The sequence below is a fragment of the Suricata suricatta genome, chromosome 1 (genome assembly GCF_006229205.1).
Source record: "Suricata suricatta isolate VVHF042 chromosome 1, meerkat_22Aug2017_6uvM2_HiC, whole genome shotgun sequence".
Lineage (NCBI taxonomy): Eukaryota > Metazoa > Chordata > Mammalia > Carnivora > Herpestidae > Suricata > Suricata suricatta.
This window is the reverse complement of record NC_043700.1, coordinates 140,852,054-140,924,142: the sequence shown is the minus strand read 5'-3', so window position 1 is coordinate 140,924,142 and position 72,089 is coordinate 140,852,054. Positions and strand designations below refer to the sequence as shown.

The following is a 72,089-nucleotide window of genomic DNA, read 5'->3' as shown; positions in this document are numbered from 1 at the left end:
TTTGCCAAATGAGCCAATAATCACCCAAAACATACTGCCAACATTTGGTTTTCCACACTCTTCCTGTAAAGTTTATAAGCCCAACTGGCACATGGTCTGTCTTGTAAGGAAAAGCAGGTAACAAATTTACTGAACATTTTGCCACCATATCATATAGCTACCCAATAACTATTTCTTCACTATCCAGAGCCAATAGCTGAATCAATGCCACATATTTTAGGGTTTTGTTATGGCAGTACCTCACTTCTGTTACCAATACTGAGTTAAAAGGAGTTAACTAGTCTCTTTAACAATAAACCCTCAAATCAGAGGAGAGTAATACAACATAAGTTTGTCTCCAGTTCATAATGTGGCCCAGGTAGCTTTCAGGTGACTCTACTCCAAGAGAAGACTCAGTTTGGGATTCCTTTCTTGGTTAGGGTCTTCAATCATACTTTAAATCACTTAAACAGAAGGAGAATGTGAGATCATAGAAAATACATATATTGGACTCCACACCCCAGTTCCTGGCAAAGAGCTCCTAAAACCCTTATAATTTCCTAAGTGATAAAAACACTAGGTGTATCTCTTGTCCTAATATTTGTATTTGACCCTATCCCTGACACAAGACTCCTAAAACTCTTATAAGTTATTAAGTGATAACAACACTGGGAGCATTTTTTATTCCAATCAGGCAACCCTGGGTGGGATCCTAGATGACTTCTGGATGGTGGTCATGACCAGGCCATAATTAGAAGCTTAGAATTTTCAACGCCACCCGCCCACACCCACTGCCTTCTTTTGAGAGAGGAGAGGGGCTGGAAATGGAGTTAATAATCGATCATGTCTATGTGAGAAAGCCTCTATAAAATCCTTAGAGTGTGGGGTTCAGAAAGTGTCCAGGCTGGTGAAAGCCACATTGGGGTAGTGATATACACCCCAACTCCATGAGGACAGAAATTCCTATGCTCAGACATTCTCACACCTCACTCTGTGCATCTCTTCATCTGACTATTTATATACCTTATCATATTCTTTAATAAACTAGTAAACATAAGGAAGTGTTTCCCTGAATTCTGTGAACCATGCTAACAAATTAATCAAACCCTAGGAGAGGGGTATTGGGACTTCTGATCTATAGCTGATTGCTCAGGAGCACAAGTGATAACCCTGGGTTTGCAACCTGTATCTGAAGGTAGAGAGCGGGGAGCAGTCTTGTGAGACTGAAGCCTTAGCCTGTGAGGTCTGGCGCTATCTCCACGTAGAGTCAGAACTCTAGTTAAATTATAAGACACTTATCTGGTGTCACAGAGAATTTGCTTGATATTGGGAAGACTTCCACACATTTAGTGACCAGAAGTGTCGGAAGTAAATTGTTCTGTATGAATAATAAAGGAGACTCATAAAAGAGAAACATACAATGCTGGGAGCCACATTGGCCTTGCTGGATGACACAGTCACGGCAAGGACATGGCAGACGTTTGCACAACTCTTGCCATGAAGCGAAACTGGTATCTCCTTCTCCTACTGGTTCATATTGGGAATGGGACTGCTGTTATTGATTAGGCCTCACAATGTTCCACATCAGACTGATGTTTCCCACACAGATACCTCATGGGAAGAAGCATATTCCCCCCATACAAAGAAGAATGTAGACAAAACACTGCAGATGTTTGTTGAAAGGCTCTTCTAATGAACCTTACAAACCCAAGACATAGATAATAAAGGGGGTTAAAAAACACAGGAGTTACTATTAACTCTGGCCCGGAGAAAAAGAGCCTAACTTAGAGATAAGAAACAAACAAGAGCCGGACATAAGTTACAAAACATACCTTTGCTAATTGATGCCACAAATACCTTCCCTTACACTGATACCTGTTATGAGGATGGGTGACAGTAGTTAAAACTTAAACTCATATACAATGGTCAACACATCTAGGGACTGTATGGTGCTTACATCTTCAACATCAAGTAATAAGGTTTACACAAGCAACTTACTAACCAGTACAAATACCTTCTTCCTTTTGTGAACCAGACAAAATGACTCCTAGCCTACCCTATGCCTAAATCTTAGTGTTATTGATATCAACAAAACTGATATCCTGTTATCTTCTTAGTTGTAAGATTTACTACTGGTTTAAACAGATATGTATGTTATCTGGTTTTCACTGAGAATATTCAATCATCTATTATTATTATCTGTTATCTATTATTCTGTTATCTAATATTATTCTATTATTTGTAAAAATTAACAAAACTAAAATTAGAGTAATTCTACAAAAATGTCTCTGTAAAACCTGTTTCTGTACACTTTTTAAAACATTTTATCACTGAGAATTATTTGTAGTAAAAATTCTACTTTTTTGATGTCATGTTAACACTTGATCTATAAATAAAGACACAAAAACCGACAGAGCAGAGATGCCTGACCGGTGATCAGAAAGAAAGCCGAGGCTCTCTCGCTCTCTCCTTTGCAAATACCGTCCATCCTTTCAGGGAGCCCTGGACCTGCTGGAGCTGGGCTCTGGCAATAAAATAGGGAAACGAAAACTAGTCAAAGAAAAAACTAACCTGATCCTGTTCACTGGTTAGAAGATGAAATAAACAGTTGACATCTAAATTGTAATCATCACTAAGTGTTATAAGTTTTTCTTTCTCAGAAGGTAATGTCTATATTTCTTCATCACTCAAAACAAGCACACTCTTTATTTATTTATTTATTTTAAAATTTCTGAAGCACTTTAATCCACAGCCAAAAACATTCATCAGTTTCCCTTAGATACAATTTGGCATTTTTTCCATGATGAACATTCACTACCCCATCAACTAAGGAGCAATCAGTGATATTAAAACCCACTGAATATAGTTAAATATTCTTCATGGAAGCACCATATCTTCTTAATTTTTACATTCAACTGTTAAGAAAATGTTATTTCAGCTGTGCTGTATATTCAACTGCCTTCTTTTATGATTGTTCAAATGAAACAAGACAGTAAGAAAACAGAGCACAGGGTAAGTGCAAGACAAATAATTTTGAGAGGCACTGAACTCCAAAGAGAATCCTCATCCAAGGTCATTAATGATGATTAAAGAAAGATAAAATGATAGTTCAACTGAAATAATTCTCAACGACAACACATTAAAATCTATTAAGGCAGTTTATGCTTCACTTATACCAGTTAACAAGATAATTGCAAAGGAAATTCCACTATGAAAAAAAATCACCATATTTGTCATGGTAAAAGGTGAGAATTTTACTGAATACAGTACATCATTTTCCTTTTTCTATATATCTGTTTATTAATATAGATGCATCAATTAAGGTTTTATAGCTTATCCTGTTATTATCACTTGCCGAACTAAGCCAGAATTAAAATGGAACTGCTGTGATATTTATTACCTTCCTCTAATCCTAGAAAGGGTTCAAGAGCAGGGGATCATCAGAAGCCTAAGAATTAAATATGCTCATTCTCAGCACTGATTTCCATATTCTCACTCTAATGACCCTAGTCCTCATATCCCAGGTTCTACTGTGTGTTATTATTTTTAGACTATCAGGTTCACAAAATGGAATTAATCACTCTCTCCATCTCACTGCATATTATCGGTATCTGTGCAATGCCTTTTATTTTACTTGTCTACTTTTATTTTACTATTTTTTCCATTCATCTATCATCTTCATCTCTCTCCCACCCTTGTATATTTAATATATGCCTTTCCAGTCTGTCATTTCTATTTATTTAGACACATGCATATCCTTAAAAATAAATGTAGTGTTGTCTTCCGGTGTGTGCATTTTATCCCTTTGACAGATATTCTCTTATAAATCTCATATTGTTTCCTTTTTCCCATATTCCATGATATTTAAATATCCACCTAGCTATATATTAATGTAGAACATTAATTCTGAGTGTTATTTATAATTTAATTATATGTCTAGCTCTTATTTTACTTCCCGTTTACTTCCTGATAGACATCTAGGCTCCCTTTATTCTTAGTACCTCAGACAGTGCTATAAAAAACATTCTTACTGACAGTTGCAAAAGACCTAGCATATAACTGCTAGATCATCGGGAGTGTGTAAGTATGGTTAATTTGCCAAGTACTTCCGGGTTGCTCTCTGGAATGATTGCACCAGGTTACTCTCCCTCAAGCTGATCAGAGGTTTCTTATTTCCTAACATCCTCACCGTGACTTAATATTATTAGACTTTCTAACTAGTATTCTAATTTGTGTTTTTTAATTAGTGGTATGGGCATATAACCCTTCAGATGCTTATTAGCCATTTGGGTTTCCCTATTTATTTTTGTGTTTTCTCTTTTGACAGTAGAATGCAAACTTTATGGATGCTATTATTTATTTCATCTTCTTTCCTTCCCCGATTAGTTTTATCAGAAACTCATCTAATCTTTTAAAAGAAAAACTAGCTCTGGATCTTAACAGCAATGCTTAGCACATGGATGTTCAATACATATTGAATGAATGATGAATAAGTAGATACATGACAAGTGAATGTCTTTTTCTGCATAATACACAGCTGCAAAACTCAGTGACCCAACAACAAATGTTTATTCCTCTCATGGGTGTGCAGACTGATCAGGTGGACTTTGTGCCTCTGCTGAGCTCTACTGGGCTCGGCTCCAGCCTGCAGTTTGGTTGAGATCTGTGATGAGGGGAAATGCTCATTCAGATTTTAAAAATACGTTGCTTAATAGGTTCCATGTTTTAATTTTTCTTTCTTTAAAGTATAAGAGAGAAATAATACAGAACATTTACAACCCAGGAAACCTAACAAAAAACCTTGCAGGCTGCCTTGTCGGGAAAATAACTTGAATAAAATCATAATTGATTATTTTCATTTATCATAACTTAATATCCCCTACTTACATATTCTGACGTCCAACGTAAAGAACTCTCCAGGAGCACTTGTGTAGCTCAGTCAGTTAAGAGTCCCACTTTGGCTCAGGTCATGATTTCACTATTCGTGAGTTTGAGCCCTGCGTAGGACTCTGTGCTGACAGCTCAGAACCTAGAGCCTGCTTTGGATTCTGTGTCTGTCCCCTTGCTGCCCCTCCCTCATTCACACTCTCTCTCTCTCTCTCTTGCTTTCACTCTCTCAAAAATAAATAAACATTAAAAAAATTTTTTTAAATAAAGAAGACTCTCCAGTATACCAAATTGTTTTACTACAGACTGACTTTTTTTTAAATCTTTTATTTATTTTTGAGAGAAAAATAGACAGTGTGAGCAGGGGAGGGTCAGAGAGAGAGGGAGACACAGAATCCAAAGACACAGGCTCCAGACTCTGAGCTGTCAGCATAGAGCCTGATGAGGTTCTCGAACCTATGAATAGTGCAATCATGACCTGAGCCAAAGCCAGATGCTTAATCTACTGAACTACACAGGTGCCCCTATTATTTTTTAATCTTTCAAAATTCTGTCACTATGTCTTTTTTTTTAGTGTATTTATTTATTTTGAGAGAGACAGAGACAGTGTAAGTGGGGGAGGGGCAGAGAGAGGGTGAGAGAGAGAATCCTAAGCATGCTCTCTGCTGCCAGCACAGAGCCCCATGTGGGGCTCAAACAACTGTGAGATCATGACCTGAGTCAAAACCAACTGACTGAGCCAACCAGGCACCCCGTCACTATGTGTTAACTTTTCTCTCAGTTTTTTAGTACAACTTTGTAGTTTCCTTTGCAACTTCCTTCTGGAAATGTTCATTGACGTGACCTTACTGCTTACTAATTTGCCTTTCAAGGATATTCAATCTAATAAACAATATTCAAAAAACAGTAGTAAGGTATATCTGATAATGCACATTCTGTATTATTTCATCTAGCAGATTTTTCATATCCGGTATCTTCAATTATTCCTTCATAATTGATCTTCCTGATTCATGTTTCCAATTTTTTCCTTTAGTTCTCTATATTTATTATGCTTTTTAAAAATTCTTGTATGGTGTGATTTACTCATTTGGTTTCCTCTTTTAAAGATTTATCAGTTTGCTTACTTTCTTTTCATAGTACTTTCATTTCTTCTACTGTGTTATTTTTTTTTTCCTGTGTCCCTGAGGATCTGGAATAATATCTAAATGATTTAATAACCAGATAGTATGGGCAGTAACTAATCCTAAAAGAATACTGAACTTATTGGAACAGATAAGATGTCCACTGTAATTATCTGATACAGTCTCAATGCTGAATGTTAGCCCAACTTGGGACTATCAGCTACCCTTGCTAGTTACACATACCATCATATACTGATTAATATCTCTAGATTGTAAAGTTCATATACCAAAAGTCTCTGCTCACTGACCTAATTCTGATGTTGATTTGTTCTAAATTGGTTGGTAACATATTTTTGGAATCTCCTTCCCACCACAGTTAAAATATAATTCAGATTTTATTATGAACAAAAAGATTTTTAAGATCATAAAACATTTAAGATGTTAAAATACTTTCAAGAAAAGCCTCCAATTGTGAACATGAATATTCTGTTTATTATCCAGCAAGGGTATTCTTTTTATTTCCAAATTAGGTGAACTGACACAATATCAAAATTATACATGGATTATTTTACATAGTTTTTTTTTTGAGAGAGAGAAAGAATGAAAGAGAGAGAGCACGAGTGGGAGGAGGGGAGAGGGAGAGAATTTTAAACCCCATGCAGAGCTCAATCCCATGACCCAGATTTGGAAGCTCAATGGACTGAGCCACTCAGGCGCCCCTAGAGTTTTTATTTATATCAAAACTTAATAAAAGCAGTGGTGAGCTTTATTTGATACTACAAAGCTTACTGTTCTCTTTTAAAATATTTGGTTCTAACACTCAAGTGTCAGAATATTTCTTCTTTGGGACTTGCTTTCAATTAGCTTATCTTGCCACTAGATGGAGAGTGATGACCTGTGTACCGTCTTGTGGTAAATAGCCAGCCTTTAAAGATGCATTAAGGTTTAAGGTACGCATTTGTGTGTGGCCTTGTTTTAATCTAGTGAAAAATTAAAATTCTGGTTTCAAAGGTGAATTTACAAATTTACAAATTTCCCCTCTACATTACTCCATATGAATAAAACAAGACTTCTTTTTAATTCCTCCTCTAAATCTCCCTATATTTATTTGGGAAGAAAAGGGAGAATTGTTCCTAGCCCCAGGGATAGTAAGTTATCAATCTATTGACCGATTACTCAGTCAATCTCTTAACATTTCAGTCTGGATGCTGTACGTGCTGCCTGCCAGAAGAAAAAGATGTGAACTGTTGTCCTGACAGGCTGAGGGGCCCCCAGAATTCATCCAGCGACATTAATCAGGAAAGGATAGGGACTCCATCAGCAAATTCCAGCAGATGACTGCTGTCTGTTTGGACCTTTCAGACCTTCCTGAATCAAAGAGCTCTTCCTTTCAGAGCTTCCCTCCTTCCAGGACTCTTACTCTGAGTGCAAGACATTCAGAGGCAGCCTGGATCCATGCACAAGTAAACCGGAGACTTCAAGTTATACTGATAGATATTCTGACTCTTACCATTCACGTCTAGCATTTTCACCTAAATTGAGGTAATTGCATCATAATCAAGTTACATAATCTTACTTTTAAGTTAGAGCCTATAGGCTTTAAAAATAAGTTTAATTTTAGGGACAGTAAAAAGAAGAAACTTTCCTTAATACTTATTTGAAAGACAGACAAAAGCCCCTACTTGGCTATCTGCCCACCTAAGCTCAAACCCAGAACTTTTGTACCCATAAAATACCTTGCTCTCCCATACCAAGCACGACTTCCCTGACTCCCCGCTCCCAGAGTCACGGAACCTCTCCTGGGAATTGCAGACTCCAATAAAGGCCTTCTTGGATCCATAACTTGGTCTCTGTCTTTCCTCTCGCCTCTGCTTCCATCTATTAAACCTTACAAATAGCAGATGGAAGAAGCACACTTCCATTCTACAAGACCACTCAGTCATCATATTTTCATTTGAAAAACTTTTGTAAACCTGGGACCACACCAATATGTTCTGCATATATTTGTAGACACCTTTGGGATTAAAGACTGCAGTATAGGGGCACCTGGGTGGCTAATTAAGTTAAGCGTCTGACTTCAGTTCAGGTCATGATCTCATGCTTCGTGAGTTTGAGTCCAGTGTTGGGGTCTGGGCTGATAGCTCAGAGCCTAGAGCCCGCTTTGGATTCTGTGTCTCCCTCTCTCTGCCCCTCCCCCATGCTCGCGCTCTTTCTTTCCCTCTCTCTCTCAAAAATAAATAAACACAAAAAAAGAAAGGCTATGCTCTGCAGATCAAAACTAAGGTCGGTCATTCAGAGGATGTACTACAAGGACTGCAAGGCTGTTTCTTAAAATGTCACTTTTAATTTTTTTTCTTTAACCTCTAGAACTGACTAGTGGTAAGAGCTAATCACGGAAGTCACTCTGTGGAAGTCACTCTGTGGCCCTACGAGGGCTCCCCAGGCCACATGACTGAGAGGCAGTTTGGTATGCAGGCTAACAAGATTAAGACTGGTTAGTTCTGGATTCAAGTTTGAGTTCTTCTGCATACTTTTGTTTGGCCAAATAACTTAGCCTGTTTGTTTCCTCATCTTTAAAAATGGGAATATGAATACCTTCCTCATAAGATTATTACATAGATTCAGTGAGAAAATACATGCAATTACATTTTAGCATTTAAGAGTATAAGGTCTGGGGTGCCTGAGTGGCTCAGTCTGTTGAGCATCCAACTCTTGGTGTCAGGTCAAGTCATGATCCAAGGGTTGTGGGATCGAGCTCCCTGTCGGGCTCCATGCTGAGCGTAGAACCTACTTAAGATTCTCTCTCTCTCTCTTTCTCTGCTCCTCTTCCCTATTCATGCTCTCTCTCTCCCTTTCTTAAAAAAAAAAAAAAAAGAATTTAAGGGTCTTAGTGTATGTAAGTTATGAATAAATTGACCCAAATTGAATTTATATTAATTACAATCCTGATTCTTCTTTCATAATCCTTATCTCTGTTAATGACATCTTTTAGACAGATATTATTTCCTTCTATGAGCTAGGTATAATTTTAGTTCTTTTAATATAAGGAATAAGAGAAGCACCTGGGTGGCTCAGTACGTTAAGCCTCCGACTTCAGGTCGTGATCTCACAGCTTGTGAGTTCAAGGTCTGAGTCAGGCTCTGTGCTGATGGCTCGCGGAGCCTGAAGCCCACTTCTAGTTCTGTGTCTCCCTCTGTCTCTGCCCTTCCACTGCTCATGCTCTGTCTCTCTGTCTCTCTCTCTCAAAAATAAATAAACATTAAAAAAATTTTTTTAAATAAAACCAGCAGCAAGAAGAAAATTTCAAAGCAGCAATAATGGTAGAACATGTCACACAGGGATTTAATAAGGAAAGTATAAAATAAAATGACTAGCAATAACAAATCTCCACCTTATTTCTAGATTATAGAAGCAGTCAGAATTCTTTTCTCTTTTGACCCGATTAAATATTTAGTCAGGCCCCAAGAGCCTGACAACTTATTGTGGACAAAACTTTATGTCCTATTCCTCTTCCTTCTAAAAAACAAAGCCATGGTAGGGGCACCTGGGTGGCTCAATCTGTTAAGCATCCAACTTCAGCTCAGGTCATAATCTCTTAGTCTGTGGTTTGAGCCCCTTGTCAGGCTCTGTGCTGACAGCTCGAGCCTGGAGCCTGCTTCAGATTCTGTGTCTCCCTCTCTCTCTCTCTCTTTCTCTCGCTGCCCCTTCCTCACTCACACTCTGTCTCTCTCTGTCTCTCAAAAATGAATAACTGTTAAAAAAATTTTTAAACGAAGTCATGGTAAAACTACCACCAATAATAAGTGCAAGAACACCACCACCAGTAATAATAACAATAACATCCATTTTTTGAGCACTTACTACAATGTGCCAGATACCACACATGCTTTACTTGTGAAACTTGGACGGTAGCTCTCTGAGCTAGTATTCTGATTCCCACATACCTCAGAGATTAAGACACAGAGTAGAAAGAGGTTAGTTTGGTCAATAGCTCCCGAATGGCAAAGTCTAGATTATATGAGAAAGCCTGATTCCAGAGTATTAAAGAGAGATCAAATTTGCAGAGTTGGGCTGCCTACAAAACAAATTACTAGATACGTCAAAGCCAACAGACTTATTTTAAAATGTAAATCCAATCAGTGCTGTTTTGTTGAATCATTTGAGATGCCAGTTAAAATGGCAGATTACCAGGCCTATATCAAGCCCCTGAATCTGATCTCTAAGATTAAGACTAGGAAACTGCATTTTCAATAAATTTTCCTTATAAATCTTATGAATAGTACAAGATTTGACTTTGGAAACTCCACATCAAGAAGATCAAGTTCAAACTTCGTTTTCAAAGCCAATGTTTTAAGCAGTGCCTGCCACAAAACAGACATTCAATAAATACTTATGAAACAAATAAACACAAAACAAGGAGGCAGGAGAGGAGAAAGTAGAGAAGGTAGGTCTGGCTGCTTAAATTTTAGATAAAATTAAGTCTAGAGACAGAAATAAGGAGAATAGACTAGATACCCTATAGAAATTCTGCCTGCACACATTTATTCTAACCTTCCTCTGTTTTCTGCTTTGTTTTTCTTTCCCCAAAAGGTTACGTAGCACTGGGAAAACAAATGCAATGATTAACTAAGTATCAATTATCTATTTAGCTTTTATTTTACTTATTTTATTTATTTTGGGAGAGTGTAATGTGGGGAGGAGTGGGAGGAGGGGGACAGAGAATCCTAAAGGGGCAGGCTGATAGCAGTGAGCCCAATGTGGGGCTTAAACTCAGGCACTATGAGATCAAGACCTGAGCCATGATCTAACGGTTCGTGGGTTCGAGACCCGTGTCAGGATCTGTGCTTATAGCTAGCTTGGAGCCTGGAACTTGCTTCAGATTCTGTGTCTCCCTCTCTCTCTGACCCTTCCCTGCCCACACTGTCTCTCTGTCTCTTAAAAATAAATTTAAAAAAACATTAAAAACAAAAACAAAAACCTGAACCGAAACCCGACACTCAACCAACTGAGCCACCCAGGTGCCACTAACTACTTGGGTTTTTAATGCTTTTCATTCTTTCCCTGTCTTTGTTACCCTTTCCTCCGTTTGCATTGGCATATGAACGCTTGTCCTGATCAAATTGGTTTAGATGGAATCATTAATCTATATAAGAGCAGAGCTTGCATTAAGGTCCTTCATAGACACATTCAGCCACATATGCACCAAAGTAGTGGCTGCACATTCCAGTTGGTCCACAAATTTTTTAAATGTTCCTGAAAATTCGGCCTGAATGCTGCTTCAGAAAGCCTGGCACAATTTAAACCCAAACCTGCCCAAGTAAAAAAGTTTCCTAATGATACATTTTTTTCTAAGAGCAGTTTCAGACTCAGAGTAAAATAGAGAGAAATGTACATAGATTTCCCATGTACTCCCTGCCTCCACACATGCATAGCACCAACATCCCCCACCAGAGTGGCACATTTGTTACAAGTGATGAGCCCGCATTGACACATCATTATCCCTCAGAGTCCATAGTTTACATCAGGGCACGCATCTGGTATTGTATATTCTATGGGTTTGGACAAATATATTGGTCATTATAGTATCTTCTGGAGTAGTTTCACTGCCTTAGAAATCCTCTGTGCTTCACCTGTTCCTCCTCCTCCCACCTATGCCCCTTGGCAACCTCTGATCTTTTTACTGTCTTCACAGTGTTGCCTTTTCCAAAACTATATATTTGGAGTCATATAGTTTGTAGCCTCTTCATATTGTCTTCTTTCACTCAGTAATATGCATTTATTTTGGCCCTTTCTCTTTTCTTTTGGATAAGTCTGGGTAGGGGGTATCAGTTTAATTAATTTTTTCAAACAACCAGCTCCTGGTTTAATTGATCTCTTCTACAGGGTTTTTGTTTGTTTTCTTCTATATTATTTATTTCATATATTTCTCCTCTAATCTTTATTATTTCTCTTCTGCTGGCCTTAGACTTCTTTTTCTAGTACCTTTAGGTGTAGGATTAGGTTGCATATTTGAGAATTTTCTTCCTTCTCAAGGAAGACCTATATTGCTATATACTTTCCTCTTACGATTTCATTTGCTGTATCCCAAAGGTTTTGGGCCATAATGTTTTGATCTTATCTGCTCCTCAGTCCACATTATGGTAAAAAATGATTAGCTTTAAACATTCATGTTATAGCTTCAGCCACATGGAGAAAATGATTCCCAGTCTGGTTCCTGAATTCTAAATTCTGAGAGAAGTGACTTTGACTTGTTCCTATTCCTACTTCACTCTCCTTAGCTCTGGCCAGGAGGTAACTGTAACATCCGAAATGGCTTCTGAGAGCTCTGTATCTGAGGGGCAGGTAAGGGCCAGAGCTGTCTTGTAATTGTTAGATTGTTAGGATTCTCAGAAATTCTGCAAGCTGGTTGTGTAACATAGGGATTATTAAAAACTAGATTATGTAAAGGGATAGTTAAATATATTGTATTAAAAACAAAAGTAGCAAATTTTAAAACTTGTCATTTCCTAATTTTTCAACTAACATTTATATTACCTATGTTCTTGAGGTTATTTATATTTACATCCATTGCATCTGCAAAGTGGAAATGATGTATAGTGGTGTTACTGCATACTTCTGAACTCTGTGTTCAATGATGTGATGCCACGTTGGTAGCTTTAAATAGGTGATAGTGGGAGTATTTATGTTACGGAAATCGGCAAACACTAGAAAGAAGGTTTCTGTGCTGGTGGACCAGTTAAATATTTACCAGCTCACCACTGGTTAAAGGAGTCAAGCTCCCCCTTATTTTACTCTCTACTACTTCTCCTGTTCTAGGAGATAAATTTCTTCAAACTGGTATGATACGAGTGATTCCAATACAATAGTTTCTTCTATGAATTGTGACATTTAATCAAGTTACAAGAAAACTTGAGTATGTCTTTTGCTTAACATTAGAATTTTATTGTTCATGAAGCTTCAAAGACATCCACATACAAATGTATTATTTTTGGTAGAATTCATTCTTCAAATGATTGACTTCCACCATTCTTCTAATCTTATTATCAGTGGCAATAAAAGATAGAGGTGAAGTGCACAGATCCTAGAAGCAAAAAAGGCAGACTTAGACTCTAGTTCTGCAATTTATTAGTTCTGAGCTTCTGTCTAGCAATCTGTCAAATGACGGTTAAATGTAAATGCACATAAAGCATTTTTTTATAGTGCTTTTATCATCACTCAGTAGATACTGAATAGCTACCTTGGGACATTGTTGTTCAAGTATTAGTTGCCTTCGTCTATAGTTTCCCTAACTCTCCCAACACACATATATGCACCAGACTCTTGCCTGTGTACGACAGATAGCCTTGATATACTGGGCCTGTACTCAATTTAAATCTTCAAGTTGGAATCTCAAACATATACTGAAAAAAAAATCATCTTTTATTTTGTTTTCATGTTTATATTTAACAAATATGGTTGAAGAGCTCCTTGTTTAGTACAATGGGAGGATAAAGCTATAGAGAGCATAAGGGCCAAACATTTCTAATTTTGAAAAGATTTTAAAAATTATCATTTCTTTTCATAAAAACTTTATAAAGAACTGTACCATTTTGGCACTCAAATTATATGCATTCCAATTTGGGTTCAAAAATAGGACAGTGGACTGCTTACCAAGAGGTGGCTATGAGTTTGGACACAGGAGAACAGCAAGGGTCATGGGACAATAGAGCAGACAGTGGTCACATGAGGTAACCTGGGTGATATCTCAACAGAACACATGGTTTTCCTTTCTACAAGTATCCACACTTACAGAACACTGATTAAAACTGAAGTCAATAAAAGAAAGGTAGGAAGAAAATGTCATGGTTAGGAAACATAATTTGGATACAAGAAATAGCTCTGATCGTTTCGCAAGTGTTGCTGACTAACCACATCTCTAGCAAGTATCTCTGAGAAGTGGGAATTTCTTGTTTCCTTCTCCTAGAATCAGTCCACCTCTACAGTGAGTTAGTGTTCTTTTTTTTTTTTTTTACTTTGACTCCTCTTTATGCCACTAATAGCGCTTTAGTCTTCTGTTCTTGACCCTGGGGATTTTTTCATTCATGGTCTGTGACTTATCTCTTTCTCTCTGTTTCTGCATACTTTGCTGGGTTTTTTTTTTGAAATATAATTGACATATAGCACATTATTCATTTTAGGTGTACAATATAATTATTTGATATATGTGTATATTGTGAAATGATAACCACAATAAATTAGTTAACATCACCACACATAGTTACAAATGTTTTCTTTATATACATTATAAATGGTTATTACAATCAAGTTAATATATACACATTCATCACCCCACACAGTTATGTTTTGGTGGTGGTGGTGGTGGTAGTGGTGTGGTGAAAAATCTTAAGATCAAGTCTCTTAGCAAATTTCAAACATACAATAAAGTGCTATTTTTTATTTAAAATTCTTTTTAATGTTTTATTTATTTTTGATACAGAGAGAGACAGAGCATGAGAGGGGGAGGGCAGAGAGAGAAGGAGACACAGAACAAGAAGCAGCTCCAGGCTCTGAGCTAGCTGTCAGCACAGAGCCTGACGTGGGGCTCGAATTTTTAATTATACAATACAGTATTATTACATCTAGTCACCGTAATGTACATTACATCCCCAGGACTTATTTGTCTTCTGACTGGACTGGAAGTTTGTATCTTTTGACCACCTTTCCTTATTTTGTCTACCCTCTCACTCCTTATCTTTGGCAAGCATTAATCTGTTTTCTGTATTTATAAGTTCAACTTTTTTTCAGATTCCACATATAAAAGATATCATACATTGTTGACTTTCTCTGCCCAGCTTATTTTTAAAAATTTTTTCTCAATTATTATTTATTATTGAGAGACACAGACAGGGCATGAGTTGGGGAGGGGCAGAGAGAGGGGGAGACACAGAATCTGAAGTAGGCTGTAGACTCAGAGCTGTCAGCCCAGAGCCTGACATGGGGCTTGAAGTCATGAACTGTGAGATGCTGATCTGAGTCAAAGTCGGACGCTTAACTGACTGAACCACATAGGTGCGCCTATTTTATTTTAATAGCATAATGTCCCAAAGGCCCATTGATGTTGTTGTAAATAGCAGGATTTTCTTTTTATATAACTGAATTATATTCTATTGTGTACATACATACATATACTCCATATTTTGTTTATCCATTTATTAATCTGTGGACCCCCTTTCATTGCTTCTCCATCTTGGCTTTTTTCTAGGTTTTTCTTCTTCACTGGGCTAGTCGAAGTGTGTCATGAGAGGCGTTTAGCACTGTAAGTCCCTTTTACTTTTAGGCTTGTGCCTTTCACAGCATTTACTACTGGTTTTGTAGAGTTCCCTGAATCCAGCTCTCTAATTCATTCCAGCTCTGGAGCCTGGATTCCTATTACAGCCCCCTTTCCCCCAAACAAGCAAAAGACTGAGAATGATACTGGAACAGAGACACTGGTATTCGGGGTCTCTCCCTGGGTTCTATGGGCTCTATGTCCAAATATACACACTGGAATATTTGGGCTTCAGCATAGAAGTTTTTGGGAACACAATTCAGTCCACAGCACACCTTAGGCTAGAATGAGCAAATTGAGGATGGGGTTACCAGTACCCAGATAGGATAGTACTGACTGCTAGGAATTGGGACCATGGATAGAGGGACAGAGCTGACCTCTAGTAACCCTATATGCAGGGAGTCATGAAAATCAACAGTTCAATTCTTACTTTCCTCCTACTTTCAGATCTCTTGCTTGTAATTTCCATTGTTTGAACTCAACCAAAACCAAGGAAGGGAACCAAATGGGTAGTCCATATGGATCAGCTTTCTAAGGTACAAAGTAGGGTGGAGAGTGTGAAGAATGGGTCAGGGCAGCCAGAGATATGCAGCACATCCCTATACCAAGATGCTATCAAGAAAAGAGAAGGAAAAGAGGAAAAAAAGCAAAAACCCTAAAAGATAAAGCATTACTTAAAAGAAACTTACCTCCTCAGTAAAATAAGAAAACAGTAATGCCTCTGGGGTTGTTAGATGGCTTGAAATAAATACAGCCAGCATTCAGAGCTGACCCACACAGAGTCAGTACTTAGTAATCTCAGCTGCCAATATTACTGAGAAGTAAGCAGAAAAAATTTGGAAGCCCAGACTTATTTAAACATCCAAGGAGTAGATAATTATTTTTTTAAAGCTGTGCAAAGTTCTGTGGGTATTTTTTTAATACTTATATTTTGAAAATCTGTTTCCTATTGTGAGAATTAAACCAATATAATTTCTGTTAAAGGAGGCAAGGCTGCCTTCTGTGGCATGCATAAAAACTAAAACTTGATGTTGACATCTTGATGCAGAAGTTCAGGTAACTGGCTTCAAATCAGAAGATTAATACGTTTACAAATGTAAAAATGCCCTGCAATATTTAGGTAGTATTCTTTTTATTGGCTTCTTTTTCAATTGAAAAATATAATTGCTGCTATAAGAAATGCTTATGGAATCTAATTCACAAGCTGGTTGTGAAGTTTAAATGAGACAATGCATGTGAAAGGTAAGTTCTAAGTAAATGCAAGTCAAATGTTATTTCATTACCAGAAAAGACCTAGTCTTACTAGGAACCAGATACGAATTCAGTCAGATTCCAGACGGTGGTGTAGAACACCTACTTAAATATATTTATGGATTCCCATCAAGTTATCTTTGAATCTTTATAAAACTACTTCAAATGGGGTCAGGACATTCCTTCTCTAAAGCTTTCCTTCTGATTCTCTTTTCTAGCTTTCTGCTTTCCTCCTGAGGGTTTTCAAGTCCTTTGGCCTCTCCTTTTGCTCATCAGGCCAGAGAGGGCAACTTGCCCTTGAAAGGCCTGGGTCCTTCACAGATGTTCTTCAGCACGGAGCAGCTGTGGTATAGTTGCTCTCCCTTTTCTTTTCCTTTGTTTTCCCTAGCTCTGTTGACGTACAATTGACAAATAAAACTTGAATATACTTATGGTGTACAATTGGATATACATATACATTATAAATGGTTATTACAATCAAGTTAATATATACACATTCATCACCCCACACAGTTATGTTTTGTTGGTGGTGGTGGTGGTTGTGGTGAAAAATCTTAAGATCAAGTCTCTTAGCAAATTTCAAGCATAGAATAAAGTGCTATTTTTTATTTAAAATTTTAATGTTTTATTTCTTTTTGATACAGAGAGAGACAGAGCATGAGAGGGGGAGGGGCAGAGAGAGAAGGAGACACAGAACCGGAAGCAGCTCCAGGCTCTGAGCTAGCTGTCAGCACAGAACCTGATTTGGGGCTCGAACCCACGAATGTGAGATCTGACCTGAGTCAAAGTCGGAGGCTTAACCGACTGAGCCACCCAGGTGCCCAAGTGCTATTTTTTAAAATATTTATTGATTTTGAGAAAGAGTGAGAGAGTGTATGCTTATGAATGAGGGAGGGGCAGAGAGAGAGAGAGGGAGGGAGAGAATCCCAAACAGGCTCCACACTGTCAGCACAGAGCTCAAACTCGGAGCTCAAACTCACAAACCCTGTGATCATGGCCTGAGCTGAAATCAAGAGTGTTGCTTAACTGGGGCACCTGGGTGGCCCAGTTGGTTAAGCCTTCGACTTTGGCTCAGGTCAGATCTCACGTTCTTGGGTTCAAGCCCCACATCAGGCTCTGTGCTGACAGCTAGCTCAGAGCCTTGAGCCTGCTTCCAGTTCTGTGTCTCCTCTCTCTGCCCCTCCTCCTCTCATGCTCTGTCTCTCTATCAAACATAAATAAAACATTAAAAAAAATTAAAAAGTGTTGCTTAACTGACTGAGCCACCCTGGCACCCCTACAATAAAGTACTATTAACTATAATCACCATGCTGTATATTAGATACCCTGAACTTATTTATCTTGTAATTGAATGTTTTAGCTCTCCTGCTAATATCGTGTTCTGTTATACTAAACCTCTTGATTGTATTATTTTATAAAAAGACCTCAACCTTATGAGGCATAACTGAAGATTATTTTCAATTACTGCTTAGCTCTGATAGGATAATTATGGATTAGGGAAAATGGCATTTTGATATCACCTCAATTTTTTTGGCTGTTTCTCTTGTTCTTTCTTTAAAGTTATCAGAGAATCTCAAATATATTTTTTAAAAAGTAGACACAAAAGTATGTCTGTCCAAGTATGCATCACCCATCTTCAGCTCATGACCCCTGCTCTTATAAGTGTATTTTGTAGCAAATCCTAGATACCATATCATTTCATCTGCAAATATTTTAGTTTGTGTCATGAAATTGTAAGAATTGGTTTTCAACATTACTTATTACAACTGAAAAAATTTAACAGCAAGTTTTTAAAATTATAATTCACTCAAAGTTTTCAAAGCTTGTTGATAGGTATATGTGAGTATGAGTATATGTATGTGTGTGTACTCATGTATTCAAATTAGTACCTAAATAAGGTCCATGGTACTAGTTTCAAGGAGCTGCTGTAACAAAGTATGAGAAACTAGATGGCTTAAAACAACAGAAATTTATTCTCACAGATCTGGAGGCTAGAAGTCTGATTCAGGGGTGGGCAGGGTATTGCTCCTTCTGAAACCTGTAGGGGAGAATGTTTATTTGGCTCTCTTAGCTTCTGGTTTTTGCCTGTTATCATTGAAGTTCCTTGGCTGCATCACACAACCTCTGTCTCTATTGTCACATGGTTCATTGTGTGTCACTATCACGGTGTCTCTTTTCCTTTCACGTGAACACCAGTCATATTGGGTTTAAGGGCACATTCTACTTTACTGTTACCATATCTTAATGGATTACATATGAAACAATCCTATATCCAAATAAGGTTACATTCTGAGGTACTTCAGGTTAGGTCTTCAACATATTATTTTGGGGAGCACAATTCAACCTATAACATCTATGAATTATAATTGTCTTATATTATTAACATTTCTCATAATACTTACTCCTGTGGAGTTTCCTATTGCTTATGCATTTGCATGGGATTGCTTAAAATATTCACCTGTGCTTTGCCTATTCTCTAGAGCATGATTTTTCAGCATGAGCTCTATTGGAATTTGGGTAGCATAGTTGTTTGTTAGTGGGTAGGGGTGTGGGGGAAGAATTTTATATGTTTGTATGCCTTATAGGATGTTTAACAGCATCTTTGGCTTCGACCCACTTTAAGCTAGTAGTACTTCCTCTGTTGTGATGATAAATTTTTCCAAAAATTGCCAAATATCCCTTGGGGGCAGCATCATCCCTGGTTGAAAAATGCTGACAGACATTCTCCAGAGTTCAGTTTTTTTTGCAAGATTATTTCATAGATAATGTTATGTATTTCCATCAAAATGCACATAAGATCTGACTGTCATTGTTATATAAATTAGTAGGCTCTAATAATCATTGCCTTGATCTGTATTTCATTTCAATGGTTGTAAGATGGTAATCTCCTAGTTTTATCATTGCTTCACCCTGGCCATATATTAGCTGTAATTCTTCCACAGAGAAACTTTCCTCATCAACTATTTGCTTGGTAATCCCAAGATATAGTTCTAATTGGAAACACAAGATCTATGATGATTTCTTTTTGTTTACCAGTTTTCAAAATAACGAACTTGTTCCCCAGCATTATCTGAAGAGGACTGAGGGGTTTTTGGAACTATTAGGGAATATATGGATTGAAATATATTCGAATGCAGTTTTATCTTTACATATGCTCAAAACGTCTCATATTTGGCCAGTGGGAACCAATTGAGTTAGCGACTCTTCTGAAGCCTTTTGACAGGATCCTAGAATTCTTTGATTACTGCCTTCAGGTATAGCAAGATGTCCTAGGTTCATATTGTACATTTGCCATCTCTAGATCTGTATTCTTTAAGACTCGGGACTAAGTCTCCTTTACTCCTCAGTCTATATAAACTTCCCAGACAAAAGAATCAAACTGCCTCCATTCCCCTCCCCCACAACTAGTATTAGTAAATACTAGCTGACTGAATTAATAATTGAGTAGAACATTATATAACTTTTGTTAATTAATTTTGAAAGAGAGAGAGCACGTGAGAATGGGGGAGGGGCAGAGAGAGAGAGAGAGAGAGAAAGAGAGAGAGAATCATAAGCAGGCTCCACACTGTCAGTACAGGGCCTGATACAGGGCTTGAAATTACGAACCATAATATCATGACCTGAGCCGAAATCGAGTTGGATGCTTAGCAGACTGAGCCACCCAGGAACCCCTATAACACTTTTATTGATACAGTGTTTTCTTACCCATTTAATATCAACCTGAACTGACCCATTGGCGGCTCTGCTACCGTGGACCTTTTTTCCTGAAAAACCACCTCCCCTCTTTCTCCCCTCACCTAGACTAGTAATAGTCTTTTAGTTTTCAGTAGGCTTCCCTTCTCCAGGAAGTTTTCCTTGGCTCTATTCTGCCCCATCAGTCTGAACGACAGGCCCCTGAAGGTTACAGTAACATTTGAGTTTACTTGAGGCAGTAATTGGGGGGCTGGAGGTAAATTTCCTCTACTTGAGCCCTATTACGTACTACTACTCGGGACCTTGGACATTTTACTTCACTTTCCCTGTATGTAAAATAAAGCTAATAATAGAATCTAATTGGGGTTTTGGAAGATGAAATCAGATTGTGCAGGTCAAATTCTCAGAACAATACCCAGCACACAGTAAGAACACACAATTTTCAGCATTTATCATTACACAGTAATTTCCTGTTAACTTATTTCTACCATATATTATACTGAAAATTTCATAAAGACAGAAGAAATGCTGTCCTATTTAACCTTGATTCCTAAGCATCTGACGAAACATACCTAGGTTTTATATTCATTTTTCTTTCTATTCCCCCCGCCCCCTCCAAGCCCTCTTTAAACTCTATTGATTTTTCTCAATTTGTTATAGTGGCCATCAAGAATCAAGACGCTAGACTATTCCTCTTTCTTTGAACACGCTGTTTGTTTTTATGTAACAATGTTACCTTTTTCCCTCCAAATTTTCTTCCCCCGTAAGCTCAGTTACGGAGCAGAGAAGCAAAATAACATTTTCAGTCCTATGGACAATGAACTTTATGCAAGTTTCCTTACAGATTTTACCACATTATGCAGTTAAGTAATTTTTGGTCACTTCTCTAGTTTCAATTTCTCAATACTCTATTTAAATCAACTGTTTACCCCAGCGCCTCAATAAACGCCTAAATCAAATGTTATTACTTGAATTACAAAGCTATACTAACGTACAGTAGAATTATTTTCCCCAATTAAGGAAAACTAGTAGGCTTTTGTGACGAGAGAGCCGGGTGCATGCTGCACTGCCTTCGGCTGGCCCTAGGGCGCCAACTGAGACAGTCTATTGGGCACCGAGAGTACACAGTGGCGGCTGCAAAGGGTCCCGCCCAGGCTTATCCTAAGTCTCCGATCCACAGAATTAGGAGTTCCGCCTTCTTTTGTCCTCAGGAAGGGCCGTTAGTAGGCTTTCAGGTGAGAAAACAGCGCCACCAGGGAGTACGCATCGCTGGGGGTTGCCCAATACACCGTAACTTCGGCGATCTGAACACTGAAAAGACTCGGGCCGGGGACATCCGGGCCGTGGGAGACGAAGCGACGTGCTGACGTTATCACGTTTCCCTAACCCAGCCCCGCCTCCCCGCCCCTCTCCGCACTGTGACGGTCCCGGGGAGGAATGAAGCGTAAACAGCGCAGGGCATTTCGGGAGCGGGATTGTTTCAAGCAGGAAGCAGGCTCCATTTTAGCGCCGCCCGCCGTCGCCATCTGTTTCCCTTCCCTCCCACTCCCCCTCCCGTTCCCAAGCCCTAAAGGGAAGGCTGGGCCTAGGGCACCAGAGGCTGGAGTGAAAGGAGAAAAGGGAGAAAGGGAGGAAGCGAGGAGAAAAAAGGTGAATTGAGAAAGGTGAGCCGTAGAGGCCAAGGCGAAGCGCGCAGCCCAGCGGACGGACTGACGGACGTGCCCGTGCTACGGCTGCCGCGGCTGCGGCGCCCGCGCGAGTCGCGTCGAAGCGGCGGCGGCGGCGGCGGCAGCAGCAGCGGAAGCAGGAGGGGAGCAATGGCGGCCGACAGCCGGGAGGAGAAAGGTTAGTGCGGAGAAGGGTGACGCGCCGAGGCGATGCTCCGGAGTGGGTCGATGGAGCCGTGGTCGTCGTTGCGAGGTGGGGGTTGGGGAGGTTAGCCTGCCGGGCGCGGAGCCGATCCATCCCAACCGAGACACTTGGACCCGCTGGAAGAGACTAGGCCTGCTCTTGCGTCCTCGATCTCTGTACGACCTAGCACTTCATCTCTCCTGGGTTTGTTTTGTTTTTGTTTTTGTTTTTTGATCCTAATTCTCCTCTTTCCGTTCTGCAGTCCTGGGCGCGGCTGAGAAGGCCTGTTCTTAGTGGCAGGCCCATGGGTTTAGTTCCTGGTAGGATTATGCGGATGTAATGCGTATTTTCCGAACGATCCTTTCTTTTAGGCAAAATTTCGGAAATCCTTAATGCCACAGTCAAAGCTGGTAGTCTAGTAAGTGAGCATATTTAAGAAGTGGTACAGGTGGATTAGTAATCCCGAGAAATATCTACAAGTAATTTGTGGCTCTTCCTGTTAAATAGGCACAGTGGCAAGAATTGCCCCTTTGGTTCCTCGAACATCTATTTTGGAAATCATGATGTTTGAAGCAATAATTGAATGATTTAGACATGGCAAAGAAAAAAAAATCCTAGTCACTGTTTTGATAGAAACACGTTGTGTTAGCTCCCAGAAGGTACAACCAGGAACAAATGGGTGTAATTTATAGAGAGCTGGAGGAATAATACAGTTACAGTAAAAGTAGGAAAAACTGATGTTGGTAGAAAGGAATGTCAGGTCTTTTGAAAAACTGACCGGGATCCCAGATGCTACAGATGTTTATGTATATCCTAGTTCTGTACCTGTCTGGAGAGTGGTCTTGTTTAGATGCTGCCTTTAGGGTCTTTTCTAACCTTAAGATTATCATGATAGTTTTGGGAAGGTTATAGTTAATAAAAATATGGCGCTGCTGCTACCATATCTCACATATCTGCTCTTCTGTTAGGTTAATCAAGTTGGGGGGGGATTTGTTTAATGCATTTTAGAGTCAAGTTGCAGTAGGCCCATGATCCCTCTAATTTTTCTCCTTTAGAGAAAGACGGGTCTTCATGCTTCATTAAACTTTCTAGGATAGGAGCAGCTTGAGAAGTGGAGTGTGTCGGAGTATGCTTAAGAAATTGGGACTATCTAAAACTTTTTTGGTGATTAGGTTGTAGTAGTTGGATTGACCTTTCTTTAAGTCTTAAAAAATGCACCCCTTTGAGAGGTATGAAAAGAATGTGAAGGTCAGGTGCAAGGTGTTAGTGACAAAAAGAATCTGCTTTCGATTAGTAGTAAACTTAGATATTAAAATAGGTGATTTCAGTCGATAAGAATTCAGTTGACATTTGATTGTATTAGAATATAATCTGCAAGCTGTGAGTTGGAGTGAGTTGAGTGGTGGTTGTGATGGGTACGGTAAACCAAGTACAAAATGAGTAACTACTTCTCAAGATTCATCATTAAAACGAACACAGTTGTTAAATTAGTGGTAGAGTAGATGTAGAGTAGACACAGCAAAGCATGTGGTGGAAGAAAAGTAGCTAATTTTTTTTAAGTTTATTTATTTATTTTGATAGCAAGAGAAAGAATCCCAAATAGGCCCTGCGCTATTATTCAGCGCAGACCCAAAATGCCAGTGGGTCTCACCAACTGTGAGATCAAGACCTGAGTCGAAATCAAGAGTTCGATGCTTAACCAACTGACCCACCCAGGTGATGTTTTAAAAATTGTTTTAGAAATGGATTTAGTGATGAAAGTTCTTAACATGTAATGCCACCTATTAGCAGTACTTAGGAGAGTTGTCCAACTTTTGAAAGAACTCATATGTGTGTGGTTTTTAAAAAATTTAATTCCCATATTTGAGTTTATATCTGTTTTAAAAGTGCTTATCTTTATAGATTAGGTTGAAGATTGTCTCTAGTTTACTGGGAAAGCTAGCAAATCTAAAACCTACTGGAATTGTTTATTTAATTTTGTAATGGGAAGATTTCCAGAATAATTCATTTTGCTAATAAGGAAACTGAGTTCCAGGGTGTCTTACTTAACTTGATCCTTGTCACACATCTAGAATAATAGCTGGAATTAGAATACCTAATTCACTCTTCCTTCTCATACTTTTGGAAGGAAAAGTGAGAAGCGAAGTATTTGTCAGTAGTTATCTTATGTAAAACATTATGAAATTATAAACTTAAGTCCTCCAAGAATCTTAGACTTGTCACAGGCCTTAAATGATTTCATGAATGGTGTAAAATCTTGATGAGAAGTGCATTTAAATTGCAGACGTTTGCTGTTAGTCACAGAACAGTTAGAAGACTTGGTGATAGAGTTGTTGGATTATTGGGCTTTGCACATTGGCTGTGTGATAAACATTCACTTCTGTAATACCCATATTTAGAAGCTAAAGCCTGGACAAATTGCCAGCTCCTTCTGATTCCTGTGGTGATTATTTGTCCAAAAGGTGGATTTGAATGATACTAATACTAGTTTTTCTATATGAGAATGCAAATCTTTCCTATTTTAAATACCTTGTATATGTTTTATTTCTTAAGATCTTATGAAAAATTTAATATATACAAAATGTGGAAAGTGAGTTACCACTTTCATAAGGAACATGTTTTTCTACATTAACTGAACAGAAAGCTCCACGAGGGCCAGGAGTATGTCAGTCTTGTTCACCAAGTTCCTGGTGTACAGTAATCATGACTTCATGCTTTGAATAAATGACTTGCAAGGTTGGACTTGGTTCATAACTGACCATGAGGCATTTACCTCTGCTGTCCAAAGTTAAGGATGTTGTCAGTTTATTTTATTTTTTTACATTTTTTAAAAAGTTTATTTTTGTGAGACAGTGTGAGTGGAAGAGGGGCAGAAGAGAGGAGGAGACACAGAATCGAAGCAGGCTCCATGCTCTGAGCAAACATTCAGCACAGATCCTGATGCGGGGCTCAAACCCACGAACCATGAGATCATGACCTGAGCCGAAGTCAGAGGCTTAACCGACTGAGCCACCCAGGCTCCCCTGGATGTTGTCAGTTTAAATTGTGTGTGTGTGCACACAGTCATACAGGGAAGAACATATAAGTATGTAAGCACAGTTACATATACATACACATTTTTCATGAACATACTTTAGCTCTCCTTATAGTGAGTCCTTAGAAAAAAATTGATTTTCTTGGTCCTCTTTAGTTAGGGCTTTAGAAAGCATAGAGTATATATTTGATAATCCAGGGTATTTGTTTGACCCATAATAGAAGTACGATAAAAGATTTAAAATACTCTCCTTAAACTTCAGATTGTATGCTTATTATGCTTAGAGCAGAAAATTTGGATGTGATGGGAAATGCAAGTCTCTACACTTTATTTAGAGAAATGACAGTTTTGAATGAGACTGGTCAGATGTAAAATGTAACAGAAGGGGAGGTTCCAGGAAATTTTGCTTCATTGTCAAAGCCCACTAAAACTATATTCAATGAATTAAAATAAAGATATAATGTACTCTGGTGTTCTGTGTTGTAAAACAAAATGTATAATATACTTAACTGCCCAGGTTTCTTTAAAACCTCTAGGTCTTTGTTCTTGACCCTCAAATAAATAGTACTTTGTATCTCCTGACTCAGAAGCTTCCAGATCCAAAACAGTGGGCTGTTTACTCAGATAAAGGTTAATTTTCTACACTGATATCCCTGGAGTTAAGGCTTGTGGCCTTCCTGGGCCAGGAATTTTAAGATTAAAGTGTAATTCTGGCATAATGGAAAGAGCACTAAATTTGTATGCATAGTTGTGAGATTTTAGTCATGTCACTTCAATTCTGTGGGCTGCATTCTGGAATTGTTATATATCTAACCTTCTGGTGGTTAAAGTACCTTGAAAGCCAGTTAGATTTCCAGTTTCCCATGATTATGAAAAACAACCTGGGGTGCCTGGTGGCTACATCGGTTGGGTTTCTGGTTCTTGATTTCAGCTTGGGTCGGGATCTCTCGGTGGGCTCTGTGCTGACAGTGTGGCGCTTGCTTGGGATTCTCTCCCTCTCTCTCTGTCCCTCCCCCATGCACGCCTGCGTGTACTCACTCATGCATGTGCTCACGCTGCGCTCTCAAAATAAATAAATAAACTTAAAAAAATCTGCCAATAAAACAATAAAAAAGTTTTAGTCCTGACATCTTGACAGGTTTTGAACAGGCTTTAAAACATTGATTGTTTTTACTTTCTTCTTTTGCCTCCTGTACCCCTGGAAAACTCAAGTTTGCTAATAGTTTGCAATGATGACTACGATTTTGCTTTGTACCAGTGATGATAGTGAAGTTCATATACATTGAATATTGTGAATGCAAAACATTGACAGATGATTGCACTTCCACAGAGGCTGCTTTGTTTTGTTTTTGAGGCAGTGTTTAGGTCCATCAATTCCAAATGAAAATCTGAGTTTGGGAATTCTTGAAAATATGGAAGTTTTAACAACATGGTGCTTGAATTTTATCAAGGCAGTTAATCGGCTAGAGTTCAGTAGGGCTGTCTTCCTTACTGTTTCTACTCTTTCACAAAGTTATGCATACTAAATTTATTTGCAGTTACTTAACATTGTTATTCATGAGTTGCAGGCTTATATGCACACTAGGGTCCTGCAGATAAAGTACTTGTTGAATAGTTCATGGTACTTATTAGGTAAAACAAAAGTAAAGGAGCAAGCACGTTCTGTGTGCAGGCAGTATTTGTAAATACACATTTATTAGGCATTAAACCCAGATTTGTTTCTTGCAAAACCTTGACACGTTATTACCTCTCTGTGTCTTAACAGAAGACTATAAGGACTACTCTAGCTGGTTGCTTTCAGCTGAGAATCTGGATCCCTAATGACCAAATAGTCCATTTAACAAATGGCAAGGTCTGGATTTTTATATTACATCCTTTAAGTTTTCAAAACAGTGTCCAAGAGCTAGATTCATATACATTGTTAGGGTATAATTTTGGGATGGATTTGAATTTTAGCTGTAAATAGAAATACTATTTAATGAGTAATTTCATTTCATTTGAGCTAATTATTGTGACAAAATTCATTCTGTTGTGAAATCTTAAACAGTTTCTGAGTTTTTAAAATAACTTGGAGAAAATACTGTATTCCTTATGTAGATTTATCAAAAAATACAATGTGTGAAGTGCTTTATCTCATAGAAATATATATTAGGGTTATTTTTGTAGTACATGAATTGTTCATAGAACTCTTAATGACATTTACTAAACTTTATTTTACTATTAATATTCTTAGGTTGGGGTGCTGCTGTCAAGCTGCTATGAAGGAATTGAATGCATATGAATATTCATACAGTGTATTAGTGTATAATTTTAGGACAAAGAGTGATTTAAAACTCTATTAAAATTTTATTAAAAAAAACGAAAATGAAAGTTAAATTTATTAAGGTAGTTTAAAGGTCATGCTACAGAACTAGTGGATGTTATCTTATGTTAGAATTATTTTTTTTCTGAAAAGGATATGCCAGTAATGATTAGTCTTCAGCAGTAGTAGCTTCTGAGAATATTTAAGTAATTTTCACTTTATTTATAATGAATTCATTTTAGGGGCTCCTGTGTGGCTTAGTCAGTTAAGCATCTGACTCTTGGTTTTGGCTTAGGTCATGAACTCATCATTTGAGAATTCAAGCCCTGCTTTGGGCTCTGTGCTAACAGCATGGTGCCTGCTTTGGATTCTGTCTCTGTCTCTCTCTGCTTCTTCGGATAAAAATTTGTAGACCATCGAGTGAGGATGTAGTGTTTAATCCTGAAGTTAAATTTCACGATGCTATAATGTCAGTCACACATAGCTTTCTGGTGTATTAATTGAAATTAATCTAGTGCACATGACTTTTTAGTAATATTTTGTATTTTTGTTGTTTCTTTATACTTTGTTTAAAGGTTTTTTTAACCTCCACACCTAATATAACTCCAGATTTAGAAAACCTGAACTGTAAGCTTGTATCCCCATCTGTTTCTAGACAAGTGGATTTGGTCACCTGGTACTTTTGAGCTTCTATTTCCTTATCTGTGAAGTAATGGATAATAAAGCATACCTTAGACGATTCAAATATGTATATATTGATATGTGAAAGTGGTAAAATGTTTTTTAAAAAAGCATTGGTTAATATTTGTTGTGTTAAAAATTTGTAGCTGCTTTTTAAAACTGCAACCAGTCTCTACATTTGATTAATAATTATTTGTTAAGGCTTATTTAAACAATAACAACCCCCCCTTTTTTAATAGGGAAATTGTGATCGAAGCGTGCCTGAAATTTATATTGATTTAAATTAACCTGTGCAATTCATTCTGTTAGGTTTAGCATACGTAAAGTGTATAATTTAAGGTAAAATGTTCAGGCTTTTGGGTTGATATTTCTGGTATGGAGCTAGTGATTTTATGAAAAGATTTGTGTAGCACTGTATTTACTTAATTGCCTATTTGTGATAAATTTTTTTTGGTTTAGAAATGTAGTTAATTCTGTGGGCATCTGTTGGACCCAATGTTTTACTGACTAGAGAGCTAGAAGTAAAAATAAAAATTCATATAGTACATATATTTTAGAAAAACAATAAAGTATACTCTTAACACCCAGAGAAAGCAATTGCTCTGCCATTCCAGGCAAATGTAATTTTTGATGTTGTTAAAAAGCCACTGTGTTTGGGGCGCCTGGTGGCTCAGTCAGTTGAGCATCTGGCATTGGCTCAGGTCATGATCTCGTGGTTCGTGGGTTTGAACCCCGTGTCAGGCTTTGCTCAGAACCAAAAGTCTGTCTTTGGATTCTGTGTCTCCCTCTCTCTCTGACCCTCCTCTGCTCACCCTGTCTGTCTGTCTGTCTGCCTGCCTGCCTCTCTCTCTCAAAAAAAAAAATAAATAAATAAAACATTAAAGAAATTAAAAAAAATAAAAAACCCCACAACTGTGTTTGACTCCAAATACTGAGAGAGTGTTTCTTTTCCTGTGTCCTGTGTAACCTTGCTTTCTTTCCTATCATGCTTACATTGTATTTTAGTTCTCTACAGTCACTGATTTCTGTCCCCTTTTGTAGATATTTTAGTCTCATTTAACTTGTGTGTAGACCTCAGGTCAGTTAATAACCCTTTCTACATATATAGAAAAATTATCCTTGCTATACTTTTTTTAAAATTTAGAAAATGTTTGTTTTAGAGAGTGAGCACACCTACGTACGTGCGCATGTGTGTGCAGGGGAGGGGCAGAGAGAGGAGGGGACAAGAGGATCCAAAGTGAGCTCTTTGCTGACTGAGTGCCTGATGTGGGGCTCAAGATGTGAGATTATGACCTGAAAGGAAGTTGGACTGAGCCATCCAGGTGCTCTATGCTTGCTATACTTTTGAATGGGCTTTGTTTTTTTGGCTGGAGCCATAAGTGTAATTGTCCTATTCAGTTACTGTTCACATTTCCCTTCACCAACCACACCTTAAATTTGGAAAGATACTTTTGGCACCAAAATACTGAAGTGTTCAAAGCATTTACCACTAACTTTAGTGTATTATTTAAAAAAATAATTAATTTAGGGCATGCCTAGGTGGCTCAGTCAGTTGAGCTTCGGACTTCGGCCCAGATCATGATTTCATTGTTCATGGGTTCGAGCCCCATGTCAGGCTCTGTGCTGACAGCTCAGAGCCTGAAGCCTGCTTCAGATTCTGTGTCTCCTCTCTCTGCCCCTATCCCACTCATACTCTGTCTCTCTCAAAAATAGATAAACATTAAAAAAACTAAAAGAAATCAATTTGAAGTAGTAAATATTTGTTTGTATTTTTTAGAACTTATTTTGTTCTTTTGTATATGGTGGGGATGCAGTGACAAGTCTGAGTTGTAGGTTTTCATGATCATTCGGCTTCTCATTTGTAGTCAGTAGTCCTCTTGCTTGAACAAGTTACACTTTTGATAGTTGATACCAGCAGTTTCAAACATTTTTGACTGTGTAGCACATTAATATATATTTTTTTACTATTAATGTTATTTTGACATATATTTGACAGAATAGATCTATGTATAGTATGGAATTTATTTATTTTTCATCTACACTCCATTATTAACATTTTGCCACATTGTTCTTGAATTCATTTTCCCTTCTCATTCTCCTTTTATATATGTGGATATGTGCTTATGCAGACATACTTTTTTTCTGAACTGTTTGTCAGTTTTCCACATGGTGCTTCTTTGTCCGTAAATATTTGAGCATCATGTATTTCTTAAGAAATAGGATTTTCTTTTATCTAACTATGGTACTGTCAAAATCAGGAAGTGAACAGTGATACTATAATCTACAGACCTTACTTAAATTTCATTAGTTTCCCAGTCATGTGCCTTATTCAGTTATCGTGTCTTTTTCGTGTTTTTTAATCTGGAGTAGTTTCTTAGTGTAGTGGTATTATTTCATGACCCTTAGTTTTGGCTTGATATTTCCTTAGGTAGGCTCAGAGTTTGCATTTAAAAAGATTTTTTTTAAATTTTCTTTTATTTGAGAGAAAGAGCATGAGCACAGGAGGGGCAGACAGGGAGACACAGATCCGAAATAGGCTCTTAGCTGTCAGCACAGAGCCCAATCTGGGGCTCAAAATTCATGGACCTCAAAATCATGACCTGAGTCGAAGTCAAATGCTTAACTGACTTAGCCACCCAGGTACCCCCAGAGTTTGCATTTTTGGATGGGAATATCACAGGATTATTATTTCATTCTTAGTGCATGATGCCAGGAGGTTTGTAATACTGATTTGACCCACTGTTGGTGATGTTAATTTTGATTACTTGGTTAAGTTGAAATCTGCCAGGTTTCTCCACTGTAAAATTATTTTTTGGTAATCACTAAGTATGTTTTGAAGAGTAGTAATACTTGTTACTAAGTAACAGTAAGTATGTGTTTACGTTATACACAAGTATTTTCCTTCTAATTTTTATGCACATTTTAAAGCAGTTACAAAAATTAGAAATTAGAGGATGAGGTATAGATGTAGAAGTTATCAACATTTCCTTCTTATACTCCAATATGTCCTTTCATACCCTATAGGGTGGGTGTACACTATTCTGGCTTTGTGACCAGAGTTCTGTATCATGTCCTTTATCTTGTATGGTTTTATAGGATTACTGTTGTGTCTTGATCCTGAAATAAATGATCTTGGTGGTTATGTTACCATATTTATGTAGACCCAACAAGATAAATGCTTAATGGTAATGATTTTTCCCTATTTTTAATTTCATGCTTTCAGATGGAGAACTTAATGTTCTAGATGATATTTTGACTGAAGTACCAGAACAGGATGATGAACTGTATAATCCAGAGAGTGAACAAGATAAAAACGAGAAAAAGGGTATGTAATAGTTTAAATTTTTTTGTTAAGATACTGTTTTTTTGTTTAAAAATTTAAAAAATATTTATTTTATTTTGAGAGAGAGAGAAGGGGGAGTGAGCAGGAGAGGGGCAGAGAGAGGGAGAGAGAGAGGGATCCAAGCAGGTTCCGTGTTGTCTACTGAGACCTGACGTGATTTCAGACTCACGAATTGAGAGATCATGACCTGAACTGTGATCGTCCCCTGAGCCAAAATTAAGTTGGTTGCTTACCCAACTGAGCCACCCTAGTGCCCCCTGAAAAGTTTAAATAGAGATTTAATTTATTAAGAAAGTGACTTTGCTTTTGCTCTTGTTCCTTGGATTAGGTAACACCAAAAGCACAATCATAACAAACTGTGTTACCCAATTCAATATAAATAAAAGTAATCTATTTCTTTTCAAATGTGAAATTTCTCAAATACTTGAATTTATTCCAGTATTTGTAAATTATAGTTTCTTTATGATTAACTGTGCAGTAAAAATATTTCAGAAGACATTTTAAAGATATGAGTTCTTTTTTTTCTCTCTGTTACATATTATCTGTTAATCTTTGGTGAAATAAATAGAATACATAAAACACTTAACATGTTTTCTTTAAATTGTATTTTTAAGGATCAAAAAGAAAAAGTGACCGAATGGAATCTACTGACATTAAGCGACAAAAGCCTTCTCTTCATTCAAGGCAGTTGATTTCTAAGCCACTGAGCTCATCTGTCAGCAATAACAAAAGAATAGTTAGTACAAAGGGAAAGTCAGTTGCAGAGTATAAAAATGAGGAATATCAAAGATCTGAGAGAAGTAAGCGTCTAGAAGCTGATCGGAAGATTCGTTTGTCAAGCAGCGCTTCTAGAGAACCTTATAAAAGTCAACCTGAAAAAACTTGCCTCCGGAAAAGGGATCCTGAAAGGAGGACCAAATCCCCTACACCAGATGGTTCTGAGGTAGTAAATGTTATTGCAGATGTAAAACAGAAAGCAATTCTTTTTGAGGCTTTAGAACTATTTATTCAGGCTGACCTTATCTGTTATATGACTGCTGATTCCCTTTTTCTTTAAACATCAGAGAATTGGGCTTGAAGTGGATAGACGTGCAAGCAGATCCAGCCAGTCTTCTAAGGAAGAAGTTAACTCTGAAGAATATGGTTCTGACCATGAGACTGGCAGCAGTGGTTCTTCTGATGAGCAAGGCAACAACACTGAGAATGAGGAGGAAGGGGTGGAAGATGTGGAAGAAGATGAAGAGGTAGAAGAAGATGCAGAGGAAGATGAAGAAGTGGATGAAGATGGAGAAGAGGAGGAGGAGGAGGAGGAGGAAGAGGAAGAGGAGGAAGAGGAAGAGGAGGAGGAGGAAGAAGAATATGAACAGGATGAGAGAGACCAGAAGGAGGAGGGAAATGATTATGACACTCGAAGTGAAGCTAGCGACTCTGATTCTGAATCCGTTTCCTTCACAGATGGATCTGTCAGATCTGGTTCAGGCACAGATGGATCAGGTACTACTACTTATATGTATAAGTTTGTCTCAAAAAAAAATTGACGTGATTTTATTTTTGAACATATTTAAATTGAATTATAAAATATTTTGAGATGTGGGATGTTAATAAGATTGTCTTACGATTTTTTTAATAATTATATGCCTTTGAGTATTAGAAATACATTTGAATAATATTTACGTATCTTAGTAAAGGTGTTTCCCAACTTCAAATTGTATTCTAAATGAATGCAAGTCTGATTGTTTGTATGGAAATGCACTTCAGGTTTTAAGGTTACAAATTCTTAGGTTTTCATACTGGTCAGCAGTTTGTTTAAACACTGATACCTGATCTATTTGATTATTGACACAGAACCTGTCTGTTAGGTATTATGGTATTTCCATGTCTGATGCCTCTTGATTTCTTTCGTTTGGCAATAGAAATCAAAACAACTTTCTTTTTATCTTGGGAGCACACACTATTTTTCCAATTCTGTACCTATGGATTGATGGGCAATGGCAGGGTCTCCCAAAGACTGAGTGTAAGAGTACACGAGGTGGAAAATGGAGAGTGTAAGGTCCTTGTGGGGAAATTGGTTCAGAGTTGTCTTGGGTTATTCCTTCAGTACTACTTGTCCTACCATTTTATCCCTGTTGATCAATGAGATGTAAATAGAGGAATGGTAGGTAGTTGCAGTCATTAGGCTAAGAGGGGATCGTCTTTTGGGGGAAGATTCAGATTACACCAAGGGGAGGTCAGGGCATTTAAAAAAACCCTTGCCATTATATGATGGTTACACATACTGTCATGCTGTCTTACATCAAAGTGCAGCCAGATCTGCTATATATGCTAAATGAACTAAACTTCGGAATATAAGGTAATTCTATTCTTTTGTTGATATAGGATAGTTACAACTTCATTGTTAGTAAAATTTTATCATTGTTAGTAGATCACATTCTTAAAATTGTATAGGTGATAGAACAAATGGCCAGCTATTTTCTAGTGATTGGCATCTGAAGTGCTTTCAACCTTTTGCTCACTGGAGTTCTAGGTTTGGGAATTTAGACAAGATTTTAAGAGGTTTGAAGAGGTAGACTGAATAGATGGGTAGTTGAATTTGATGTAAAAATCTGTAGACTCTTTTTTTAATGTTTTATTTTTAGAGAGAGAGAGAGAGAGCGCGTGCGAGCAAGCGCCGGGTAGGGGCAGGGAGAGGAAGACACAGAATCTGAAGCAGGCTGGAGGGAACTCACAAACTGTGAGGTCATGACCTGAGCTCAATTGGGCGCTCAACTGACTGAGCCACCCAGGTGCCCCAAAATATGTAGAATCTTTAATTCTATTTCAAATTTTGCAAACTGATGAGATGATGTATTTTTTTTGTAATTTATAATAATGGAGAACAAAAAAATACATTGACAGTAAGAGTGAATCTTTGTTCATTTATTGTGATGAATAGAAGAAATATCCATGGGGTAGAGGATATTTTATTATAGCCATCTTTGATATTCACGTTATGAACAATATTTCTTGTTTGTCTTATTTAAGTCAAACAAAGACAACTTATTTAAATTGGGTAGGTCATGAAACAGTCTACCTTTAAAAAAAAATATTTATTTTGAGAGAGCTTGAGCTAGGGAGGGGAGAGAGAGGGGGAGAGAGAAGGAAGGGTTTCATGTCAGCATGGAGCCTGACGCAGGGCTTAATCTCACAAACTGTGAGATCATGACCCGAGCTGAAGTCAAGAGTTGGACGCTTACCGACTGAGCCACCCAGGCACCCTGAAACAATCTGCATTTTTAACAAGTTCTAAATGCTGCTGATACTGTATCAAGGCACTTAATAATACCTCATGTTTTTGTGGATGAGACATTTCAAATTGAATGGTAACCAATAGTTTCATGAACCTCAATATCAAAACTATTTGTAGAAGAGGTTTATTATTTTAAAAGAGATGCCTGGAATTCTTACTTTGCTTATTAAAGGGAGCTCTTGTCCTTGGAAGATCCCATTTGTGAGACATAAGTTTCAGAGACTGTATTTAGTGTGCAGGAAGTTACTGTATTTTTTTTTTTTATCATGGAGTAGTTTCTCATAAAACTGTATGAAAGAAAAATGGGGGTGTATTTGGAACTCCTTAATTAGGAGATGTCTATTGTTAAACATGAGGGATCACAATTTAGATTCTGTGGTACGAATTTTCTAGATGCTAGTTTATTTTACCTTAACTCTTCTCAGAATCTTCAGGAACTTATTTATAAAAGTGATACTTGGTATTAAAGGTTTAGTTAGATGACTTTTCATTGTTCTGGTCTGCGACTAATATTTGGGAGAGGAGATCATAAACTCTTAAGAGCAGGGGGAGTTATTTCTAATGGTATTTATTTTAAAAAGTTTAGAAGCTTTCTCTTAAAAAAAAATAACAGTTGGGCAAGATCTTAACTCTTCTTCGCTTTTTTTTCTGAATCATGTTAATGAGATACTCTTAGCCATTGGAAGGGTTTGTAAACAGCAACAAGAGGTGTATTATCATTAGTAATCAATTCATAATGCTTAGACTCCTACATATTCAAAGAGAAACATGCTCAGATTTTTAAATAACAAGCTTTTACTTTTTAATCTCTGTGAATTTCCTATCCATTGATTCACTGAATTTGGTTTCTGCTGAGTGCCATGCACTACATAGGAATGTGTAGTCAGTGAACAAAACAGACATGTATTGGATTTGACAGAACCTCCTCTTCTCATCTATTTGGGTCATTTTATACTTAAAAGGGTTCAGTCTGTTTAGTTGAAGTCTTCTAGTTGGCCTTGAGGGAAAGGGTTCTTAAAACTTTTGAAAGTTGGGTATCATTTAAAGCAAGCAAGCCTGGAAATAAATGCTTTGTCTATAGCTAGTTATTTGAGATACCATTATGCCCTGATGGGTTACTAGCTTTAAATGGGCTTGGCTTTGTAAATGTGCTTATGTGTGCTGCTTTGCTTTTCTCTTTCAGCCCTCTGTTAGGAAAATCAGTGTCACTCACAAACTTACTGTTATGTCTCTTTGGAGAGGCAGTTAGCAGAACATGAAAAAGGGAAAGATGCTTAAACTAAAAGAAAAGGAGTTTAGAATGTCTTTGGGATTTTCCATCTCCAGACTAGTTAGATCTGGAATCCCCATTCAGTAGTAAAATACTTTTTCCATTCATTTGCTCCTAAGAAGAGGGCTCAGGACTTACTTTCAAGCTACAGAGGACTTGCATTGGAACTAGGTTCTGTGCCCAGGAACTCTGGGCCCTGGCCATGTTGCTTAGCCATTTCTCTTCTCTGTTTCCTTTTCAATAAATGAGAATAATGACTTTAACTCTTTCATGAGTTTGTTATAAGGATTAAGGAGATAATTTAGCTAAATCTTTTTAAATAGGTAACTCTTTATAGTCACTCTAATAGAAAATTGTATGCAGGATCATTGATTATTTTTCTGCTATTTTTATACAGATGAATTTGTGCATTTTCTCTCCATATTTATTCTTTCTTATTTCCTAGCTGAAAAGTAAAGGATCTGATAATGGTATAATTAAAATACCAATAAAGAGAGACAGGAGAGCCTAATTCCATTTTAGGTCTTTGTTTTTAAGCTTATAAAGTTCCAAATTAAACTTAAAATGGTTTTTAACTGACAGGTAAAGTGAACCTTTTCTGTTCACTGAAGATTCCTACCTTTTTAGTAGAAATACATAGGCTATCAGTAAGATTTTAGTAACAAACTTTAAATTCGAAAAGAACAGTAATCCAAGAGGGAAGTGGTCAAGAAGAATGAAATTGAAGACACACAAGCTTTAAATGGGCAGTGGCAACCAGAAAAGGAATCACTAACTTAACTCTAGTGTGTTATTAACTTTTTTACATTTAAAGCTTTGGGTTCTGAAGTTCATCAGACACCGAAGAATCAGAGTTGGAGTTGTAATCAAGAATGATAGTACAGTTTTTAGAGAGACTTGGGACAGTGGTAGCTGATACATAGGTAGAAACAGTATATTTTACTGAAATAAAAGTTGTGTTTGCAGATTCTCCCCCCTCCTTGGAAAACTTTATTCAAGACTACCTTCATACATAGGATAAGTAGTTTTCAGTTATGGGCATATGTTTTTAGTTTAAGTTGGTGGTAGAGACCTGTTTCTGTGTTTGAACAGTATCTTTGAAATGAAACACCTTCTGAGGAAATTGAGAGATTAGGGGAGTGATTAGCAATGACGATTAAGAGATTGTACCGAAACCAGGCACATGATAACGTTCTTGTTTGAGTACTTGTCTTATGTTTTTAAACATTTTGTTTGAATTCTTTTTAGATGAGAAAAAGAAGGAAAGGAAGAGAGCTAGAGGCATCTCTCCAATTGTTTTTGATAGAAGTGGAAGCTCTGCATCAGAGTCCTATGCAGGTATCTTCATTTTACTTTTACTTGTGGTCACAGCTGACTGATTATGATGTAATTTGCTTTAGAAAGTGTGGAGGCTGTAGTTTAGTGTGAACTTGTTGATGTTCATTGGTATTGATTTTTGGCATGTTCAGTGTAATAATTCTAGAGGAAACTAAGCTTTTTCTTATTATTTTAATCCTGTTCTGTTACTGCTTAAGTGGAATTTCACTTTTTTTTTTTCTTGGAAGATGATGATTCAGTGACTAGTTTTCTGAGTGGGAAACTGTTCAAATATACATATTTTTAAAAAATCCAAACAACCCAAAAAACAAAACACTCGTACACATTGAGAAGTATTTTTTTTGTGTGTGTGGGTGCGCCAGGAAGAATAATTTGTCTTGAATGAGAACTTTATGTGACAAGACTGTAGAAATTTTGTCTTATCTCTATTAAAGCTCAATCTGAACAAATGTACTTTGGCTAAATACAGGTTCAGAAAAGAAGCATGAGAAATTATCATCTTCCGTTCGTGCTGTCCGAAAAGGTATCATTTAAATTTGAAATTGTTTTCATTGCATGCTGCATAAAGTCATTATTTTGCCTTATTAGTTTTTCATTAATAGTTGATTTTAATGTAGTAATGTTCTGATATATTACATTAAAGAAAAAAATTAATGATGTAGTTTTACATAGAGACAGCTCCACATTTACTTCTCACTGCATACCTTTTAGAACAATAATAAAAATCTCAGGATATTTTATAGTTTTGGACACTGGATAGTATGTATGTTTTTAATAGTATAATGGTTTATTTAAATGAATGATCTTGGAAAAGAAATCTATAAAATTTGTAGCCATTTTCATACTTAAATATGAATCTGATATATCGGAACATCACTAGATTAGGTTTAACTTCTTGTAGAATGCTGGTGTCTATTCTTAGCTTTGCTCTATTATGTGTTGTGGCTTAACTTTCCAAGTTGAATGGGTGATTATGAATTTTAAAAGCTGAGCTGGGTTGTGGAGGGCTAATTTCAGTTAGTACAGCTTACACCTCTGTTGTGATAATGGCGTCTGGTTAATAATCAGTTTGGGTTTCTTTTTTTCAGATCAAACCAGTAAACTCAAATATGTCCTACAGGATGCAAGATTTTTTCTCATAAAGAGTAACAACCATGAGAATGTGTCTCTTGCCAAAGCTAAGGTATTAGCATCAGTTCTGTTGAAACTATCGCAGTCTTAAAAGTTTTAGGTGGGAAGGTAGACTTATATACTGTGATTTTCATGAGATCTATAAAACTCTACAGCCTCTTTGCCACATAGAGTCTGCTTTGTGGAAACGTAGGCAACATAATAATTTGAGCTTTCTTTAAAGTCCTAAAGATGATTTTAGAAGTAAAAATATTTGATATAGAAGAATATGTATGTTTAATACTTTGTACTGTAAAAAGAGTTGTTTCCTTTGATTTTTGTGTTTCTGTATTCAAATAATTAACTTACTGAACTAATTTTTTTAAAAGTTTCTATAATTAACCATTTTATTTTATATTGATGCTGGTTTGGCACCTTGAGATGTTCTCGAAAAGAACTCATTCTTTTATGGAGAGTTTCTTTTATTTTTAGAAGTAACATCACTTGGATTTAGAATTAAGGTAAAGATTTAGCTTAAAGGCCCACCCAAGCAAGGCTTTACAAAAATATGTCCAGTTGCTGCTAGGACGTTGTAAGATATGAATTTTCTTTAATGTTTTTGCTACAGAAAATACTGTATTTGTTACACCATTATAAAATTTTCCTGTTTTTTATTTTAAATGAATCATTATACCCCCTACTGGTGTTTAGAACATTAATGAATTTTTCTAATCATATTTTTTCAGTATTACCATCTTATATTTATCACATCAGTGATACCCATCAAACTAGGTGAAATAATATACCAAATAGCTAACCAGTGGAAGTTTATCCTTTTTCTCTGCTAGAGTAAATTTAGGCAGAGGTAATTAAGCACTTAGTATGAATGAGATCTAGTTTGTAGGACTGGATTGACTGAATTAGAGCTTTCTGCCTTATCTTACCATGCTGTTTCTTTTAATCTTTTGACAAACAAGTAATAGATTAAAATGTTTTAGACATTAATAACTTTGTTCTTGCTTTGTGTACAACAGAGGCCTATTTAGTCAAACTATTAGTGCATAAAAATCTGAATTTAAATAGGAAGAATGAGAAATGTTAGAAACTGGATAGAAATTCTCCACTTAGAATTTACCAATACAGTATTTTTAATTATTTTGATTAGGCAGTTTTTTAAAGAGAAAATGGTTTTACCACAGTAGATGGTTGTGATTTTTAAATAGTTATAGGTGGTTGTTTCTTTTATGTAGAATTCTATTTCATAACATTTGACATTCCTCGCCCCACAATCTTTAGTGATTTTGTTAAGTTTGGGAATTTTCTTCATATTTTTCCTGAGTTTTTAATAAATTAGTACACTACTTTGCTGATAAGTAAGACCTTTCTTAATTATAGCTTACTTGAATTTAAATACAACAGTATTAGTAGCTTTGGTCTTTTCCAGATATAACTGCAATGATGAAAGAATTGCATTAATTTCAGTCTGACCTTTACATTTGTGTAGGGTGTTTGGTCCACACTGCCAGTAAATGAGAAGAAATTAAATGTTGCGTTCAGATCTGCAAGGAGTGTTATCTTAATATTTTCTGTCAGAGAGAGTGGAAAATTTCAAGGTAAGAATAAAAATAATTTGGATATATAAAAACATCATTTATATTAGCACCTATTTATTGTGATTTGATCCCCTTAGGATTTGCAAGACTTTCTTCAGAGTCACATCATGGAGGATCTCCTATACATTGGGTGCTTCCAGCAGGAATGAGTGCTAAAATGTTGGGAGGAGTTTTTAAAATTGACTGGATTTGCAGGTAAATTACATATTTTAGTGTGGTTAGTTAAATCTACACTAAATGGCTGCCGGTTGGGAGTAGTGTTAAAACTCCACAGTCGTTTAGCCTTAATTTACTCTCTCTGATGATTATACTCTCTTTTTTCGGTCTCATTCTTAGGCTGATTTGGATGCAAAAAATTTAACAGCGTTAAAGTAAAATTAACATCAGTGTGTTTTGCTTATCTTGTTAACTGTCTTTATAATCTCATATAGGATGTAAAGGCAAAGGTTTGTGTAGTCAAGAGTTTTATGTAGTTCATTTGTACTCTGTATTAGTAGTATATAGCAGTAAGTTTGTCATGAATTAGACAATTCATGGAATGTTACCTGGAGAGATCTACGTGATTTCAGTGATTTAACATGTTATTTAGTAACCGGGATAGGAAAATAGGTACTCTTTAACTTATATTTTGGAGGTAACTAGTTTAGTTGTGAACAAATACTTTTTCTTAAGGAAGTTAGCAAAACCTGTTTAGTTGGCATTATATTTTGAAAATGGTGTGATTAAATGTACTGAGTATCTACAATGTTGCTGTCTAAAAAGGAGATGTTCTATAAATGTAAAATATGTAAGTGGCCATCAAAATGTTTAAAATCACAAAAAAAATGGTGTAATTAAGGTTTAAATATGTTCATTAGAAATAATTGAGTTACAACTCTGTGTTCTTAACTGAATGTGCATTGTTAGAAAATGATTAAAGAAGTAAACTTGGGTGATACAAACTTTATTTAACACTTCATGAAATGGATAGTCTCCTGTGGAGGGTTGCACAATGGGGCAAAAGGCAGAAAACTTTTAATTTTTTGTTTATTTTATTTTATTTTATTTTTTTGAGAGAGGCAGAGTGCAAGTGAGGAGGTGCAGAGAGAGAGCTCAGAATCTGAAGCAGGTTCCAGGCTCTGAGCTGTCAGCACAAAGCCGGATGTGGGGCTCAAATACATGAACTTCAAATCATGACCTGAGCCAAAGTCGGACGCTTAATTGACAGAGCCACCCAGGCATTCCAGAAAGCTTTTGTAGGATAAAGAACAAGGGAGAGACAAATAGAAAATGTCAGACTGGCTGGAACTACATTGTCACCCTTATTTGGGGTGAGAAAGCCTAGACTAAAGATAGGTGGCTTGGTGTTTGGGGATGGGCTGATTGGATATATTGCATTTCTGGTCAAGCTGAGCATGTACAGGGACACAAAAGTTAGACCTAAGCTTCTCTTTGCTGACATGGCACCTCTAGCAGGAGTGGCAGTTTTTGGCCTAGAAATGTATTTTAACATAAGAAACTAATTGTTTGAGTGAACTTTATATGCATGTGCATGCATCTATTGCCTATGAAATTAATTTCAGTAAAAAAATATTACTTGAAACAGACCATATGTGGTTTTTAAAAGTTAAAATAAGCTTCGGTGTTGGATTTTAATAAGGATGGAGGAATTGGATAAGAATGAAAAATACTGTTCATATTCTGGAAGGCAGACTAGGGGGAGCATGGAAACATAAGCAGAAACCATAGGGTTTAGGAGCTGGGAAAGCAGGGGGAGGATATGTGAGTGGGATGGGGAGCCTTCCCCTCTTTTTTTAAATGAAGCAGATAATAAAGCAAAAGACAAAGATGAACAGTAATGTGGGCCAGCCTAAGGAGTTAAGCTTTTATATATGGGACAGTGAAGACCTGTGAACATACATGGGCAGTGATATAGTGAAAATAGTGTATTAGGTTGATTGTTGATAGACTAGCAAAACTGCATAAAAATATACCATTAGTACTCACCATCCCATCATTTTTTTCTATAGGGAAAAATTAGAAGCAATCTGAATTCTTCCTTATAGGAAACAGGTTAAGTGAATAATAGTTTGTCACTTATATGTAACACACAGAAGTAATGATCCATGTAACAACATGGAAAAACATAACAAATGAAAAATTACATAATTATAATGTTGGAATGCAGTGTTATGTGGTGAGAGTGTAGGTGATATTCCCCTACTCCATTACACCAAGGGTTTTTAAATATAAATTTATGGTTCTTAAGCATACACTTACATTTTAATCAATTTAAAAATACAGAATTTAAAGATCTGGTGGCAGATTTTAGGGAAAACAGGGTGCTAGACTTTTTTATTTGGATGGCTATAACTGTCTAAAGGCCAAAGAAGTTTGTTAGTCTATGGTTTTACAACTAGAAACATTGGTGTTACTGGGAAATATTTGGAGATAACGTGTCTTAAGATTAGGAGACAAAATAATTACCCATTTTAAGTTGATTGCAGCAAATTTTGTTTCGAATGTTACTTGTTCTATTAACCTTCATTTCCAAATTCTTCAGAAGGAAATTTGTTTCTTAGTTTCAAAAGGTGAGCTTAATTTATTCACGTATTATTATCTTCTTCCTCATTGACTTAGTGGCTATTTTACCAGCTTGTTTGAAATGTGTTCACTAACAAAGGGGGCACAAACCCAAAATAGTAAACATTTTGTACAAAATTTGGGTAGTAAAGTAGTAAAGTTTCTTTATTGTATTTTAAGTTTTAGGTTTGCCTGGAAAGAATTTTTTTTTTCTTCTTCTTTTTCCTTTTCCTTATCCTGTTTGAGAGTATGTGTGCAGGGGGGGCAGAGGGAGAACAAGAAAGAGAATCTTAAGCAGACTTCATACCCAGTGCAGAGCCCCATGTGGGGCTCAGTCTTATGACAGTAAGATCATGACCTGAGCCGAAATCAAGAGTTGCATGCTTAACTGAGCCACCCAGGCACCCCCAAGAATATTCTATTTTTTTTTTAATGTTTATTTATTGAGAGAGAGAGAGAGTGAGTGTGCTCCAGTGGGGGGAAAGGGGCAAACGGAGAGGGGGAGAGACTCTGAAGCAGGCTCCATACCAACACAGATGCTGTTGCAGGGCTCATTCTCACAAACCATGAGATCATGCATGACCTGAGCTGAAATCAGGAGACAGACACTTAACTGACTGAGCCACCCAGGCACCCCAAGAATATGCTTAAGGAAAAACTACGACTTTAATTTTTAAAATACCCATCATTTAGTTCAAGAATAGTTTTATAATACTGAAGACTTCTGAGGGGCATGTAATATTTATGACATTGATATTTCCTTGGGTAAGTCTATTGTACTCTTAAGTTTTGTGTATAAAATGAGAATTACATTTGGTTTAGTTAAGAGGATCAAACTTTAAATATAAATGCTTAAGGCTTTGCTATCAGTAATAGTAATTGTTAACAATATTTTTTCTTTTCAGATATAGTTATGATAGACTTATTTAAGCACCTTTTGGATGTAATAATAACTAGTCTTAAGTTTCTTTAGGTGTGGCCTCTGGAAACTTGCATCAGTAGCATTTGATTATTAAAATACAGAATCTTAAGACTCATCCCAAACCTCTTGAATTTCTGATGGCTCAAATATTTTGTAGACAACTGAAGCTTAAGACCACATGGTTGTGTTGGCAGATAGGAGAGGAGCCATAAAAAGTGACTTATCTAAGTTACCACTGGAAATTAGCTCTAAATAAGGCTATATTTTATAAAATGTCACATCCAGAATTAAATTAGCATCTACTAATGTTATTTTATACTCACCCCTTTAATGTTTATTCCAAATAGCCCATTTTCTCTTTCTTTTACAATTTCTCCATTTTTTTCTTTTAACTCTAGTAACCAAACTGCTATCTAGTACACCAGAGCCTTTGGATAGTTGTATGTTCTTTGGTTAAATTTGTCCCACTTAACCAAACCCCTTAAATCAGGGAGTTACTTTCATGTTCTTTGGATTACTCACATCAAAGCTAGTCGTCTGCAGGCTCCTTCATTACACGTGTCAGTTTAAAAGGTAACTTGTAGGATACTTAATTCTGTAATTATGATGACTGTGTTCCTGTAGTTTCTCTAAATATATTCTGAGTCCTGTTTTGCCTAGGGACTCACAGTTCTCGGTGATACTCTGGTAGATACTAACTTTTCAACACAAAAAAAATTGTAACTAGAATCTAGTTAGAACCAGTGCCACCAAAGAAGCTTAAGCCTAAGTGACTCAACCAACTCAGCATATGGTTTTATGTTGGACCTTCAGTATTCCAGTGCTAATATTTAAATAACAGTGATAACTTTCTGAAGTAACGATTTGTAACTTTCCTGTATTTTGGTGGCTTGTGGTTTATTTATTCCTCTCCTGTAACTGTTTTTTAACTGGCAATTTAGAGGGAAAAATCTAAGAAAGTATTAAGGTACAAAGAATTGTAACTAGAGATTTCCCTCTGGATACCTTAGGCTTTGGTGTATTATAGCCTTTTTTCTTTTAACTTCTGAGAGCTGAAAAGTTTTAAAAAAAGGTGTGTATGAATTTTATGTATGTATAGGTATACATTCTTGAGCCACTCCTGCTGTGTGAAGTGAGATGTATATTGTTACACTAAGAATTCAAGCTTTTTAGTAATGCCTGGTGGGCATTTCCATCATTCGTAGCCCTCTTTCCCCATCTAGTCACATCATCATCACCACAGAACATGCCGCCCTCTTGACTTTAGATACACATTACTGTTTTCCTCAAAGCTTAGTGAAAAAGTTATAAAATTTGAGCATTGTATAATCATCTTTAAGAAAATTGGTGTAAGATTAGACTAAATGGCTATATAGCTTATCCACTAGACCACGTTGCTTATGTTTTTTTCTTCTCCATTATACCTTTGCATAAGCTCTCTCATTGCTTCAAATGTAACGCTTCCTTAGCTTTTTACATTTGGCTTTTCCTGGGTCACTTTTTTTTAGGGCATATCCCATATGCTACTTCCAGGAAGCATTTTTTGATTATTTTCTTTTCTCTCCAAAATAGATATGACCAGCAAAACTTCTGTGTGCTCATTTATTCTTCTCTGATAGCTGTGGAAGAAAATTTATGAACACAAGCAGCTCTTTATCTTACTCATCTTTGTATATCTTTGGGCTGAGCAGTGTCCTGTGTATTGTAGATACAGTAAATAATTCTTTAAAGGATTTATTTAACAATGAAAAAAGAAATGAAGGATTGATTTAATTTGGCATTCCTTTATGCACACACATAGATAAAACCTTATCAAGCACTGTTAATTTGGTTAGTCTTGATAATAGGTATTTATTACATGACATGTTTGCATTTAGCATTATGCTAGGTTGATAGAATATAAAGATACAGGCTATGTTTTTTAAGTTGGTGAGACCATTTTGTCCTGTGGCTCAGAGTTTATAAGCCAGAGTTTCTTTAAGTTATATAGGTACTGCACCTAAGTGGAGGGCATAATTCATATGTGCAGATACATGAATTTATAAGTAAACATTTGTGTTGTCAGGAGCCATTCCATGAATGGTAGGGAATATTGCCTTACTAAAAAGGGGAGGGTGTTTGAATCTGTGAGAGCAGCTCTGAACCAAGGATAGGGGACACTTAATTTCATTTGGTGTTAACTATCTGATTAAGGTTCAGTTTTTTGTTGATTAGTTAATAAAAATGCAGTTTGTTTAGTACACAGAAGCAAGAGCTAACCAAACATTTTATATGTTTCATTTGCACGCTATTTAAATCAGGTATGAAGTGTAGGTGGTAATACCCTTGTTTATAAGCTGAAGAATTCAACTCAGGTTCAGAGGAGAGAGAGAGAGAGCACATGCTGGGGTTTAAACCCAAACTGTCTTGGTTTCCAAGTGCGTGTTCTTAAGAATTATATTATTTAGCTTATTTTTGAGAACACTGGAGAATATGGAAGGAACCCATCTTTGAGAGGTGTACCCTCTCTGGGGAATAAATGCTTCCAACCTACGTAATTCTTTAAATTTTAGTCACATTTAAATCAGGATTAACTGCTGAAGTAATATAAGGTCCCTAAAAGATTCTACAGAAGAATATAATTGGTATTACTTTGTATTTAGGCGTGAATTACCCTTCACTAAGTCAGCTCATCTCACCAATCCTTGGAATGAACATAAGCCAGTAAAGATTGGACGTGATGGACAGGTTTGTTGTTTTGATTATTTAAAAACACATAACATTAAATCAGTCCTTTTAGAGATTTTTATTGAAGGACATTTTAAAACCATTTTTGAAAGAATTTGTGTGAAAAATTAAGGGAAAATATTCTTATTTGGAATTCATGTTGCTGGTTTTGACCGATTAGTAAGACCTCTATGGTACTTTCATTAATACAATTGAAAGAAAAGTTTTTGAAGAGAAATTCTGGTCCTGTTTTTAAATTGTTTTCATTACATTATTTACTGCAATTTGTATAATTTTAGAAATGCCATTTAACATTGAGGCAGAAGATTTCAAATTAAAAGGAAGCTATATGAAAAGTGTATGTACCTAGGTTTTCAAGTCTGCAAATGAAATGATAAGTGTAGTGGTTTAAACCCAAATCTTCTACACGTAACTTTGAACCAGAAGTGGTGTGCTTTCATTACTCCTAAATGAGATTGCTGGTGATTGAAAATAAATTTTCACTTTTAAAAAGCCATAGGTCAGTCTCTGTTTGTAGTTTTTGTAATGTATTTTAGTGTATTTAGCAGTTCATAATTATCAAAGTTGTTGGCACACATGTTTTTCCTCCACTGAGTTAAGGTAGAGAACTTTGTCTTGATATTTTTGTATTTTGCACAAAGAAACATTCCTTTGTTTGCAGAGGATGCTTGTCACGGTTTTAAGCAACTGCATTTGTGTATTTAACTTTGGAGATGCTATACTCTTAGTTTTTACCCTTATATAAATACACGTTTGAAGGGTTTTCTAAAACCTTTCAAGGAAGTTTATTGGAATCCTATACGATCATCACCTTTGAGAAGGAAGTCTTCAAGTCAGTCTGTTTTTGTTCTTGTACTTCAGAAAAATACAACACGTCTATTAAAAATTTCTTCTGTTTTCGTCTTGTAAATTACTACTTTCCTATTCTAGGAAATTGAACTTGAATGTGGAACCCAGCTTTGTCTTCTATTTCCCCCTGATGAAAGTATTGACTTGTATCAGGTCATTCATAAAATGCGTCACAAGAGAAGAATGCATTCTCAGCCCCGATCAAGAGGACGTCCATCCCGTCGAGAACCAGTCCGGGATGTGGGAAGGTTAGAAACGTTCTTTGGACTGATAATAGGCACATGTATCAGAATAACATGATGGAGGAATGTGATTCGTCAAAAGTTTGTCCTGCGGTAAAGAAGAAAGAGAAAATCCTCAAATCAAGCTGCATGGACTAGTTTGTGGCTTCATTGAGGATTTCACATGGTCACCTTGGTCTCAGTCATTTTTCAAGAGGAAAATGGGGATCTTTCCTTATGCAGAAAAAAATTATTTGCTAAAGAGTGATAACCAGTTTAAATTAGATAGTTTTCTGATAATACAATGTATGGAATTGCAATGAGGTAGGCCTTTGTTGCTCAGAACAGGCTAGAAAGGAGGAAGAGGAGGAAGTCTTTATTTGCAAAAATTGTTAATATTTTGTAAAAAGCCTTTTCTTTCAGGTGTGTCTCTGGATAAGCCTTATCAGATATGGGACTTTTATAAAGGATCACTAATGTTTTTCAGAAGATGACGCCTCATTTAGAGGATAAAATATTTTAAGTTATTTTGATATTCAAGAGGAGCATTATTGGGACTGTCTCAAATTTTATCACCGTGATGTGTTAACCCCATTGCCAGATATTCTCTAACATGTACCCAGTGAATTCACACATCTTGCTGAGCTTCTGAAAACAATAGGTTCTTTGAAAAGGGGATCAAGTGGCCCTGGGAGACCCGGCAACAAACCGAAAAGAAGGGCTGTTGCTGTGTCTGTTTACAACTTTTCCAGATGCTGGCAGTACCTGTGGACTTAAAGTGTTTTTTAGAGGATCGTCATGGTTATTGATCACTACTTTATGAACTAAGCAGCATTTTCCAGGAAAAGGGGGTTTAACTTGTTACAGAATTGGAGAAGTCTTTGCAAAGGACTGATTTAAGCCCTTCTACCCAACACCTTCCCCTGTGTAGATTTGCACACAGCTAAATCTAAAATATTCTGCTAAAGACTGTTGGATGTATGGTTGATGGGATGAAACCTTTGGTTAAGTTTCCTTTTGGTGGAAACATCCTGTGGTAGGTACAGATAATCCAACAAGAGTCCCCATTTCTTTGAGCTTAAAAAGGACACTGTCGAGTAGGTAGGAGGAAACCTGGCAGAGCCCCTTACTTTTGGCCTTAAAGGACTGAACACCAAGATGTCTTTTGAAGTTTAAGCTAAGAGGTTTCCAGTGCAATACAATATATACAAGTGAAGTTTTACCTCAGTTTTGCAATGGACTGCAAACTATACTTATTACACCACTACACCTTCTCTCAAGCCTGCCAGGGCCTCCATATATGTATGGCTTACAGCTTAAAGTCAGTAGTTGGACTACTATATGAACTGTTACTATCATGTTTTATACCGGTCGTAAATGCACTCCCCAAACTACAAGAAAGCGGTATGTTTATTTTTTAAACCAGCTTTTAATTTTCTTAGTCTTATTTATTGTAGATGCAACTGTTTTTATTTTGTTGGGGGGTTTGGGGGTAATTGCACTTTGAAGTTTGAACTTGTCTTGGAAAAGTTAATGAAAGCAGTTGATAACAAAACAGCTGGAAGACTAGTGATGCCAGTTTATTATAGACTTTTTATTTGGCATTAAGGGTAAAAAGATATATTTATTGCCAAAACAACTTGGAATTTTTATTTTTATTTTGTGTAGCTCTTTATTAAATGCTAAATAAAGTGAAGTGTACTTAATGATGTATTATATTAGCCATGGAGATTTATGGGGGACTGTAAAGAGCAGCTCTCCGCAGATAGTAGAATTTCACCTTCTAAAGAATATATACTTTGAACTTGTTTTATGAACTCTGTTAAATTGCTCCATTACTTTCCAGTTTTATTTTAAGGCATTGTCTCTAGAAAAAATTTTCTTAATACCTAAATGTTATTAACTATAGTTAAGTTTTCCTAAGTAGTAAGATTTTCAAAACTTTCCTGTAAAGTCACTTTGAATAAGTATCAAATTTTCTGTATGATCATGTGAAAAGCATAATTTTGTACAAAGCAAAAGAAATAAGAAATTTTTAATTCTGTTTAGATGGCTTCTAAAACGATACTAATAATTTTCAATACTTGATTTTAGAGTTACCTATTTTGTAACGATGGTAGTTTTATTTTTCTTTTTCTAGTGAATGGAGACTTTATTTGGGAAAGTGTTTTGTTAAACTGGATGTTTATATTAGTTTGAGAGCAGCTCATTTACTTTTGTTTAGAATACTAAAATGCGATTTACATATTTTGAGCAGACTGCTTTCCAAGTTTTTCATGATAGCTGAGGATTATAGAGAATATCGACTTCCAGCAGTACATTTAAGGATTGATTTATATAGTAATTCGAGGAATTAAAATTTAGAAATTTTAAGATTAGCTCACCAAAAATTAGGATATTTTAAAGGAAATAATGGGCTATTCTTTGTACTTAATTCTGTCAGAAACTCTTGCATTGCTGTTTGTTCTTCCAGCAGTTTTTGGTTTAATTTCTAATGTGTCTAATTTGTGTAGGCGTCGACCAGAAGATTATGATATTCATAACAGCAGAAAGAAACCAAGGATTGACTATGCCCCTGAGTTTCACCAGAGACCAGGTTAATATTTTATAATCCTGCAGATATTTGGCTTAAAATTATGAAACAACAACAAAAACAGCAACAACACAAAAACATTTATTGTAATCCTGTAGTTCTAAAAGTGAGAAGACTTTAGGACATGACTACTCTAATCTTGGGAAATTACCAGTAGTTGTCACTTAAATTCTTCTACTTTGTCAAGGTTATCTATTTTAGTGTGGCTCATTATAATCTGTTAATTACCTGATGTTGCTAATTTATAACTATTTCACAAATGGAAACTGCATATGTGTTTTAAGATTAAAGGTGGTTAGGGAAAATAGTGATCTATTATGTTTTTCATTTTCTACGATACTTAGTATTTCATGTGGTATATTGCTTTAATTGGAAACTGAGTTATGCTATATTTTTTAAATAAAAATCTTTGACATAGTTGTAGAGAGGAATGAGAAAGACTTGGTTTATAATCTAGAAGGAAGCTCTTTAGTCTTATCAGAATTTAAAAAGGCATACTTCAAGAGAAGGTACTTATAATACCCTTATAAAAATTAGGCAATTTGGAAATCGGTATTAGTGAGCCTTACAGCATTTTTATATGTGGCTTGATAAAAACCTCATTCTTCTCCAAAATGAGTATTCCAGACAGTGAAATTAGTTTTTTCTCAGTAACATGAGCACTCAAATGTTTTTACATTTTAATTTGCTAAGTTTTTACTAAAAGATGGGGAGAAAGAATATTTATTTCTTTGTCACGGTTCTTTCACTTAGAATGTATACATCTTCGTTTTTGTGACTTTTGCAATTTTGTTTTTCTCCCCCTTAAACTTTGTATTTTTAAAAATTATCTGTGGTTGACTTAGTAGAGCTTGTGAATACCTAAGGTGGAAAGTAAACATTTGTTTTAAGGAAGTCCTATTACAGTGTCCTCAAGATAATTCCTCTGCCCTTACTTTCCTTATGGTGCAGAATGAAGAAATTTTCTATCTAGCGAGAATTGGGGTGTGGATTTAGAAGATTCATATGAAAACCTTTCTAGCAGTTTATAATTCTTTGGTATCAGTAAGTTATTAGTTACTTCCTAGATTATGATGTAATCTGAGAAGAAAATGTGAAAATGGAATAATACAATAATAGCATCACTATATATCATGAGAAGAATTGAAATGAGTGGTAAGGAAGGCTTAATTATAATGCCACAATACATAATATAAATTTGATTTACTAAAATGCTTGATGTTTGAACAGGGTATTTAAAGGATCCACGATACCAGGAAGTAGACAGGTAAGTTGGGTTCACTCTTGCTTAGTTTTAAATTACATTCTTGGAACTAGTTTATGAATTACCTGAATTTAGTTTCACAAATCTTATTCCCAACAGACGTTTTTCAGGAGTTCGCCGAGATGTGTTTTTAAATGGGGTAAGCATTTCATTTTATACATTTAATGTTCATAAAACCAGGATCTGATTTATTTTATAGTTCTGGGTTTGATTTTTATTATTATTGATGATGTTATTTTTCATTTTAGTCCTACAATGATTATGTGAGGGAATTTCATAACATGGGACCACCACCACCTTGGCAAGGAATGGTTTGTATTATTATTTGTTTTTTTTTTTGCAAATTATTTTACTTCCATTTGCAGTTTCATATATTTTGAATGCTTATTTGGAAGATAACTGTTACAGTTACCCATTAAATAAATAGTTGGAGGCTATTTTTAAAACTAAAGACTAATGAATAATTTGACTTATGTTAATAATACAAGTTTAATAAGGAAGTGTTAGGGTTTATTTTTGTAGTAGTTAGTACTGCAGACCGCCTGGGTTCAAATACCTTCCCTTCTTAGCTCTGATCTTGGGCAAGTTTCATAACACGTTTCTCTCTTAGTTTTCTTTATCTGTAAAACTCACTGGGTATTTGTCCATTCTTTGGCTCATCGAATTAATATACTTGTTCTGTGCAAGGCACTCTGCTCTAGGCTGGGTTGGTGAATGAAATGGATGTTGTGCCTGCCCTTTTGTGGCTTGAAATTTAATGAATAATCGTGTTGACTTCATGGGGTAGTTGTGAGAATAATTTATAAAATACATATAAAGTTAGTGCTTGATCCCAAAACTCACTAAGTTTTTTTCTGTCAAAAACATCTTGATGATGTTATCATCAAGGCTAATTAAATCCTGTTCAGAACTTTAAATATTTTTCTTTCTGTAAGAAAACTGGATATTCTTAGAGTATCTTTTAAGGTACTGAGGATAGCTGAAGAATTAATTCCCAAGAAATAAAAAACTTGGAAGTTTGAATAGTTCTTATTGTTTATCTTTTTTTTTTTTAATGCTGTCTGTAATGTGGCTTCTTCATCTGACTTGTTTCACTTAAGGTACTGTGTACAAGATAAATTATAAGATTGCTTACTTTACATTCTTTGAAATTTTTACAATGTCAAAATATTATCTTGGCACTAACTAGCAGTTACCTTTGATTTGCTCTTACCCAGTTTATCATGGCATTTAAAAGTTGCTTAGGTCCCGGAGGGGTTTTTTCGTTTTGTTTTGTTTTGTTTGTTTTTTTTAAGGGTAGATGTTAAGGTTAAGATAATTGATTCTAGAGCCAGATGCCAGATTATGTGTCCTAGCTCCGTCCACCTTTTTACTAGCAGTGTGATCTTAAGTTACTTAACCAGCTGTTGGTGCCCCAGTTTTCTCCTTTATAAACTAGGAAAAGCAGTGTGTCGTAGGGTTGCTGTGAGAATTGAATGCTATGTGTAAAGAGCTTAGGACAGTGCCTGACTCATTGTAAGCACTGATTAAGGGTTGCGGTGTTCTAATAGTATTTAAACGACACGGTATGAAAGTGTAAACATGTTAAATCTGTTTTTTAAGTTTGTGTATTTATTTTGAGAGAGGGAGAGAAGAGTGCATGGTGCATGCACGAGTAGGGGAGAGGCAGAGAGAAAGGGAGAGAGAATCCCAAGTAGGCTCCACATTGTGAACATGGAACCTCGAGGCTGGACTTGCACTCAAGAACCTGGAGATCATAACCTGAGTGTAAATGAAGAGTCAGATGCTTAACTTGACTGAGCTACCCAAGAGCCCCACACAGGTTAAATTATCATGGATGTATAATTAGTTATGTGCCTATTTTCAACAAGCACATAGATATTTTGACAAACGTTAATTCTGTCGAAGTAAATGGGTAATACATATTAAATTGTTTGTTTGGATAGGTGGTTTGGATAGTGGAATTCTAAGAATGGTTTATTTACACAGATATTTGGTAGATGCTTATGGAAGTGGTTTTCTTTTTTTAGGCTCCTTATCCTGGAATGGAACAACCTCCACACCATCCTTACTATCAGCACCATGCTCCACCTCCTCAAGCTCATCCCCCGTACTCAGGACATCACCCAGTACCACATGAAGCAAGATACAGAGATAAACGAGTAGTAAGTGCACGAGAAGGCAGAAGTGTGAAAGAACTACCTTGAATCCTGCAGAAAATTTAAGTTTGGGGATACCAGATTATATTGAGTGATGGACTGATTTTATTAAGAATGGCTAATCCCTTTGGATTATTTAAATAGGCTATTATTTCTTTCACTGATCAAACAATCTGTTCAAGTTGAGGCAACTCCTGCAAATGACTCTTAGATAATAGTGTCCTAGGGATATGGTAGACTAGGAGATTTTCTTTCTGCACTGGGGTCTTCAGTTATAAATAACTGTGTAATTATTATTGTAAATAGGCATTTTTTTTAACCTTTCTGTATATTCTGACTCAATTTTCATGGGTTGGCTGGTATGTTCTAAGTTAACAGATCATCTCTGGTCTCATTTAGTTATTTGTTTCTCTGACAGATTTTGCCAGTTCACTCTGATTCTTAAGATGATGCTAACAAATAACAAACCTATTAAGAAAGGCAGATGGATAATTTTCTTTTAGTAATTATTGGTTCTAATAATTTGGTATGGTTGATAATGAAAAGCATCTTTTGATCTCTTCAGAACAGAATGAAAGACAGTCTTTAGCTTGAGTTTATTTTTTCTTCATTATACTAGTTGGGTTGAGTTTGTTAAATGGTTGATACTCCTTTTTTTTTTTCACCTTTCCTTCATAGTACTTTCATTTTTTAAACTGAAATTGTCTCCTGACACTTGTTAGCATAATTTCTTTGTATATAAGTGTGGTAGTCCGAGGTAGTTAGGTTGTTAAAGTAGGATGTACAGTTTGGACACCTTCCCCCCTCCTCCCCGGTTTGAGGTGATAAATCTTTTGGCTGAGCCAAATACACATTCTTTATCTTCCCACTTAGATGAGGAGCATGCATATTTGAGAGAGCCAGTCAGAGCACTAGTGGTCTAGCCTGTTTTTGAGATACTTTTTGTCTTTTATTTATTGTTTTATTCTTATAAAGATATTAACTTGTTAGAACCAAATCCTATTAGAATCTTTAATATTCAGTGAAACAACCTGAGAATCCTAACTGAGTAATAGACGTTAGTAGTTTTTTTCAGTTATACAGGAAGAAATAAACAGCTTACGTGTGATGAAATCTTAGTTGGCTAGATGGGTTGCAGTGCTTTTTATAAATGATTATGTAATTTTCAAATAGGAATCTTTGTAAGATTCTTTTACTGAAAGTTACTTGTCCTTTTTAAGTTCAATATGCATCTTTATGTAATTTTTTGGTTAGTATATATATTTTATGCTAGTCTAATATTCATGTATTTGAGGTATATGAGAGGTAAGATGGAATTGTGTTTTTGAACCTTATATTCTGAATATTTAAGCTGACTTTTGAAAAGAGATCAAGTTCAGTAAGTAAAGGTGAATTGAGCGCTAAGTAGAAGGCTCTAGCAAGGATTAAGCTTAGAAGTAGCCACAATGACAACTTGGACCTCACTTAGACAGTTGTTCATCTTCCCATCTCCCCTTCTCCCCAGCTTTTTGTGTATATTTATGTGGAGTAGACCTCACAATCTTACTAAAGTACTTAATTTTTTTTTAATTCTAATTTTTTAAATTAAATTTTTATATTTTTTGAAAGAGAGTCGGGGAGGGGCAGAGTGTTCCATACCCAGCGTGGAGCCCAGTGCGGGGCTCTATCTCATGAGAGAGATCATGACCTGAGCTGAAATCAGGAGGCTGATGCTAACCAACTGAACCACCCAGATGCATGCCCCCCTTTTCTTAAAATTCTATCAAATTTAGAAACTTGCTTGTCATTAACAATGGTTTAGTTTGAAAGATAATCTGGAATGTAACAATTCCTAATTTACTTAAGAGGGCAGACTTGGTTCCAGTTGTAGAGTCAAAGAAGGAATAAAAGTAAGGTTCACCTGTTGCAGAAAAACATGGATAATTTTTAGCAGCATTGGTAGCAGGCTTCCATCCATGAGTTGATGGTCATTATCAGGTTATTACTTTGGCTTAAATCTTATTAAAAGGATTGGCTAGAAAAGTCATTAAAATTATATAAGAAACTTCATTAAGTGAGTTGTTGCGACAAGATTTGAATTATTGTTGTGAGTGTCTAGTTAGGCATCAAAATCCTTTCTCTAAGCAGTGTCAAAATTACATTCTGTGAATTGATGCATTAGTACATTTCTCTAGATTCTTTCTCTGTACTTGACAGTAATTGCAGTATGGGGACTCATAAGTTCCTTTTCTTATTTTCTAGCATGATTATGACATGAGAGTGGATGATTTCCTTCGTCGCACACAAGCTGTTGTCAGTGGTCGGAGAAGTAGACCACGTGAAAGAGATCGTGAGCGAGAGCGAGACCGCCCTAGAGATAACAGAAGAGACAGAGAACGAGACAGAGGACGTGATAGAGAGAGAGAAAGAGAGCGATTATGTGACCGTGACAGAGACCGAGGGGAGAGAGGTCGATATAGAAGATAATGCGCTTTTGGAAGCACTGATTGTTTAAAGATTAAAAAAATCTTGTATTTTTTTTTGTGTGTGTTTACAAGTAGTAAATTTATTTTCAGCGGTCTACTTAAAGTTCATTGTGTAGAAGGGTTTATTATATCCCTTTTTGTTCCAAGCATGCAGTATAATAAGAACTGGAAAAACTCAAATCCTCCAAAAATGCACAGTTGACAATTTGAGTTGACACTTTTTAAAGGAGCAGAAAGGAACAGTCCAAGAATGTAGATATTGATTCATTCTCCATAAATGTTCATCTACTTATAGTGTGTTCATCCTAGAGTTATTTTTTGTTTGTTTTCTTTTGGATCTTGATTGATGACTGCCATGATATTTTGCTTTGATGTGTTTCTAAATGTAGTTGCACACGGTTCAGTAAAAATAATGCTGCTATCAAGTATGCAAATATTGAAGTATGATGGTTGGACATTATGGCAGTGTTGTAGCAGCCTCTTTGTTTCTCCCTTTCCCTCTTTTTTAAATCTTAAAATGTCACTTTTTATTTTTCTTGAGTCTTCAATGATGAGAGCAATATTAAGAAGACATTGCTATCTAATTTTTAATCTTTTTAAATAAAAAATTCCTATGTTCAGTAGCATGGTTGATGCTATCATTTAGCCTTCCCCTCCAAACTGTATACATTGGCTTGGAATGTTCACAACTTATGTGTGTGGCAGCGGAAGATATTCCATATTCTACATTGCTACTGTTTTGTATAAAATAAATTGGTAAAGATTGACACTTAACTCTTGTACTTCATTTTTGTCTGGATGCCAGTTTGTGTTCTTATGCATTAGTGGACAAAAAATAATGCCTTGTAGTTTGGGAACTATAGGTATCCTGATTACAAATCCCCATTTTTTGCATATTTTATCAGAAATGATTGACCTGGGCCAATTATGTTAAAAGCTTACTTCTGTTTCTAACATAAGAACTGATGGTGTATGATGGAATTAGTTGATATTTGATCAAGTCTTTATTCATCTGATAACATTTTTGGATCTAGTCTGGTCACAGTTTTCTTTATTTTCAGGTTTTCTGTTTTCATCTTTGATAAATGAATTATTTTACAGATGTTTTCTATTTTACTTTTAAAATATGATTTTATAATTTAAACTCTTATATTTACATACTTTAAAAATAACCATCAATCCTTCCTAGTGGTAACATGCTATATAAAATAGAGGGCTTCTATTTTTTTTAAATAGAGTGTTCCATTTACTGTTGCACTCTGTACCAAACCATGATCACAGTTTTACAAAAACTTAATCTGTAGTGGTCTAAAAAGGGGGAATTTAGGAGTTTTCACTCTTGAAAGATATTTAAAACCATCAGTGTACTGCTTTTATATTCACTGAATTATGTTCTCTCTGGCATTTACAATGTTTTTTTCCATGCATTCATAATCAGTAGTTTACTTACCTTTTTCAAAAATAAAGCCTAAGGATTTATTTTAATTATGTACAGTGTGGTAGAGAAGAAAGATCATTTAGCTGGTTTGGGAGGGCAGTTAGAAAACGTGGGTTCTAGTTGTAGCATTGCCTTTAATTAGACTTAAAACATTTGGTAATATAAGGTGAGTCATTTCACTGACATTTGTTGGTATTCATCAGTAAGTTATAGAAGTTAATAGATAAGGGTCTTCTTCAAGTTTTTAAATTGAAAATTTCTAAGATTTAGAGGAATCACCAAAAAGTTATTCTAAGAAATAAGCAGTTACACAAAAGTAGGTAATACTTAAGTCATTTTCCTGATATAATAGTTATAAGAATTTGTAAATCATTGAGCACTTAGTATATAAAGGCACTTTGTGCTTCCACTACTGACTCATTTCATCCTTCTATAACCTCTCATTTCTGTTTTTATAGATGGGGAGACAGGCTCAGAGAGAGATTAAACTTGCCCAAGAGTACAAAGGTAGCAATTGATGGAGTTAAGTTTCCATCATGTTTAAAACCATGATGCTAGGTTTTACTAAGGATATTGAACATTTTCTTAAAGCTTTTTTATTAAGGAGAGGTTTTTCCTGAAGGGTCTAGTCACTTAGATGTTAACCTATATACTTTATAGTGTGGATGTTAAGAAGCTTGCTATCCAGTTAATTCTAAAAAACTAACATTTATTGAGTTCTTACTAATTATTGGGCATTCTATATACTTCTGTTAGCTCATTTAATCTTCACAATAACTGATTTCTCTCTCGTTCATTCGGATGAAAAAACTGACAGGAACATGGTGTGAAAGATTGCTTTATAATCCCCCCCACCCCTGTGCAGAAGAGTCATAATAGTAAAGAGTTGAAGACATGCTCGTTTTCCTACTGTGAGAGGCATGGTTTCTTCTGTGTACTCTATGATGTTAATTCTAAAAATATAATCAGTAACATACATGATAACATACGTTAAAAAAAATTAAGTTATTTAAAGCTTAAATATCAGTCTCGGATTTATTGGCTAGTATAAAAATTCTCTTCTGGTTTTGCTTTCCCTCTGTGTAGTGGCTTTATTCTTAGTCATAGTCTTTAAACAAAAAAAACCCTTCTTTCAGTTTATTTTTAAACAGAATGCAAGTAGAAGAGGGGCAGAGAGAGAGAGGGAGAAAGAGAATTCTGGGCAGGCTCCACCCTGTCAGCACAGAGCCCATGAACCGTGAGATCGTGACCTCGTGAGATCATGACCTGAGCAGCAGTCAAGAGTTGGACGCTTAACTGAGCCATCCACATGCCCTACTCCTAGTCTTAAGTGTTCTAAAAATGTTCACCACCATCTCCAGCCGTCCATTATCTATATACTTCTCAGTATCAGAAACCAGTTTTCTATAGCATTTTCTCAAAAAGACTGAATAGTTATGCTAGTTTCATGGAGCCAGCTCTGATCTAATGTGTGTCCATGGAAGTGGGGTTCTTTGACCAACCAGTGTGAGAGGTGAAAGAGGCAGGAGATAATAATGGTCAGCTCCAGAGGAATTCTGTCAGGAAGGACAATTTCCAAATGGTGGACAGAGTAACATACCTGATCAAATTTAATGTGTGATCTCATATAGAACTAACATCTGAATGTCTCACTTTTCACTCCCTGAGACTATTTAGTTATAGGCATAGCTTCCCTCTCCTGGATATCTCTTCCTGCTGTAGACTGCATTGGTCACTCTTCTAAAGGACGTATTCTGCTTTGCCATACTATTATAAATGATCCGAAGGGTTGTTGGATGTATGGAATAAGAAGGAAATGAGAATTGTTGACAATTTCACTGCCTATGGCAGAGTTCCCTGACCTCAAGGTAAGGGTGACTGACACATAAGTCCTTTCGTCCTGAATTTCAGAATAGTTTGGGTAGAAAAAAATGCCTAATGCCATTTGATACACATATTTAAAATGAGGCATATGATACTATGGGGCCAAACTTTTTTTTTTTGAGGGGAGGGGCAAACTTTCAGACCTTAAGTTCATTGTAGTAGGGGTAGGAATCTTAGAGTTTGATTTGTAGTAATATAGGGCATTAATTTTTTTTTTCCATGATTTTAAATTTTCTATTTTGTGTTTCCCTTTCAGTTTTTTTCTATGTCTCTTGTGTGGCATCTGAAAGACTGTTCAGTCCTACTAACAATACTCAGGGTATAACAGGTCAGTAAATTATTGTTCTAGATTTGGCTTCCACTGATGTCACTGAAGGGAACTTTGTTTGTAAGTTATATGGCAAGAAGACAGGAGACTAGAGTTAGCCTTTCAAAGTTTCCAAGGGACTCAGTGATTTAAAATGTAAGCTTAGTTTTTGGCTGAAAATATTTAACCGGTTGGCACATAACAGACTTATAGAATGCAAACCTGCCTACTTGCCAGTTCTGTGTTATTTCAGAAGTGGATGAGAATCATGGTACAAATTAAGAGTTAATGTGGTTTTTATGGGAACATTCTCTAGATGAAGTATTTTTTATCTATATAACTTGAGAGTTTTAACAGAAGTCTATGGAGATAGAATGTTACTGGGATTAATTTTAAGCTCACAGCACTTAATGGGTTCTTTTTTATTTTTGTGTTTTCAAACTTTAAATGCACATAAAAATATGCACTGTATACAGACTTCCTTTTGGGGATTTGGGGTGATTAAATCCCGTTTTTGTCATATCTTATTTCAGAATCACCCATGTTCTGTGTAGAAAACCTTATGCAAACATGGGCTATTCTCATACTTCGTAAACAGACACCTTTAGAAATACACATTATCTTTAGTACAGCAGTTGTCTGTTACCATTGCTATGAGGACACAAAGTTTGAGAACAGACCCCACTGACTTCTTTTATTAATAAATTTTAAATTATGGTTATGGTAAATGCTACTGGTTTCCTGTATGGCCTCTGTTCTTTTATTCATCCTAATGGTTCTTTTTATTTTTATTTTATTTTTTATGTTTTATTTATTTTTGAGAGAGAGAGAGACAGTGTGAGCAGAGACAGGGAGACACAGAATCTGAAGCAGGCTCCGGGCTCTGAGCTACCTGTCAGCACAGAGCCTGACGCGGGGCTTTGAACCCACGAACCGTGAGATCAGGACCCGAGCCGAAGTCAGACATTTAACCGATTGAGCACCCCGGCGCTTCTCATCCTAACAGTTCTTTAAACTATCACTTAAGTATCCCATTCCTCCACCCCCATGACCCCTGTGGTTCATAAATAACTGGCTCATCCTCATAGTAGACTTCTATTCATTTTTTCCTATAGGAATTCCTAAATTAGAGTGTGGCATTCCTTTTGCCAGGACTTGGTTTGGAACGGAGAAGTTTACCATACATATGCCGATGAAATGCCCCATGAGGCATTTGAGGATTTCTGGGAAAGAGATTTTCTTGCGCTTAAGAAAGAGACAGTAGAATAGATACTTTCTCATCTTAGGGGACTAAATTATGTGACTGTGACGCCTGAAATTGTTAGAACTATTTTGCCAGTTTCAGGAAACTGGTTTAAGATAAATCCAACAAACAAGAAGAGAAAGCCAGAAATATCTTGCAGGATAGAACTTTTTTTTTCAATGTCTGTTTATTTTTGAGAGAGAGTGTGCGAGTGGGAGGAGGGCAATGGGAGAGGGAGACAGAGGATCTGAAGCAGGCTTTGCACTGACAGAGATCCTGATGTGGGGCTTGAACTCACCAACTGTAAGATTATGACCTGATCTAAGGCTGGATGGTTTACCAACTGAGCCACCCAGGCCCCCCATAGAATAGAACTTTTTTTAATCTTTGAGGAACTTTTTCACTGGACTTTTACATAAAGATCCTTTAAGTATGGTCAGAAACAGAAACAAAAACTATTCAGGAAGAGGTCATAGATCTGAATAAAGTAGAGGGCGAGGGTGCAGGATTAATAGGGACAAATAGATCTTATTAAAGTACATTTCTGCTCAACTAGAAATTACGCAGGGAGAGGTTTTGCAGCTGGACTCATCAGACCCAAGTGTGGTTGTGGGGGAAAGGTGCTTAGGGCATATTAGAGTTGCATAGTAAAAAATAAGGTAAAGGAGGAAAATCGGAAGAGAACATTTATGATGTCACATTTAATTATCACATCATCCCTGGTAGGCATGAAGTCATATCTTGTGGTTTTGATACATGTTTCTCTGATCATTAATGATGTTAGCACTTTCTCATGTACCTGTTGTCCACTTCTATGCCTTTTTTGGAAAAATGTTTGTTCAGATCTTTTGCTGATTTTTAAGTTAGATTGTTTGTTGTTTTGTTTGTTTGTTTTAGAGAGAGAGAGAGGAAGTGTGAGCAGGGGAGAGGGGCAGCAGGAGAGAAAATCCCAAGCAGGCCCCATGCTCAGCATGGTGCCCAGTGTGAGGCTCCACCCCTGGACACTGAGATGATAGCCTGAGTCAACATCAGGAGTCAGACGCCCAACCAACTGGCCATCCAGAAGCTTTGTGTGAATCCTTTATTTGGATATTAGCCCTTTATCAGATGATTTGCAAATATTTTCTGCTATTCTGTATGTTGACTTTTCATCTTCTTGATGATACCCTTTCTGTGCAGAGGCTTTTTACTTTGGTATAGTCCCTCTTGTTTATTTTTGCTTTTCTTGCTTTTCCTTTTAGAGTCCTATCTAAAAATCACCACCAAGACCAACATCAAGGAGCTTGCCACCTCTGTTTTCTTCTAGGAGTTCTGTGGTTTCAGGTCTTAAGTTCAGGTCTTTAATCCATTTTGACTTAACTTGTGTATGGTGTAAAATAGTTTCATTATTTTGTACGTGGCTGTCCAGTTTCTCCAGCATCATTTACTGAAGAGACTGTCCTTTCCTTATTTTATGTTTTTGGCTCCTCTATTGTAAATTAATTGACCATATATGCATGGGTTTATTTCTGGATTCTGGTTTTTTCCCATTGTTTTCTGTGTGTGTGTGTGTGTGTGTGTGTGTGTGTGTGTGTGTGTGTGTGTGTGTTTTACTGCCAGGACCTTACAATTTTAATTAGTATAGCCTTGTAATGTAGTTTGAAATCAGGGAGTTGAAGCCTCCAGGTTTGTTCTTTTTTTTTCTCAGGATTGCTTTGACTATTTAGGATCTTTTGTGTTTCCATAAAAATTTTATAATCATTTTTCTATTTCTGTGATAAATGTCATTGTAATTTTGATAAGAATTGCATTGAGTCTATGGTTTGCTTTGGATAGTATGGACATTTTAACAGTATTCTTTCCATCTGTGAGTACAGAATATATTTCCAGTTTATTTGGATCTCCAGTTTCTTTCAGGAGTGTCTATAGTGTTCTGTATACAGGTCTTTCAATTCCTTGGTTAAATTTATTGCTAGGTATTTTATTCTATTTATGCAATTGAAATGCGATTGCTTTTTTAATTTCTCTTTCTGGTTGTTCATTATTAGTGTATATACATGCAACAGATTTTTTATATTGATTTTGTATACTGTTAACTTTACCGAATTTATTAGTTTTAACAGTTCCCTGAGAGCATCTCCATAGGCCCCTAGAAGTGTGTCAGCCCAGAAGTGTGGCCCTTAGGCCACAGATGCGCTTCTGTCCGCTATCAGTGCAGTACCCTGGGAACTGCAGTCTGCTGCGAACTACCTTCCCAGTGGTTTCAGTCCCACCGGACCCAGGAATGCAAGCCCCGCAGGCCTCCCCGGGCCAAGTGATCTGGGGATTTCACGTGTGTTGCAGCCATAAAATCAGACACATCAGATGTAAAAACTGGGGCACCAGATGAATAGAAAAGCTTCCTTCTGGGAGATACTGGCAGTCTGGAGAGTGGTAGAGGAGAGTGTGAAGATGATGAGAAGAGAGGGAAGAAAATGTCAAAAGTGGCTCCCAGCAAACGTCATCCTCTGGGAGTATCCCCCAAAGTCGCTGCCCTTCTGGCCAGTGTTTAAAATTTTTTTAATGTTTATTTATTTTTGAGAGAGAGACAGAATGCAAGTGGGGGAGGGGCAGAGAGAGGAGATACAGATTCTGAAGCAGGCTCCAGGCTCTGAGCCAAAGTCCAACACTTAACTGACTGAGCCTCCCAGGCGACCCCCTGGCCAGTGCTTTTAAGGTTAGCAAATGAATTTCTTTCGCATAAGGTCTGGAAGCTCTTCTCAGTTGGCTGCTTCTGTGCTCTGTGGCTGCTCTGTGCTGGGCCCTGTGGTGAGTGAGTCTGCACACCAGCCCTGTAAGAGCCGTTTCTAGTTCATTAGTTCTTTGAGTCTTGTGGACAGGAGCCCCACTGGCCTTCAAGCCATATATTTTGGGGGTCAAAAGTGCTGGTGTGTCCAATTTGGGGGACCAACCCTTTGCTCTTTAGGAAGAAGCTTCAGGGTTGTGCTTTCCTTCCCAGTTGTGGTTCACTGCACGGGGGGTGGGGTTTATGGCGAGCTTGGGTCTTAGGCTCTCCTCTCGGCCTGAATGTGGCCTCTTTCTCATTTGCCCAGCAAGAAGAGTTGGTCAAGTAGTTTTCAGGTCTTTCTCAGAGGAAACTATTACATATGTAGCTGTAGATTTGGTTTGTCTATGGAGGAGGCAAGTTCAGGATCTTTTCTGTGTCACTGTCTTGAACTATCTCCTATAAAAACTTATATCTAGTTTTCTTGAGCTCCCTTAAAAACAGTGAACAAAAAGGAACTAGTACAGTTTTGAAAGTATATCAATATAGCATGTTCGTAAATTTACATTAATTCGATTTAACAGTGTATTAAACATTTTCAGTGGGACACTCTGGGAGATATATAGATATAAAAGACAATCTCTGTCATCAAGCAGATTAAATCTTATATGGAGATAAAGTATGTAAGCAAGAAGAATGAGTATAAAAGATGATGAACTAGGATTGTGTAGGGAAAATGGATGAGATTTCGAAATGCTGCATGTAAGGTGGGGTGTTGGGACATGGGAGGGGACTATGTTGACAGTGTATTCAAAGCTGTGTTAGAGTTAGAGGGCCAGGAATTATTTGCCAGGACTGTTGTTTTTTATGTAAAGTAATACCTGGAAAATTCTGAAAGTCCTGTAATTATCTCTTGAAATTACAACAGTAGTGCATGCCCCTTGAACAAATATTAAATCAAAATACATAAAATGTGATAGACTCATTTTCCGGTAGAATCTCATTTCCACGGGTAGTGTGTTAGCAGTTTGATATTATTCCAGGCTTTTGTTTTTGTTTATATAATCATCTGTATACTTATGTGTTAAGATTATTATATGAGAAAATAATGAATACTTCTGCAGATAGCTTTTTTGCACTCAACAGTGCATCATGAACATACTTCTGAGTTAGTGCTTAATTGATTGCCTTTTTTTCTCTTTTTAAAAAAAATTGTTTTTAAATTTAGAGAACAAGTGTGTGGGGGAGAGAGGAAGAGAGAGAGAGATGGAGAGAAAGAGAGAGAGAGAGGAAGAGAGAATCCTAAGTAGGCTCTGTGCTCAGTGTGGAGCCCTACTCAAGATGTGATCCTACTACCCTGGCTGGGATCATGATCTCAGCCAAAACCAAAAGTTCGACACCAACTGACTGAGCCACCCACCCGTCCCTGCCTTTTTTCTTTTTAATGGCTTCATATTTTCTAATGTATGGATGTACCAGAATGTCTTTATTTACTTAACCTTGGACAGAGAATTTCTAATGTTGCTGTTACTTCTGTGCTGTAATGAATATTCTTGTAAATATATTTTACCACTTACACTATTTTTCCTGAGATACTGAATGATACAGTTTGGTCATTTTACATCTTGGTAGGTATTGTGAAGCCATTCTCCAAATACTTGTGCAGTTTAAACAGTCTCTGAGACTTGCCCATTCACTGTATTCTCTTATCATTAGTGAAAATACAGGGCCCTTAAATTCCTGCCAGTCTAACAGGAGTAAACACTATATTCATTTTAGTATTTGTATTTTTATGATTATTCATAAATTTGAGCATCTTTTCATAACCACTTATATTTCTTTGCATGGTAATTGTCGTTTTGCAGTCTCTGCTCATATATTTATGAGTTTGCTTTTATATTATACTTTATGCATATGAATACTACACATGAATATTAATGGTTGTGATATGTATTCTCTACCAATGATAGGTTTCCTGTTTGTTTATAGTATCTTCCTTCATATAAATGTTTAAAATCTTTCATATAGTTAAATGTGTATTTATGTGTTCTTGATTTTCTACCACTTTCAAGTTTCGTTTTTTTTTTTCTTTGTTTTGCATTTAAATCTGTAATATTCAACCTGAATTTTGTTTTTGTGAGAATATGGTATTGGGATCTAACTGCATATTCGTTTCAACACCATTTATATTGAGAAATCATGTCTGGATGATTTTCCAAGGCTCTTTTGTCACATACTGATTTTCTGTATATACCTGGTTCTGGTTTGGGTGCTGGTCTGTTCTTTGATCTACATATATATGTCTGTACCACTGCCACTGTGTTTTATAACTATGGTCCATTCCATTTTCAATTCTCCTTTTATTTTTGTGCATTTAATATTATTCCATAGCCAACAGTGCCTTTTTGTGCCTTTTAGAGGTATTTTCATGAGTTTGAAATAAATTCATTAAGCTCATAGAATTATTTGGAGAGAATAATTTAAATGTTGAGGCTACCCATCCAGATACATAGTATTATTTCCATTTTTTTCATGTTTGTTTTTTAAGTAAATCATTGTATTTTTCTTCAATGATAAGTACACATTTCTCATTAGGATTATTTTTATTTATTTTGTGTTTCTGGTTATTGTGGCAAATTCTACAATACCATATGATTTTTTTCCTTAGGAAATATTCTTATTTTTAATACTGATTTTATATTTGCTTAGCCTAGAGAATTTAAAATAATCTGCGATAATGTTTTATTTGTTGTATTTCATTTTCCTCAATACCATATTGCTTACAAGTAATGACAAATTCTCCTCCTATGTTCCAAATTTTATTTACTTTCTTACAGAATTTTCGTATTGGCCAGGCCTTCCAGTACGGTACTGAATAGTTAAGATTAACAACTAAACATTCTTGTCCAGTACTTGACTTCAAGGATAATATTTCACTGGAGAAAGGAAAAAAATAAATACAACTTAGCAAAAACCTAGGAATTCATAATTGTGGTGAGACAGATCAGATGGTTTATATGGGTTTATATTGAAAAAGAAGTGGGCCACCTGGTGGCTCAGTTGGTTAAGCGTCTGACTTCATATCAGGTCATGATCTCCTGGTTCATGAGTTCGAGCCCCGCATGGGGCTCTGTGCTGACAGCTCAGAGCCTAGAGTGTGCTCTGTATTCTGTGTCTTCCTCTCTCCTTGTCCTTCCCCTGCTCACACTCTTTCTCAGAAAAATAAAAAACATTAAAAAAGGAAAAAGAAGAAAGAAATATCTTCTGACAATTAGCCTTATTTAACCAATTCAGTTTTTGTTTTTACTAATGGTTATCACCTCTCTAGATAATGGTATGTAGCTATTTGAAGATTTATGAAGTTTAGGGGTGCCTGGGTGGCTAGGTGGGTTAAGTGTCTGACTCTTGTTTTCAACTCAAGTCATGACCTCTTGGTTCGTTGTTTCAAGCCCTAAGTCCAGCTCCGGATGCAGTGACAGTGCAGAGCCTGGTTGGGATTTGCTCTCTGTCCCTCCCTTGCTTGTTCAATTGGGCTCTCTTTCAAAATAAATAAACTTAAAAAAAGAAAAAGGCTTCTAAAGTTTAGATAACATATGTGTATTTAATAAAGTTACCCAACCGTTTCAAATCCTTCCACTCTTTTAGTCTCAATTCCTCCACTGAGAAATTGCAACCACTGTCTGTGTTTTTTTAGAGAAAGAGTCACTTGTCTCTTCATTTTTAAGATGAGCACATTAGTTGTTGTTTCCTTCTACATACCGCTCTACCTCTGTTAGCCTCCTAACTACTCTAAAATACGTTGCTGATTTGACATCGTCAAGGTTAGTAACCTTTGTATTGCTTTGTAAGCATAAAATTTCTGTTATTTATAGTTTGATTCTTTTGTTTTTAATTTTTTTTTAATGTTCATTCATTTCCTGAGAGAAAGAGGGAGAGAGAGAGAGAGAAAGAGGGGCAGAGAGAGCGGGAGACACAGAATCTGAAGCAGGTTCCAGTCTCTGAGCTGTCAGCACAGAGCTCGATGGGGGGCTGGAACTCACGGACTGTGACATCATGACCTGAGCTGAAGTTGGATGCTTAACCGACTGAGCCACCCAGGTACTCCAATTTGATTCTTGACAGTCAATAAATATAATTTTATTTGCTTTGTATATTGCAACTATTATTCACTCCAGAGTCAAATAATATGGTTTACTTCTTTACATGTTACATGTCATAACATCCATGCTCCTGAATGGAAAATATTCCTAGGGTAAATTTTAATTGGGTTTTTTACTCTCTCCCTGCCCCCATCTTTCTCCCTTCTTACTTTTTGCTCTTTCTTCACCCTTTTCTTCCTCCTCTTCCTCAGTCCCCCCATCCCATAATTTTCTTCATCATGTCCTTACTTTTTTCCAGTTTTTCTCAGTCATCTTTTTCACTCATTTTTAACTTAAAAGTCTTCTGCGAGCTATGTGTCTTCCAACTTTATGATACTACACTGGGCACAGCAGATCCACTGCCAGTCCACTGGTTTCTTTTTGTTCCTTGGTTTAGAGTTGTTTTATTGAAGTAAATTCAAGTAACTGCCTGAGAAAGTGTAATAGTTGTTAGTACTATATAATATATATTCTCCCCTGCACACACCACCAAGTTTCCAGGCACACTGTAGGTGTGCATATTTCTGCTGCCTAAAAGTTAACTTGCTTTCAAGTTTAACTTTCAGTGGAAAACCTCTTTTCCTGCCTGAGGGTCACCGAAAATGTTCCAGACAGAGGCAATTCTGTCAGTCTGGTTTCTGGGATGAGGATTATTTGACCCAGAACTCTCACTATGACTGCAGTGGACATGTAACATGAGAGAAAAATACACCTTTATTGTTTTAAGCCTGGAAGACTTTTGAGTGACTATTTGCAGCATCACCTAGTATATCCTGATGTTGGAAGGATATGTGAGTTTAATTTCTAAAATATTTCAAATTATATTATTTTCTGAATACTTGATAATTAGTCTGGAAAGATATAAAATTCTATATTAAAAATACATTTCCCACAGTCAGCAAAACTAAAAGGCAACTGATGGAATGGGAGAAGATATTTGCAAAAGACATATCAGTTAAAGGGTTGGTATTGAAAATCTATAAAGAACTTATCAAACTCAACATCCCAAAAACAAATAATCCAGTGAAGAAATGGGCTAAAGACATGAACAGATACTACTCCGAAAAAGACATCCAGATGGCCAACAGACGCATGAAATGATGTTCAACATCACTGATCATAGGGAAGTACAAATCAAAACCACAGTAAGATACCACCTTATGTCAGAATGGCTAAAATCACAAGTCAGGCAGCAACAGATGCTGGCGAGGTTGCAGAGCAGAAAGATCTCTTTTGCATTGCTGGTGGGAATGCAAACTGGTGCAACCACTCTGGAAAACAGTATGGAGGTTCCTCAAAAAAAAATTAGAACCACCCCGTGACCCAGCAGTTGCACTACGAGGTAGGTATTTATCTAAAGGATACAGGTGTGCTGTTTCAAAGGGGCACATGCACCCCAATGTTTATAGCAGCACTATCAACAATAGCCAAAATATGGAAAGAGTCAGATGTCCATTGATGGATGAATGGGTAAAGAAGGTAGATGTGGGGTGTGTGTATGTGTGTATAAAATGGAGTATTACTCAGCAATCAAAAAGAATGAAATTTTACTGTTTGTAACTATGTGGTTGGAACTAGAGGGTATTATGCTAAGTGAAGTTAGAGAAAGACAAATATCAGATGACTTCACTCATTGAGGACTTTAAGATACAAAACAGATGAGCATCAGCAAAGGGAAGCAAAAGTAATATAAAAGCAGGCAGTGGGACAAAAACAGACTCTTAAATATGGAGAACAAACAGGATTACTGGAGGGGTTGTGGGAGGGGAAATGGGTTAAATCGGTAAGGGGCATTAGGGAATCTACTCCTGAAATTATTGTTGCACTATATGCTAACTAACTTGGATGTAAATTTTAAAAAAAATTAAAAAAAATAAATTTCCCTCAGGAAAATATTCCCTCAACAATGTTCCTCTTGCATTTCTGTTGCTGATGAGATGCTGATAGCAGTGTAATTTCTATTCCTTTGCAGGTAATCAACACTTTCCGCTTCTCAGATCTTTTAGGATCTATATGTATCCTCATTTAAAATTTCTTAGTAATGAATATTTTATGCATCCAGTTTGGTTCTCCATTGGCTGTTTCTTTTTTTTTTTTTTTTTTAATTTTTTTTTAATTTTTTTTTTATTTTTTTTCCATAATATTTTATTGTCAAATTGTTTTCCATACAACACCCAGTGCTCTTCCCCTCAAGTGCCCACCACCATCACCACCACCTGTCTTCCCCCCTCCCCCCTCCCCCCCAACCCTCAGTTCATTCTCAGCTTTCAATAGTCTCTCAAGTTCTGCATCCCTCTCTCTCCCCAACTCTCTCTCCCTCCTCTGTTCCCCCTGGTTCTCCATTAGGTCTCTCTTGTTTTCCTGCTAGACCTATGAGTGCAAACATATGGTTTCTGTCCTTCTCTGCCTGGCTTACTTCACTCAGCATGACACCCTCAAGGTCCATCCACTTTCCTACAAATGGCCATATGTCATTCCCTCTCATTGCCATGTAGTACTCCATCGTGAATATATACCACATCTTCTGATCACATACATGTCTGTGCTCTGAAAAACCTCATTGCATTGGTTTGCTAATAAATTGCTGCTTTTTATTTTTCAGTTCTGTTTTTCTTTGGTTTATCTTAATTGGACCTCTACTTACTTAATACTCGCTTTATCTCATTTCTCACATTTTCTGTCATCTTTGTTTTTTGTTTATACATTCTAAGGGATTTCCTTATATTATGTTTTAAAATATCTTTTGTTTTCACCTATTTCAATTTCAGCCACTATGTTTTATCTTCTAAGAATGTCTCTCTCAGTTCCCTCAGAAAGCTGCAGTGAAAAAAGGACTTGCATGTTAGTATTTTGTTTCTGGAACTGACTCCATGAAACAGGAGTGTGGGACAAGTAAAGTGACATAAGGAAGGAGAGAAGGCCAGTTACAGGATGTGTTACGAACCTGGTCATTGCTGTGGAGAGTGGGTGTCTGCAGGGACCATTTCAAGTGGTATGCAGAATGCTTCTTAGATTAATTGGGCCACCTAGTAGAGAAAGGAGGGAATGTATTATTGGCTCTTGTCTCCCGTTCGTTAAGGTCGGTGCACGGTGCTAATAACTATCTGCTGTATTTGGATGCATGTGGTCAACATAACTTCTCATAAGTGGTCCCACAGTAACAGAAAAACTCAGGGGTACAAAGCAAGATTGTTCAGGACATCTGGCTCTTGTCTGGGTATCTAAAGATGCTGGTTTGACAGTTCAGTGGCTGAAGGAAGACGAGGATGGTCGGTGGGTAGAAAAGAGTGTGGAGAGGTGAGGTAGGGCAAAATGAGTGATAATAGAGTCCACATTTTGCAATGTTCTTATCTCTTGGTGCCCTCTATTAAGTACAGTCACATAGTTTTCAATATGGTGGCAAGTTCAGTCCCCTTTACCAAGGGGAATTAGTAGGAACAGGCTTTTGTCCTAGCTACTGCAACTGGTCCTGAAGGAATAGTAAGTATTTATCATCTTCCTACTCTATTGCAAATTACAGATTTCTCGTTTCCTTCTCTCTGGGCCAGCAGTTTGGCTGTCTAAACTATTAGAGTGATGGGATGACATGAGCCTTCATCCCCAAGTTGCCTTAGCCTTCTTGGATCATGGTTGTATACGTTCTTAAATTTTTTGTTTTCATTTAATATAATTTATTGTCAAATTGGTTTCCATACAACACCCGGTGCTTGTCCCCACAAGTGCCCTCAATGCCCATCATCCACTTTTCCCTCTCCCCCACCCCCATCAACTCTGTTTGTTCTCTATATTTAAGAGTCTCTTATAGTTTGCCTCTGTCTATCTCTGTAATTTTTTCTCCCTCCCTTTCCCCATGGTCTTCTGTTAAGTTTTTCAAGAGCCGCATATGAGTGAAGCAGTGCTTTCAACAATAGCCAAAATATGGAAAGAGCCTAAACTACCATCAACGGATGAATGGATAAAGAAGATGTGGTTTATATATACAATGGACTACTACTTGGAATGAGAAAGAGTGAAATCTTGCCATTTGCAGCAACGTGGATGGAACTGGAGGGTATTATGTTAAGTGAAATAGACTTAAGAAACGATTAAGAGTTTTTATTTAGGCAATGAGTTCTACCTCTGAATTTTAGGCACTCCTCTACATCTCCTGGGTCTTGGAAAACTCTCTGGTTTTCCTACCATGTAACTGTGATCTTAATCAGGGTAATTGTCAAGGTTAAGTTGTTTCCACTAATAATAACTATTTTCTTTGCCCAGTGTCCTACTGATATTAGCAGTCCAAAAATGACCACGTCATAGCTTTTGTTGAGTAGAAACCTTACTATGTTCTCTGACACAAGGGCATGTTTTGAGTTAAAGTTTATTTGTAAACAGGCTGTCATTTTCTTTTTACAAGGCATCGAAAGCTGTAAACAAAAGCCATTTTTACTCCATATACTATGTAATTACCATTGTTCCCATACTGTCCATAAATCAGTACTTTACCATCTCCCAGTTCTGTATCCCC

At 36.6% G+C, this 72,089-nt stretch overlaps 1 protein-coding gene across 3 annotated transcripts; it reads left to right on the top strand.

Moving 5' to 3' along the window:
* Positions 1–21,684: 21,684 nt before the first annotated feature.
* YTHDC1 (YTH domain containing 1) lies at positions 21,685–56,602 on the top strand. 3 transcript variants are annotated; one of them, XM_029945231.1, is made up of 17 exons: positions 21,685–22,083; positions 31,330–31,431; positions 32,064–32,392; positions 32,514–32,943; positions 37,254–37,343; positions 37,813–37,866; positions 38,432–38,526; positions 39,958–40,066; positions 40,144–40,261; positions 46,193–46,277; positions 47,208–47,374; positions 49,861–49,943; positions 51,171–51,207; positions 51,304–51,343; positions 51,453–51,515; positions 53,235–53,369; positions 55,605–56,602. In XM_029945231.1, the coding sequence occupies exons 1-17, from the start codon at positions 22,056–22,058 to the stop codon at positions 55,827–55,829; spliced, it is 2,190 nt and encodes a 729-aa protein (XP_029801091.1). In that variant the 5' UTR covers positions 21,685–22,055; the 3' UTR covers positions 55,830–56,602. The 3 variants fall into 3 exon arrangements, with proteins under 3 accessions (XP_029801091.1, XP_029801086.1, XP_029801100.1); XM_029945226.1 differs by having other exon boundaries at positions 51,280–51,343; XM_029945240.1 differs by lacking the exon at positions 37,813–37,866.
* Positions 56,603–72,089: the final 15,487 nt, after the last annotated feature.

Bases quoted from the DNA above. Each gene is read 5' to 3' on its own strand.
- YTHDC1 (XM_029945226.1), top strand. From the start codon at position 22,056: ATGGCGGCCGACAGCCGGGAGGAGAAAG. The intron at 37,867-38,431 runs GTATCATTTAAA...TCTTTTTTTCAG, and splicing joins CGTTCGTGCTGTCCGAAAAG to ATCAAACCAGTAAACTCAAA. The intron at 46,278-47,207 runs GTTTGTTGTTTT...TTCCTATTCTAG, and splicing joins AGATTGGACGTGATGGACAG to GAAATTGAACTTGAATGTGG.